Source organism: Geotrypetes seraphini, chromosome 8, assembly GCF_902459505.1.
Source record: "Geotrypetes seraphini chromosome 8, aGeoSer1.1, whole genome shotgun sequence".
NCBI classification, from domain to species: Eukaryota; Metazoa; Chordata; class Amphibia; order Gymnophiona; family Dermophiidae; genus Geotrypetes; species Geotrypetes seraphini.
Window position 1 is genome coordinate 111049154 of NC_047091.1, and position 72089 is coordinate 111121242.

The following is a 72089-nucleotide window of genomic DNA, read 5'->3' on the forward strand; positions in this document are numbered from 1 at the left end:
GCGATGGAGAAATATAACTGGTTATTTTTTAAATACTGTATTTGTTTAACTTGTTTTATTGCTGAACTTTTCAAACCACCCTCGTAAAATAAAAATTATGGTGATATGTTTTTATTGCACTAACATAATGTATTTTAGGACTAGAATTCTAGAACTTTGCTCCCCTCATTAGGTCAAACAAAATTCTAATTGGTATCACATGAGTAGTAGAGTTCATGCCCCTTTGTCAAAGCTAATTTACATAATTGATTTTGACAGGTGCAATGCCTACTCCCAGGTTGTCAGTCAATCAGAATAAAGGATTTCCCCTTAGCTCTGCCCACTCTCTGCCCAAGCCGTGCCCTCTCCACTCAAAACCTGCCCCACCCTTTTTGATGAAGTAACCGAAAGTGATGCCATAGCCCAGCCCAAAACCCCAACCCTTATGGCAACGACACAGGAAGTGAAGTCATAACTCTGCCTAGCCAAACCCCATTTCTAAGATGATAGCAACTATGAGTTGCACAAACCAAGATGGTGGCACTCATAAGGTCACTTCCTGTTTTACAATACTTGCTGCCATCTTGGATAGTAAGTGACATCCATCGTCAGATCCCCCCCCTTCCCCCAGCCTCAGAGGAGCATACACTTTTTGCATAGACACTACAGAAAGTGAACATGCACCACTGAACTCCCTTTATTTTCATTCCCCTTAAAATGGTTTTTTTTCAGGAACGGAAAGCATTTTTCAATCTTCAGACTGTTTCATTTACTTTCTCTTTTTCAAGCATGCAGGGGCTATGGCATCACTTTCGGTTACTTCATCAAAAAGGGTTAAAAAATGATCAGCCCTGGGTGTCAAATATGTTGGACCACCACTGGGAACAAATGAATCCTTTTCTTGGAGTCACCAGAGGGTTCATGTTGCTTAGATAAAGCAGATGTTTGTTGATCATGTGACCTGCTGAGCATTTATTTATTTATTTTCAACATTTCTATTTCACACTATTCAAAGTTCTAGGTGGATTTATTCCTCCATTCCCTGGAATTCATTTTTCTATTGTACTCAGTGGCAAAGCCAGATGGCTATTTTTTTATGGGGGGGGGGGAGAGGCTTTATCCTAGGTTTCCTATGATAGCATTCTGCTTATCTGAATCAGTTTTTTGTACAAGATTTGTTTGGTTTGTCTTTATTTGAAATTTCATAATTACAAAAATTTATTGGTTGGGAGAAGCTAGATGAGGCAGGGGCAGGGGCAGGGCCAAGCTGAGGAGTGGGGGCACTGTACTGATCTGTACAGGGACCAGCAGTTGCTAAAACCTGGTCCTAACCAGTTACTAAACTGAATTAAAAACAAAATAAACTATAACAACAATGCTGTGCACCTCATGAGAAAAACCTCATTCAGTGCTAAGAAACGAGTATTAAAGGTTTAAGGACTCCTAATGAATGCCCGGCCCTGTCGATGTCCTTCTTCTTGACCATCGCCACTTCATCTTGGACTATGTTACCTATGGAGACCGGTTCTTCTGGTTTCCTTGACCTTTGGTTATAGTATTTATGAACAGACCCATCTGAGACTGTAGCCTCTGCTCCAGCTCATTAAGCAAGTTTGCCTACAAACTTTTTCAACTAAATTTCTGATGTCTGTCTCCCAGGGGCCACCGTAGAGGAGATAATTCTTAGCTCTGGCATTTAAAGTGGAGTTTGTGCCCAGAGGAGCCGTGAAGTGGCAGAAACTGTTGGAAGACCCTCCTATATCCTTTTTGTGTGTAAGAAACAAAGGGACTTTATTCAAACGCTGATAGTCAATACAATTTGGTTTCCTACAGTAAGTTGAGATTGAGGGGGTCAGAGAGTTGTTTCTGAATAGGGCTACAAGGACTTCATCACAATGATCTTTGCTAAAAATGCTATACATATACTTAATCATTTCCTGTTTCTTCCCCTTGACTATTCTCCTTGCTATGTGCCGGCCAATTGGACTGTGGTCAGGAATTGCTCCCCAGCACTGTTTTGGGCTTTGACTGTCATGCCAGGACCAAACTCCCTGCCTCACTGGGTAGTTACTGGTGCCATTGCCTGCAATAAGTTATTGGGTGGGTTGCTTTCCTCACTGACAGAGACAATGAAGCAGCAGAGAGGTCTGTGGCTTCCCTCCACCCCCATCTCCCTCTCAGACACATATATTCCCTTCCACTAGTCCAGAGGGTGCACAGTCATCGCAGTTCAGATAGAGGCAAGCCACCACAGAGGACTTTCTGCACTTCAGCTGGTTTTCTTTACTTGGCCTCAGGAAATGGAAAGATCTTAAAAAGATTAAAAGCAGAAAGGTAAGTTTAAAGATATGTAGGAGGAGGATCTTGTGCATCCACATTTGCTTTAATGTGCTTTTTATTTCGAGTCTGTATGTTGCTGGTTTTATTCCTTCTAGTAGTACAGGACTGAGTTTCCCAAGAATAGTTTCTTTGCTGCCCCTCTGTCACCAGCTGAAAATATTCTTTAATGATTTTTTTTAAAAAATGTAACAAAACAGGGGGACTAATCGAGAAGAATGTCTTATAGGCAGATTTAAGAGCAAGTTAAAGTGCTTTCTTTTTAAAGATGCCTTTGACAGATTTGGTCAGCTCCTTTGAATTTTATGCTCTGTTACTTATCCCTCCCTGGTTGTTTAACCCTTTATTTGTTTCTTTTCTTTCAATCATTCTATTTCTTACCCATTTTCCCTTTTGTAGTGTATGTCATGTACGTAGAATATGGGTTGCGTGTTTTGTCCCCCCCTGAAAGTTATAAAGCTTTTAAATAATGTACAATCGCTTTGAAGTATGATTAAGCAGCAATGAATCAAATTTTAAAGAAAACTTAATCAGAAACTGGAGGGAAAGAAGGCAGAAAAAGGCATGGAGGGGGGGGGGGGATGTTGGTCGTGTTTTAAAGCTGATGTACCCAGTCCCGTTGTTAAGAGTCAGTTTTTCATACAAATAACAAAACATCTCCCTCCCACAATTTCTTTTTCCCTCCCTCCCATGCTAGAAATGCTGCTGAGTTCCGTTTCTTATACGATTAATTCTTCAGTAGGTGGGGGTATTAAACCGGAATCCCAAATATCCTCATTGGGATGGGAATGGTATGCTTTTCATTTTTGCTTTCCTGGTGGGAAAGGATCCTGACTAGCAGATACCGAGCTCCCAAGTTCCCGAGTCCTAAGCTTTAGGAGTGTTCAAAAAAAGAGACTTTTTGATCATAGGAGCCAGCTTTGTGATTGTAGTGGGTGCTGAGCTTCCCTAATATTGAGCAAACTCCTTTATTGAGTCCAGGAAAGGGTAATTTGTATTGTATTTGGCACCCCCAAATATTTTGAAATGTTGGCGCACAAGAAGATTAAGCTAAATATAGGGCTCCTTTTACTAAGGCGCGTTATTTAGGGCCTTAACGTGCGGAATAGCACGTGCTAAAATGCCGCACGCGCTAGCCACTACCGCCTCCTCTTGAGCAGGCGGTAGTTTTTCAGCTAGCTTGCACTAAAAATGCTAGCGCACCTGAAGTTGCGTCAGAGGAGAAGCTTCCGCCCCACAAATGCGACTGTAGGGCGGCCCTGGCAGGCTTCGCCGGCTTTAGTTTATTTTCTAAAGCGCCACGATGGTAAAGGGGAGGGAGGGAGATAGATTTCACCAGAGGTAGGGAGGGGGGGCCGCGCGCAATCGGTGACCGCGCACCTTCCCTTCCTTAACTGCGGGGACAAGGCCATTCACCACTCCACAGGGCAGTGGATGGCCTTGTCCCTGTGCCTGCAGTGAGCACTTCCCCCCCCCCCACACCGTTTTCAATGGGTTACCCGCGGCTACTTGCGGCTAGCCACGGGTAACAACCACCGTTTAATTCTCTACTTGCTATTTTGATACACTCAAATATGTGAATGTACGAGTACTTTACTTTGATAGCCTTCAGATTATGCAGGCAATATCTAAAAAAATATTGTTAATAAATAACAGAAACAAATCAAATAAGCATCACCTACAACTTGTTTGTTAACCTTGGAGTTACCATACGGGTCCAGAAAAAGAAGGACGGATTGAGACATTCAGTTTTTACTTCCATTGCTTTCAATGGAAGTAAAACCTCTATCCATCCTCCTTAATTCTATTGCTTTCAACGGAAGTAAAATCTGGATATCTCAAATCTGTCCTCTTTTTTCTGGAGCCATATGATAACCCTAGTTAATCTGATCTTAGAAATTTCCAGTGACATAAATTCAGGGGTCCTTTTACTAAGCTGTGGTAAGCACTAATGCATGCTTACCACAGATTAAAAAGTCAGAGCCCAAAGTAAGTATGTTCTAAGCTAATCGATTAGCAGAGCTACATTGCTACATGCTAACTGATTAGCATGTGGTTAGCACAATGTATCGCAAACTGTATGCAGCCCGAGATGCCAGATGTGCTGCGAGATGCCGGGGAGGAGGAGAGGTGCCAGTGCTGGCTGACTGCCTATAGGACGTGCCTCTTGTGGTGAGAAGCACATCCTATAGGCAGTCACCTGGCGCCAGTGCCTCTCCTTCTCTCCGTGCCTCTTCCCTTCCAGCACCCCCACCCCCACCACAACCACCACTGGCAGCTCAGGGCCCCATCTGGAGGGCCTTTGCGCTTGCACGGACATTGGCATGATGGCATCATGCATGCGTGTGACATCATCACATCAATGTCCACGCACTTCCAGATGCCCTCGAGCTTCGGCGACCAAGTTTAGTGTGCCACGGCTTCGCACAGTTTGAGAGACACTGTATTAGCACATGAGCCCTTACCACCTCGACATGATGACATCATGCATGCGTGTGACATCATCACATCAATGTCCACGCACTTCCAGATGCCCTCGAGCTACAGCGACCATGTTTAGTGTGCCACGGCTTTGCACAGTTTGTGAGACACTGTATTAGCACATGAGCCCTTACCACCTAGAGACAGGTGTCAGTAAATGCTCGGGTATTAATGCCTAATGGGAATATGGCTATTAGTACCAAAATAGAAAAATCAGCCATTGCCTGGCAGCGCTAAGAATGTCCTGGCGCACAGGAAAGACCTGCACTAGGGATATCGCAGGCCACCTTTTAGTGCTGCTTAGTAAAAGGGCTCCTCCGTGATCCTTGGTCTCGTCTTTCAGTAACTTCCCCAATACAGTAATTGTTGAGGTTTTGGAGAAGGTGGGAGTGAAATCAAATATGCCAATTTCATTGGTTAGTAGAGAGATTTATGCAAATACATCTTATGCATATTCAGTGGCGTACCTAGGGTATGTGGCACCTGGGGCCCATAATTTTTTGACACCCCCCCATGTAAAAAAATATTTTTTGTAATAACCATGAAACTGAATAAATGGTCATAATAGAAACAGTCAGTGAAACTTTTCTTTTATTGAACCTCATATATGTAACCATTATTCCAAACATACCATAACATAACATAAATTATGTCTGAATTGTCATGACATCAGAAGTACATATGGAGTAGTTGCAGGTGATGCTTGGGACAGTTCTGATTGTGTTTTGATTAGTTTATATTTTGATTAGTTTTTAATGTAAAGCTAGCTATCCTCTTCATAACTTCTAATTTCTTATTATGTCCTTCCCTCGTTTATTGAATTGCCTGTAAACCGTGTCGAGCTCTATCTTTATGGAGATGATGCGGTATACAAACTTGAGGTTTAGTTTAGTTAGTTCGGTTTTATGTGTTTTTTGAATAGAAGGGTTTTTATTTATTTTTTGAAGGTTTTGTAGTTTGTGGTCGAGGTCAATAGGTTGTAGAGTTGGGAGTCGAGTGTTGCAGCTCGAACTGTTTTTTTCTTTTGACGTTTTTGGTTGGAGGGTGTGTGAATGGGGCGTGAGTTCTCCTATGTCTGGTTGAGGTGGATTGAATTATTTAGCTGAAGAAATTAGTTACCCCCCCATTCTACACACATTAATTCTCTTCCATTTTTGTTCCCATTATAAAAAAACACTGATAAGTTATCAGAAAAAAAATACATTAAAATAAAAAGTGAAAAAAAGGCCCCTACAGATGAGAACATAACATAAGAATAGCCTAACTGGGTCAGACCAATGGTCCATCATGCCCAGTAACCCATTCTCATGGAAGCCAATCCAGGTCACTAGTACCTGGTCAAAACCCAAAGAGTAGCAACATTCCATGCTACCGATCCAGGACAAGCAGATGTTTCCCCCATGTCTTAATAACAGACTATGGACTTTTCCTCCAGGAATTTGTCCAAACCTTTCTTAAAACCAGCTACGCTATCTGCTTTTACCATAACTTCTGGCCACTTCATTTTTAAGCTGAGATCTTTCCTTCCAAACAGAGACTTTGCTAGATGTCAAATACAGCACAAGGTAACTTCACATGGACTTAGCTGTGCAGGAAATGTGAATCTCTTCATACACCCACCATATAGTGCAAAAATGTGCAAAGGTCTGTTTTTTTTCTTTCGATCACTACATAGACTAATGCCACACAAGCAGCGTTGTTACAAACATATTCTGTAGGTCAGTGCTAAGGTTAACAAAGTTTCCTTCCTTGGACCAGAAGGAGATACTGACAAACCACTGGAAGAGATCCCAAAACAACTACCCAGGAACAACACCCAAAGACCTACTCAGTGTGTGAACCAGTTGAGTGGAGTGGACTAACTGGGGGGTGGAAATGGGCCCGGAGTTTGCTCGGCAGAATTTCCCAGATCACCTCTTCCTCTCAACACATTGACACGCTGCCACCACCACCACTAGGAACACCTCACCAGGTAGGCCAGCAATGCTATAAACTTTTATAAAACACATTATTATATTTTCTTATAAAGCACATATTTTAACTGAACTCAGACTGGAGGAAAGTCACGAGTGGTGTCCCGCAGGGCTCAGTGCTCGGGCCACTGCTATTTAATATATTCATAAATGATCTAGAAACAGGAACAAAGAGTGAGATAATAAAATTTGCGGATGACACCAAACTATTTAGTGGAGCTCGGACAAAGGAAGATTGTGAAAAATTGCAAAGGGACTTGGACAAATTGGGAGAATGGGCAGAGAGATGGCAGATGAAGTTCAATGTTGAGAAATGTAAAGTATTGCATGTGGGAATCAGAAACCCGAGGCACAGCTATACGATGGGAGGGATGTTATTGAATGAGAGTACCCAAGAAAGGGACTTGGGGGTAATGGTGGACATGACAATGAAGCCGACGGCACAGTGCGCAGCGGCCGCCAAGAGAGCGAATAAAATGCTGGGGATAATCAAGAAGGGTATTACAACAAGAACGAAAGAAGTTATCCTGCCGCTGTACCGGGCGATGGTGCGTCCGCATCTTGAGTACTGCGTCCAGTATTGGTCACCATACCTTAAGAAGGATATGGTGTTACTCGAGAGAGTTCAGAGGAGAGCGACACGACTGATTAAGGGGATGGAAAACCTTTCATACGCTGAGAGATTGGAGAAACTGGGTCTCTTTTCCCTGGAAAAGAGAAGACTTAGAGGGGATATGATAGAGACTTACAAGATCATGAAGGGCATAGAGAGAGTAGAGAGGGACAGATTCTTCAAACTTTCAGAACATAAAAAAACAAGAGGGCATTCGGAAAAGTTGAAAGGGGACAGATTCAAAACAAATGCTAGGAAGTTCTTCTTTACCCAACGTGTGGTGGACACCTGGAATGCGCTTCCAGAGGACGTTATAGGGCAGCGAACGGTACTGGGGTTTAAGAAAGGATTGGACAATTTCCTGCTGGAAAAGGAGATAGAGGGGTATAGATAAAAGATTACTGCACAGGTCCTGGACCTGATGGGCCGCCGCGTGAGCGGACTGCTGGGCGCGATGGACCTTAGGTCTGACCCAGCGGAGGCATTTCTTATGTTCTTATGTTCTTAACTCTCTGACATCCTCAGCCTTTCCATTCACAAAAATAGAAGGAAGAAAAGTTCCCATTTCCTGCTGTCTCATGTCCCCGACCTATACAATATTTTTCTTCTGCAGACCCTTCAAAAATCTGACCAAATCCTCGTTTCACTTGCATTATAATGTACTGAGGATGCCATCTCTCCCCAATCCCAGCTCCTAAAGTCTAAGACAGTAGCGCAAACTAGTGCTGCCAGATTCAGGAAAAAAATTTTTGATTCGATTCAGCCTATTGAATTGGTTTATCGATTCGATTTTCCTGCCCAATTGGGTGTTTTTTTCAAACATCCTGGTGGGTTTATTTTATAGCTTTTTCACCCCCCTTTGGCTTCTCCTAACCACACTGGCGCTGTGGTGTAAATAAAATAAAGAAACAAAGGACTTTTCCTCTCTCTGTTAAATTCTAGCTCACGTTTGCGGTCTAACACCAGCTCTGGCAGGATACACATTTCAAATCTGACATATTGTAATCACAAAACAGAAAATAAAATTAGTTTTTCTACCTTCTGTTGTCTGGTTATTTTTCAAATCTTGTTGGTCCAAGGCTCTGGTTGTCTACTGATAACTTGCTTGCCAGGGTCTCCTTCTTTCTTCTTTCTCTGTGCTAACCATTCATCTGCCATCTCTGTCCTCCCCTTCTATTTCCCTTCCCTCCCCCGGATGTCTGGCATCTTTCCTTTTTTTTGTCTCCCTCCACAGATCCACCTTTTCTTAACTACCCTTTCATCCAGCAGCTCTCTCTCCTTCCCCACCACCCCAGGGTCCACTATCTCTCCCTTTCTTTTCCCAACTACCCTCCTAACCAGTATCTCTATCCCCCCCTCCACACCATCCCTTGTGTCCAACTTCTCTCCCTTTCTGTTCCTTCCCTCCCTAAAACCCATGTCCATCATCTCTCTCTCTCTCCTCTATTTTCAGACCCATTATTTCTTCCCATCCAAAGTCCGGCATAGGCATGTCTCTTTGAATCCCTCCCCCTTCCCTCCGTGTACTTCTATACCAGAGCCCCCCCTCCCCTGAAGGCCTGTCCCCCCCTTAAAGGTCTGCATCCCACCCCTGAAGGCCTGTCCCCCCCCTTGAAGGCCTGCCTGCACCCCCCCTGAAGGCCTGCACCCCCTGAAGGCCTGTCCCCCCCTTGAAGGCCTGCCTGCCTGTTCCCCTTGAAGGCCTGCCCCCCCTGAAGACCTGTCCCCCCCTTGAAGGCCTGCACCCCCCGAAGGCTTGTCCCCCCTTTGAAGGCTTGCCTGCCTGTTCTCCATGAAGGCCTGTCCCCCTCCCCCTCCACAAGGTCTGCCTGCCCGCCCCACCCTGAAGGCCTGCTGCTCCCCCCACTACCTCGAAGGACCGCTCGGCCCCACCACCACCACGAAGCACTGCTCATTCCCCTGGCCTCCCCGCTTCATTTCCCTGGGGAAACAGCCTGCAGCAAGATCGCGCGATGCCAGCGATATTTGCTTGCTTCGGCTGTTTCCTCCGCCGCGGTCCCGCCCCTCCTCTGACGTCAGAGGAGGGGCGGGCCCGTGGCGGAGGAAACAGCCGAAGCAGGCAAAGATCGCTGGCATCGCGATCTTGCTGCAGGCTGTTTCCAGACGCGACACCCGGTGCAGGGGGGGGGAGCCGGACCGGACCAGGAGCACCCCCTCAGGGCTTGGCACCCGGGGCGGACCGCCCCCCACGCCCACCCCTTGGTATGCCACTGTGCATATTCATTGTATATACAGTATAGTGAAATCAGAACTTAAGAATAGCCATACTGGGTCAGACCAATGGTCCATCTAACCTTGTATCTGTTTCCAAAATTCAGCTCACAGTACCTGGCAGAAACCCAAATAATAGCAACATGCCATGCTACCAATCAGGGGATATTTCCATGTAGCTTCATTGAACGTCCCCTTCTCTTTGTAATTTTTGAAACAGTACAAATTAATTCACTTTTACCCATTCTGCACCACTCAGGATTTTGTAGACCTCAATTATATGCTCTCTCTGCCATCTCTGTTCCAAGCTGAAGAGCCCTAACCTTTTTTAACCTTTCCTCATATGAGAGGAGTTCCATCCCCTTTATCATTTTGGTTGCTCTTCTTTGAACCTTTTCTAGTCCACTCTAGCTTTTTTTGAAATACGGTGACCAGAACTGAATGCAATATTCAAAGTGAGGTTGCACCATGGAGCAATACAGAAGCATTGTAATACTTTTGGTTTTATTTACCATCCCTTTCCTAATAATTACGAGCTTCCTGCTGACTTTTTTGGCTACTTCCACATACTGATCTAAAGAGGGCTGTGCAGGACTGAACTGGATATCCAGGGCTCTCGGCATAGTTCTGAACAGGGCACTTAAATTCTTCTCACCTTATTCGAAGAACTTTTTCTCTCATTTATTTTGCACCTATAATTATAAGCCATGCCAAGTCTTTTCTTGTCTTGTCCAGTCATTGCATTATCAGTTCTTGGTTGGGTGCCACAAACCAGGGATCGCCAGCAAAAAAGAGCTAGTATGCTTTTGTTGGTCTTTGATTAGAGATGACCTTTTCTTGCTCTTGATCTGAAGAAGGGATTATCTTCAAAATGCATTTAGTCCAATAAAAATGGTATTGCTTTATTTCCTTTATGTTTTTGTTTTATTTCTGTATATACAAGTATTACCTTGAAAAGTTGACTAACACTGCCATCACACCATTTCACTTGAAGGCAGTGAATATTCTGGGAGTATTTCAATTTCAGAGACAGGATTTTAACCAGGAAGCTGGACATCAGTAACAATATTCCTTGTTTTTCCAGTCCAAAGTGAACAATAGGAGGGGGCACGAGAAGGTCATCTCTAATTATCAAAAGCCAACAAAAACATATTAGCTCTTTTTTTTCTGGAGATCCCTGGTATGTGGCACCCAACCAAGGACTGATCATGCAATGACTGGACAAACTGAGCTGACAGAGAATATATATTTTAGTATGATTATTAGTAGCACAGTAAATGACGGCAGATAAAGACCCGAAGGTCCATCCAGTTTGCCCCTTAGTTATATCTATTAAAAATACATGATTAAATTAACTTGTCTCTTCTTTGGTATTTCTGGGTCATAGACCGTAAAGTACACCTGGTACTGTCCTAAATTCCAAATGCTGAAGTTGCCCTCCAAGCTCAATCCAGCTTATCCAACCATCCTGTTTGCAGGATATCTACCATAGAGTCTGGCCAGTAATATCCTCATGTTCCAAGTTAGTGGAGTTCCCATTGATGCCCTCCCCAGCCCAATCCTATACCAAATCATCACATATGGGATACAGACCGTGCAAGTCTGTCCAGTACCGGCATTAGCTCTTTAATTTACATTCTTTGTTTACTAATTAGAGATCCTCTATGTTTATCCCACACTTTTTTTTTATTCCATCACCATTTTCCTCTCCACCACTTCCTTTGGGAGGGCATTCTAAGCACCTACCACCCTTCCAGAAAAAATAATTTCATAATATTGCTCCTGAGTCTTCCCGCAACCTCAAATTAGGCCTTCTAGTATTACCATTTTCCCTTCTCTGGAAAAGATTTGGTTCTGCATTAATACCTTTCAAGTATTTAGACGTCTGTATCATATCTCCCCTGTCCCTCCTCTCCTCCTTTTGGTTCAAACCCCTTACCATTTGTGTCACCTTCCTCTGGACCACTTAAAGTCTTTTTATATCCTTCACCAGATACGGCCTCTAAAACTGAACACAGTACTCCAAGTGTGGCCTCACCAACGACCTATACAGGGGCATCAACACCTCCCTTCTTCTGCTAGTTATTCCTCTTTCTATACAACCTAGCATCCTTCTGGCTACAGCCACCGCCTTTACACACTGTTTAGATGCCTTTAGATCCTCAGACACAATCACCCCAAGCTCTCTCTCTCCATCAGTGCTTATCAGCCTATCACCTCCCAGCATATATGGTTCCCTCAGATTTCTACCCCCGAAATGCATCATTCTGCACTTCTTTGCATTGAATTTTAGTTGCCAGACTTTAGATCATTCTTCTAAGTTTTGCAGATCCTTTTTCATGTTTTCCACTCCCTCCAGGGTGGTCACTTTGTTACAAATCTTGGTATCATCCGCAAAAAGGCTAACCTTACCTTCTAACCCTTTAGCAATGTCGCTCACAAACATATTAAATAGAATCGGTTCCAGCACCGATCCCTGAGGCACTCCACTAGTCACCTTTCCCTCCTCTGAGTGGATTCCATTAACCACCACCCTCTAGCGTCTGTCCGTCAACCAGCTTCAAATCCAGTTCACGACTTTGGGCCCTAACTCCCCATGGAGTTTGTTTAAGAGCCTCCTATGAGGAACCATGTCAAAGGCTTTGCTGAAATCTAAGTAAATTACATCTAGCGCACATCCTTGATCCAATTCTGTGCTCACCCAGTCAAAGAATTCAATCAGATTCATTTGGCACGATTTACCTTTAGTAAATCCATGTTGCCTGAAATCTTGTAATCCATTAGATTATAAGAATTTCACTATCCTTTCCTTCAGCAACCTTGCCATTATTTTACCAGTAACTGAAGTGAGGCTTACTGGTCTGTAATTTCCCGCTTCATCTCTGCAACCACTTTTGTGAAGAGGGACCACATCCGCTCCTCTCCAGTCCTGTGGAACCTCTCCCATCTCTAAAGATCTATTGAAAAAATCTTTAACAGGACCTGCCAGAACCTTTCAGAGCTCCCTCAATATCCTGGGATGAATCCCATCTAGTCCCATCGCTTTGTTCACCTTCGATTTTTCAAGTTCTTCATAAATGCTTTCTTCTGTGAACGGTGCAGTATCCATTCCATTCTCAGGTGTAACTTTGCTGACCAATCGTGGTCCTTCTTCATGTTTTTCTTCTGTGAACACCAAACAGAAGTATTTGTTTATTATTAATAATAATAATAATAATAATAATAACTTTATTTTGTATACCGCCATACCCAGAGAGTTCTAGGCGGTTCACAGCAGTTAATAAGATTACACACGAGATAACATTGGAATTAACAATTTTTTGGAATGTACATGTCGTTGAAGTTCACAGGGAGATACAAGGAATATACAAGGAGTATACAAGGAATATATAAGGAATATAATACAAGGAATATACAAGGAATATGCGAGTAATATACAAGGAATATAGTACATGGAATATACAAGATTGTACAATAGTTTAACACGTTTGCTTTTTCCTCATCACTCTCATTTCAGTCTCGTAATTCCATTTTTTATTTTCCTCATTTCACTAATGTACCTGAAAAAAATTTTGTCCCCCTTTCTTATATTTATAGCCATTTGCTCTTTCGCTTGCGCTTTTGCCAGACTATCTCTCTCTTGACTTCTTTCCGTTTCATTTGATATTCCTTTCTGTATTCCTCTTCTCAAGTTTTTTTTATATTTCATGAACGCCAATTCTTTTGCCTTTATTTTTTCCGCCACTAGTTTGGAGAACCATATCGGTTTCCTTTTTCTCTTATTTTTATTTATTTTCTTCACATAAAAGTCAGTAGCTCTTTTTATTGCACCTTTCAACTTGGACCACTGTTTTTCAACTTCCCTAATGTTTTCCCATCCCATCAGCTCTTTCTTCAGGTACTAAAGTCTGCATGTTTGAAATCCAGAACTTTGATTTATTTTATGGATGTACCTGTTTATTTTTAATGTTCTGTATGTTTTAATGATTTTGGATGGTTTTTTTTTTTTTTTTATTGTGAGCCACCTAGGATTTAGGTGGATAATAATTTTTTAAAATTAATTAAATAAATAAGTACATAAATGCATATATAACATTGGTGGGGGGGGGGGGGGGTTGTAAATTCTCAGATAGTTAAGAATAAAGGCTTATTGCACTATTGTCCAACAGACATAATTTCTGAATGGCTAGAAACCTCAAGGATATATTATTGTTACATATATTGTGGTGTTACAAAATGAAAGTACAAATGTATATCACTTTGGAATGACTCATGAACTGGAAGCTTACTTCCATGTCTGAAAGCAAAAGGACTAAAGGACAAAGTGGAAAGCCAAAGATAGTCTTTACAACCTATTTAGCTCAGCACACATGTATTTGTTACGTTTGGGGGAGGGGGGCCTATCTGGTGGGTTATTCTGATTTTACTGGTGTGCCGGTACCCTTAACATTAAGTCAGAACTGACCGCATACTTCTCTTGTGTGTCCCCTCCAAAGCAGAAGCGAAGGATTAAGCACAGACGTCATTAGAAATTCCTGCAGGAAATTCCTGCTTCATTAGAATTTTGGCCCTGCACGATGTTAGTTGATGGATCTCAGGTAGTATCTACAAAGAGTACATATAGGACAGACACGCATGGACAGACTTGGGCTATTTTAGGACTCCAAAGGTTTGTGTTCCTACTGCATCTGCAGTTTAAAAATTAGCAACTGTTTACTTCATCCCAGTCAAGAGCACTGATTTGGAAGCTCACATAAAAAAATAATAAAAATATCTGAGATTTAAATGTCAGTGGCAATCATATACACGCAAGGCTTGTTGCACACACAGAAAAAGGCTATTGTAAAACTGCAGAATCATATGAAGACATACAAACCCCTGGATTTTATATATGGCATCTAGATTTGCATGCCTATATTTATTTGCGAGCTCATGTAAATTAGTTGAGCAATGAACTCTTAATTATCAATTATTGAAGTTAATTGACACTCATTAATATTTGCACACATATCTTGCTGTGTGCTCTTTTGTATTAGTATTTATATACTGCTCTTTGTTATAATGTCAGTGCGGTGTACATCAATTTAAAAGAAAAGAACGTCAATATTTACCAGGTATAGAGCAAGAGAGAAAAAAAAATGTTCATAAGTACATAAGAATAGCCTTACTGGGTCAGACCAATGGTCCATCAAGCCCAGTAGCCCGTTCTCCCGGTGGCCAATCCAGGTCAGTAGTACCTGGCCAAAACCCAAAGAGTAGCAACATTCCATGCTACCGATCCAGGACAAGTAGAGGCTTCCCCCATGTCTTAATAACAGACTATAGACTTTTCCTCCAGGAATTTGTCCAAACCTTTCTTAAAACCAGCTACGCTATCCGCTTTTACCACAACCTCTGGCTTAACTATTCTCTGAGTGAAAAAATATTTCCTCCTATTGGTTTTAAAAAAGTATTTCCCTGCAGCTTCATCGAGTGTCCCCTAGTCCTTGTAATTTTTGATGGAGTGAAAAATCAATCCACATGTACCTGTTCTACTCCACTCAGGATTTTGTAGACTTCAATCATATCTCCCCTCAGCTGTCTCTTTTCCAAGCTGAAGAGACCAAAAACTTTTTAGTCTTTCCTCATACGAGAGGAGTTCCATCCCCTTTATCATTTTGGTCGTTACATCTTTCTTGAGATCATTTGGTTGCTGTATAATCCAATGCCCAAATAAAAATGTAAAACCATATAAATATATAAAAATCAGAACTAAGAAAAAAATGCCAGTCCAAATAAATAAGTATAAGGAAACTCAAAATTTGGAATAGGTAGGTTCACAGTGAAGTTCGTTTGGTAGGGAGTTCCATAAATTTGGAACTGAAGCAAAAAAGGCAGAGTTTTGAGTAGATGGTAATGTCAATCTATTTAGAGTTGATGAACACAAAGTTTGGGCAGGTTTATAAGGAACAAGTCATTTTTCAAGATAATTGTAGATCTGGTTGGTTTTATTTTCCTTCAGCAAATGCATGTCATTACAAAAAAGTTTTGGATAGGACCTTAGCATTTCAAGCAGGATTAATGAATTCATGTTTGAAGAATCTTCTTGTTTCTCCATTTCTTACTTACTATCATTTTCGAAAAGATCTTAAAACCCACTTATTTAAACAATATAATATACATTACTGATTTTCATATTATCATGTATTTATAATGTACTTTTAATCTTTTTATCTATACTTATTTTAGTTCATATTGTGTTTTTTTTTAATTCATTAATTTTAATGCTTGTATTAGTTACTTAGAATTTTATTATGTATGATGTTTGCTGAGTACCTATTGTGTAAACCGCCATGAACTGCTGGTCAGGCAGTATATAAAAATAAATTATTATTATTATAATCAGGCTGCCCACTGGAGGCTAACTTTACTAACACATCAGGAGCAGTCCAAAAAAGTTGCATGTGTACTTACAGAAGGTGGCCTCAGCGTGCCTAAGTTTCAAGTTTATTGGATGACTTGATCAATCGCTTAATCAAATATTCTAAGCGATGTACACTTCAAATTTAACAATTATTAAATATAAAAAAATAAAACAAACAATACAGTACATACAATTATTTAAATAATGGGTAAGAACTCGTAATTATTAACATTGATAAACATGGGAGAGGAGGGATGAACTACAATTCATAAACTAACTTGAGTGCCAGCATTTACATCAGGTTTCAGCACACATAAGTCTGGTGCCTAAAGTTAGGCATGGAAATTGGTGACGGGCCAATCGCGCGCCAGACACCAGCGCGCCGTCAATCGAGCGCTGACAATTCAGCACAAGGCACAAGTGCGCTGCAGGAAAACTTAGTTTTAAAGAGCTCTGACGGGGTGTGTGGGGAAACCCCCCCCCCACTTTACTGCATACTGTTCGCGCTGCCGTTGGAGGGGTGCAAACCCCCTCCCATTATAGAGAAAACGGAACTTTTCCCCCCAAAAAATCAGAAAAAGTTCAGTTTTCTCTATAATGGGAGGGGGTTTGCACCCCTCCAACGGCAGCGCGAACACTATGCAGTAAAGTAGGGGGGTTCCCCGCTCACACCCCACTTTGGAGCTCTTTAAAACTAAGTTTTCCCGCAGCACGCTGGTGTCTTGCGCTGAATTGTCTGCCCTCCATTGTCGGCGCGCTGGTGTCTCACTAAGCACAATTCTACTGAATAAAGGCTGTGCACCCATTATAGAAATACGCTTAGTGCAGATTTTTTTATGGCACCGACCTTTTAGCTCTATTTACTGAATAGAAAGTACCGGTATGTGCCTATTTTTATGCAATCTCTGTAGTTTGGGCAGAGCAGAGCTGCTACTACTACTACTACTACTATTTAACACTTCTATAGCACTAAAGGGCATATGCAGTGCTGCACATTTTGATATTAAAAAGACATTCCCTGCTGGGAAGAGCTTACAATCGGTGGCATAGTAAGGGGGCACAGCGGCACACCTCCTCCTCTCTGCCTCCCCCCCCACTCACCCGCCCGCTCACCTCCTGCCTACTTGCTCCCTTGCTCCCTGCTCCTCTCCTTGCTGCACATGCCCCTTGCCTTCTCCTGTACCTTTTTGGTGCTCTCTCTGATGTCACTTCCAGGACCCGCGCCTTGGAAGTGACGTCAAAGGGGAGCCAACACCAACGTGGGCAGCATGCTGCTCATGTCGGAGAAGTTTAAAAGGTTTGGGCCTATGGGGAAAGGGAAGAGGGCATCTGTTTGGCAGGGGTGGGCGGGGGAGGGTCACCACCACCCTGGGCACCGCTCACCCTTACTATGTCACTGCTTACAATCTAACTTGGACAGAGAGCTGAGGTTATAAATTTGTGCTCAGTGGCATACGACGGGGTGCTGAAAAGTTCTCAACCCAACCAACCAGCTTCCTAAATTTTGAGCGTCATTTTGCCACTGTAGCCGAAAAGAGTGTTATCTTATTTTGTTAAGTGCCAATATGCAGAAAGGAAGTTCTATGTTTCTTGACGTTGTTTCAGATCATTGCTTGAACTATATCCACATCATTCTCTTCTTGATCGGGCTAAGACCTTTTCAGCACACCCTCGTAGTAAGGCGGGCGGGGGGGGGGGGGAGGGGTGGAGCACCCCATGTGCTGTCTTGGCTGGGGCGCCGGCATTTCTCATGGGCATGGGCAGGTCAAGATATGTTGTAACTATTTCTATAGATGTGAACAATTTTCTTCTAGAATTACATTCACAAATTTTGGGAGTAGAAATAGATAATTTGTCTATGTGCCACCATGTCCAATATGTTATTAAACAATGCTATCTGATATTAAGAAAATTGAGTTCTTTTTTTTAAATTTATTTATAATTTCAAATAATTACATACACAATTGTACAAGAAATACTGAGTTCTGTTAGGAAATATTTTGACACTCAACCTTTTCAAATTCTTGGACAATCTTTGATTTTGTCCAGAATAGACTTCTGTAATTTAGGATTGATTATTTGTTCCAAATCCCTCATCAGTCTATTACAAATAGTTGAAAAGCTCAGCTGTAAGATTGATATCTGGCTTATGGAAATTTGAGCATCTACAGTCTTATTACAGTAAACTTCACTGGTCACCTTTAGCAGCTAGGTTAAAATTCAAGTTAGGAGTCAGTTTTCAGGATCTTGATAGGCAATGCTCCAAAATATTAGACTAATTTAATGACTTTATTGCATAAACCTCTTTCTAATTATCAAATGAGAAATCTTTATCAACTAAAATTTCCTACGGCTAAGAGTGCAATCTATCAAACAATTTTCTGTGTCAATTCAATATCAACTTGTTGGTTTTTGGAATCAGCTTCCTTTGGGGCTTTGTGTTTGCAGACATTATCTCCGGTTTAGGAAACAGTTTAAACCTTTTTTGTTTTCATCATAAATGATAATAAAGCTGAATTTAATCCTGCAATATAAATCTTATGCCCTAATTTTGTAATTCCTGGTCAAGTTGGTCAAGTTCTTTTTTTTTTTGTTATCCATTCTTGAACTAATTAGGTAAAGTCAGAATAGAAAAATCAGTATAGAGGGGCCGCTGAAAAGTCTCAGTCCAGCCAAGAAGAGAATGATGTGGAGCCATGAAATTTACAAGTTATTCCACACTTTTCATTTCATTGAAACAAAAGTGTCAAGAAAAGTATGGAATAACTTGTAAGTTTCATGGCTCCACATCATTCTCTTCTTGGTTGGGCTGAATAACATAACACATTGTAAAACACACCACACCTACAGCTTGCTTCTGTCAGAGGGGAGCTATCTTGTTACTTGTTTGTCCTGTATCTCATGCTGCAGTGTGCACACGCACACACACTAGATTTTGACCACAAATACCAGGAAACAACCTGAAAGCTAAGTAAAAGCGTATGAGAATTTTCTGTCACACGTCAAAAGCGGTTTCACAGTACAACATTATACGACAGTGTGTTTGTCATAGCAGCTTGTAATCAGAAGGGGCTCCCTGAGGTATATTTTTGTGACTGAACCTCGAACAACATGACAGGGGGGCAGAAACACAGGAGCAGGCCATGGTTTGAAGCTGTTTTCTATTAGACACAAAGGTCACAAGGCACTCCGACATGGTTTTCATTACCACCCTGCTATATTAAACCAGTTTTGAGAGTAAATATATAAGAAGGTGTTCGCTTAGATGCAATTTTATGAAGACAAGTGAGGCACCTATGTGTCTTTATAAAATATTTAATATTTTAATTTTATTTAAAATTATATACTGCAAATAATAAAACAATGGCGAAAGGGGTAGAAATCATATCTGCATTGCAGACAGATACAATTACACCGGCACCTAGATTATTTAAATATGCATTCAAATTAGCCTATTTTATACATGTGTCGGCAAACTCTGCTCATGTTCTGCCCAAATTGTGCGCAGTATAAATCAACATGTCAATGCATGGACCTTTTCGCCAGTTGGAATTTTATAATGGGAGGAAGGGAAGGGATTTCATATTTCGCCTTTCCTTGGCTCATAATCTAACCCCCATTTTATAAAGCCACATTTGCATTTTTTTATTGCTGGCCGTGGTGCTAAAAGCTCTGATGCTCATAGAATTCCTATGAGCATTGGAACTTTTACTGCCACAGCCACTGATAAAAAACAATAATGCGGCTTCATAAAAAGGGGGGGGTAAGCTTTTCATACCTGGGACAATGGAGGGCAATGGCGTAAGGGTGGGGTGCACCAGGGGTGGTTGAATCACCTCCTCGCTGTCTTCTACACCCCCCTTTCCTGCCATACATGCTCTCCTTCCCTTCCCCGTACCTGTTTAGCTTCCCCTGCGCAAGCAGCGTCTCTAACCTGCCCGTGGCTCTCCCTCTGACATCACTTCCTAGTTGCGGGACTCGGAAATAATATCAGAGGGGAGCACCGAGGCCAGCGTGAGCAGCAGATTGGAGCCGCTGCTCGCACCGGCAAAAGCTAGGGGTACAGTGGCGGGGAATTGTATGTGGTGGGAGAGGAGTGGGAAGGAGCAGAGATGAGGCGAGGCACCAGTGCCTCCACCAAGATAGTGCCTGGGGCCGTCCACCCTCCCCCCAACCCTCCTTACTACACCACTGATGGAGGGTTAAATAATTTAGCTAGGGTCACAAGAAACTGCAATGGGAATCGAACTTGGTTCCCCTGGATCACAGGCCACTGCACTAATAGGCCATTTATGTGTGTATCTGGTCAAATACACACAAAAATGACTTCATAATATTATCTCCCTTGAGAGCAGTTCTGCAGCAAGGTATCTGGAAGGTGCTGTTCTATTAAAAAACATAAGCTCCCATTTTCCTTTCTAGAATACTGGCATAGCCGGGTATATATGTGCTTAACATTTAGGCATATAATGAGAACCCAGGCACTACTATGGTTGATTTGAATGAAGAATATTATCATATATCAGTCAGCCTCAGCAAGATGTTATCTTACCGATTTGCCAAACTTCATTCTATCTGGCTATAACAACAGTTTCAGGTCCTCAGCGGGCCATCACACACTCAAACAATCTCATTGTGTGGGGCTTTACGCTCCCACTCGTCATCGGACCACATAAGCGTTTATAAATATTTTTAAGAATTTTTTTAAGAATTATTTTTAGTATATGCTAATCGGGAGGGTGGAAACATCAATTGCCAACATGTTTCGCCCGTATAATTCAAAGGGCTTTATCAAGGCTCCCTCTCCCATTCACACAGCTTTCGCTTTTGACGCAATGGTTGGAGATAGCATTACATTACATTACATTAGAGATTTCTATTCCGCCAGTACCTCGCGGTTCAAGGCGGACTACAAAAAGAGTTATAGAAGGTGGATTACAGAAGACGTCTGGTCATTTTCAGGGAGAATAAAGAGTAGAGTAGGTTGTTTCTGGGGGTTGGGGAGTTAGTGGAGGGAAGGAAGAGGACTTGTGGTGTTAGGTCTTTTTCCAGGGATTTCTTGAGCAGTATATATGTGGTGTTAGGTCTTTTTTATGAATTTCTTAAACAGTATAGTCTTTATTTATTTATTTTTTTGAATGTTTTGTAGTCTGGGGTCGCTATTAGTAGGCTGGAGATTTGGTTGTCAAGTTTTGCTGCTTGAGTGGCCAGGAGGCCATCATATAGTTTTTTCCTTTTAACTTCTTTGATTGGAGGGTGTGTGAATGAGGTGTGAGTTTTCCTGTGTCTGGTTGAAGTGGTTTGGATGAGGCGGTTGTTCAGGTAGGTTGGGCTGTCTCCATTTATAGTTTTGAATAGTATTCTTGCTGGAACTGGAAGCCAGTGTGAGTTGAGGTAGGCCTCTGTAATGTGGTCGTGCTTCCTCAATGAGTACATGAGTCTCAGTGCTGTGTTTTGAATTGTTTTGTTATTGTTGCAGGGCAGAGAGATAAATGATGTTGCAATAGTCTAGAAGGCCTAGTATTAAGGATTGTACTATGAGCTGGAATTGTGTAATCTCGAAGAATTTCCGAACTTGTCTTAGGTTTCTCATGACTGCGAAAGATTTCTGTATAGTTTTATTGATTTGCGGTTGCATGGTGCAGCATCTGTCTATTGTCATTCCCAGTAGTTTTAGGGTGGGTTGTATGTGGTAGTTAATTGCGTTGATTTCTATGTTGGTTATGGTTGGGATTTTGTTGTTTTTGAGGAGGATGAATTTTGTTCTGTCTGGATTCAATTTCAGTTTCATCCAAGTATTCGATGTAGTGTTGCTGTCATGGAGGGCTGTGGTTGATTGAAAGGTATGAGAATTTTAATGTCATCTGCATAGCTATAGGACATGATGCCTTGTTTGTCCAGGTGGGTGCTGAGGGAGGCAGTGTAGAGGTTGAAGAGAGTAGGGGATAGTGGGGATCCTTGGGGTACACCGCAGGGGTTGGCCCAAGGATCTGATTTTTCTTTATCCAATTTTACTCTGTAGGTTCTGGATTTCAGGAATCCTTCAAATCATGAGTATACTTTATCTGTGATACCTATTGTGTCCAGAATTTGAAGTAGGATGGTGTGGTCCACCAGGTCGAGTGCTGCGGTCAGGTCCAGTTTTATGAGCATCATTTTTTTTTCCCTGTGTTGAGGTGTTGTCTTGCTGTGTCCATGAGGGATCCTAGTAGTGTCTCTGTGCTGAAGTTGGATCTGAAGCCAGATTGTGTGGGGTGAAGTATGTTGTGATCTTCTAGATAACTGGTGAGGAGTTTAGCTACTAGCCCTTCTATTATTTTGACATAGAGCGGTATCGAGGCCATAGGTCTGTAGTTGGATGGTTGGTCTGTTGGTCCTTTTGGGTCTTGTGGGATCAGCTTTTTAGGATTTGGGTCTTTAGAACCCTAGTATGTATTGAGTTAGGATAAAAACTTGTATTGAAAAACTTATACTGTAAATATTTATTTAATTTGTTTTCTATCCCATTATCCCCAAAAAGCACAGAACGGGTTATAGATTAAACATACATAATATCAGTACAAGATTACAATTCAAGTTTTTATCCTAGTTGGCACATATTAGGTGTAGTTATCCTTATGTGGTACAGACTAGTTAAGTTACCAAATATACAATTCTTTGTAGTCCATGGATCAAGGGCAAGGGGGGGGGGGGGTCAGATGAAGAGGTATGTTTTTATTGCTTTTCTGAAGTTGAGGAGGCCTTCAAGAGATCTGATCTGTGATGGCAGTCGATTCCAGTGACTTGGTATGAAGTGGGAGTAGGACTGTTGTTTGGCAGTTTGTAGTTGAAGGGCACAACCAGGGTGCATTGTGAGGCGTATTTCATCCTGGAAGCGGAGGGACCGGTTTGGCACATATGGAGGAAGTTTAGCCATCACATAGTCCGGTGCCATGTCGTGCAAGGATTTGAACGCTAACATCAGGCCCTTGAAGACACAACGTTTAGCTACAGGCAGCCAGTGAGCCGATGCTAGAGCCTGGGAGACAGGGTCATAGGCACGGAGGTTTTTTAGAAGCCTGATTGCCGCGTTTTGAACACACTGGAGCCATATGGCAAATTGTAACCTGTTAACTGTATATTATGAATGCTGTACACCTATCTTACGCACATTATATATATTTAGCTGTAAACAGCATTGATCTCTTGTAACTGTTCATATTGTATCATCCTATAACTTAGTATAACATCCTGTATCTTATTGTAAACATCCTGTAACTGTTTTCTTGTTAATATCTTGTACCTTATTGTAATCACCCCAGTACCTGCTCACTTTGTATTATCCTGTATCCTACTTTTAACACTGTACTCTCTCTAGACACGATTTTCACTGTAAACCACTTCGAACTTAGGGTATAGTGGTATATAAGAAATAAAATTATTATTATTAACCTGTAATCCATTCTGAGCTTGTTGGCGAGAATGGGATGGAAGATGAATTAAATAAATAAATATAAGTTATATTTACCAGTTCTTTAGATCCAGAACAAAAAACATAAAGCTTAATATCAATAGGAGAGGTGCTTGCAAGGAGGGGAGGCACCAGCCCCAGCTGACTGCCTCCAGGATGTGCATCTCACTGTGAGAGGCACGTCCTGTAGGCAGTCAGCTGGCACCAGCGTCTCTCCTCCTTGCCGGTGTCTCGAAGCACACCCGAAATCTTGCCGCGTCACACTTTGCGATACACTGAACGAACTTCCTAAATTCTGAGCGCTATTTTGCCACTGTAGCAGAAAAGAGTGTTATCTTATTTCCTTAAGTGCTAATTTGCAGAAATGAAATTCTATGCTTTGACAATGTTTCAGCTCATTGATTGAGCCATATTTACGTCATTCTCTTCTTGATTGGGCTGAAAACTTTTCAGAACCCCCTCGTACAACTACACACATCTTGTGGACTGAACCAGTGATAAGTAGCTATGGGTTAAAAAAAAAAAGTTTTTAGGTTCTTAGAGGACGGATTACTTTGCAAGTTGTGTTTTTGCAAGATACAGGGCTCCTTTTACTAAGCTGCGATAATGTTTTTAGCACACGCTTAGCGTGCGCAGAATTGCCGCACACACTAGACACTAACACCAGCATTGAGCTGGCGTTAGTTCTAGCCACATAGCGTGGGTTTAGCGTGCACGGCAATTCTGCACATGCTAAAAACGCTATCGCAGCTTAGTAAAAGGAGCCCACAGTCTTTTTTTTCAGACTAGTTGCCTTTTGGCATAGGGCAGGGGTAGGCAATTCCAGTCCTAGAGAGCCGGAGCCAGGTCAGGTTTTCAGGATATCCACAACGAATATGTATGAGATGGATTTGCATGCACTGACTCCTTGAGATGCAAATCTATCTCATGCATATTTATTGTGGATATCCTAAAAGTTTGACCTGGCTCCGGCTCTCTAGGACTGGAATTGCCTACCCCTGCCCTATGCCAAAAGGCAACTAGTCTGAAAAAAAAGACTGTGGGCTCCTTTTACTAAGCTGCGATAGCGTTTTTAGCATGTGCAGAATTGCCGTGCACGCTAAACCCTGGCATAGGGAAATGAAAAATACAGCAGCCTCCACCTTCTTCAGTCGATAGAAACAAGAATCCAGCTCCTTGAATAGGGGTTTTCTTGGATGAAGAGGGTAAAGGGGCTCTTTGGATGACTTTATATGAGAACAAAAATTAATAAATAAATAAAAACGATCTGTCTTTCAAATAAATTAAAAAAGAAGAAATTAAGTTTGAGCTTCACGTCTCCCTGAAGGCTATATTGTGCAAAATTCTGGAAAATCATCCATAGAAGTACGAATTGCACAAGGGCTACAGCTTGCCAATACCTACTAATAGAAAACTGCCATAGGACAAGCTTTCAGACTTGGAAAATGTACTGGAGAAACCTCAAACTTGCTGGGATACATTCTCACTTTAATAGTTTATTTTTTTAATTATTTTCCAGGCTCTGCTGCTGGATGTAACGGAACTGCACCCAGTGGTTTTTTTAAAAAAAATTTTATTTCATTTTTTCATTCTTTTATTCCATTATCAAAAACCTGCAATGTGAAGTTTCAGAAGCCAGCAAAAGACAAAAAAGGTTGAGGGGGGAAGGAAGGCAAACAAAGTGATAGGGATCAAAAGTTGATTCGTACTGAGGTAAATCATAAAACTTGTAAAAAGTTATTAAAAACGCATTTCTTTCAACAAGCCTTTGGGACTGACTCTTTTCCAAATACCATATTCACTAGTTGAGAGGTTCTCAGGCAATTAGACTACAATATGATATTATCTTACTGACTGGATGATTTGTATGTATTTTGTAATGTATGTCTGGTATCAATCTTTTCTATATATTTTTATGTAAACCACCAAGAACCATTGCTAGATTTGACGGAATATCAAATTTTAATTAACAAACATGGGGATGCGGTAGGGAGGAAAGAACAAGCGCCCACCTGAATAGGGGGGCAGCGAAGACAAAAGGGCCGAGGCCGTTGCCCATGGGTGAAAAAGAAAGGGGGTTGGGGAGGGGGAGGGGAAATCAGAGACAGAGGGATACAAGGCCTAGAGGGGCCAATTAGGGATAGGACACAAGGGGTAGGGGGTGTAAGGGTGAGGCGACCTGAACTGAAGCGGAAGCTTCAGTCCAGCCCTCGCCATGGGAGCGAAGTTTTAATAAACAAACATGTTGGGGATGTGGTGGGGAGGAAAGGAAAAGAGATCTCTTGTGTAGCAGTAAAACACTAGCTCTGCTGCTATGAAGTGACCAGATTTCTGTTCTATATTAACGTGGCTATGTGCGCATTCTTTGGCACATATGTCTAAGATTACAGTTTGGATCTCTTCTCATTCTAGCTGCCACATGTAGTGAGCTTTGTAACTATAAACAGTTTTAAGACAACACAAATTTTAAAAAAGAGAAGAAAAACAGATCTTCACTTATGTGGAAAATGTTTCGAAATGGGAACAATTGAGGTGACCAAATTAGCAGCTGGCAGAATTATTCGCATTTGTTAAATCACAAGTGGATTGTGGAAAATTGCAGGAGCACCTTATGAGACTGGGCATCCAAACGGCAGATGACATTTACCCTCCCCCCTTATACTAAACTGCGATAGCGGTTATTAGCACAGCGAGCTGCACTGAATGCTCTGCACTGCTCCTTGACGCCTATAGGAACTCTATGAGTGTTGGGAGCAGCGCCAAGCATTCGGCGCGGCTCCCCGTACTATCGCGGTTTAGTAAAAGGTGGGGGGGTGGGGGGTGGTTAATGTGGACAAAAGCAAAGTGATGCACATTGGAAGAATAATCCAAGCCACAACTAAATGATATTAGGTTTGTCAATAGGAATCATCATCCAGAAAAGGGATCTAGACATCATTGTGCACATGTTGAAATTCTCTTCTCATTGTTTCAAGATTTATTAAAAATTTGTTATACCACTTAATCTAAAATTCAAAGCGGTGTACAATAAAATTCATTATCAGCGTACAATGACATAAAAACAATGGATTAAAAACAGAACATATCGTTACAGGGGATTTGTCCGTAAAAACATATGTCAGTAAAAACAAAAAAATTAGCTGCTTCGAGAATAGTCCAACTTAGACCACCTCTTTCACACCTTCACTTGTAACCATTAATCACGTAAGGGCAAATTCTATAAGAAGCGCCCAAAATTTGGGGGCCTAATTAGGGCAGTTATGTATCAAAAGCGTCTATGAATAGGAAGGTCTTCAACTTAATCTTGAAAGGGCCTACGGAAGTTTCTTCCCTTATATAATTGGGAATGGAATTCCAAAGGAAAGATGCTGTCACTGCAAAATTATTGGATCTTAAAGTGTTAATATATTTTAAGGATGGAATATTAAGGAGATTGTGAGCTGCAGAACGGAGAGATCTGGATGGGCTATATGGAATAAGTAGTTTATCAATAAAGTCTGGTTGATTATATAATCGGGTTTTGAAGGTTAAAAGGAGAAGTTTGTAACTAATTTGGTGCTCGATAGGTAACCAATATGCCTTATGCAGAAGAGGGGAAACATGGTCATATTTCTTTGCATTGTCAAGAGGTAAGCCCCCCCCCCAAAAAAAGCAAATAGAAATAGAGAAAATCAATCATATTACCTCTGTCCCTCCATTGTGTGACTGTACCTTGATTATTTTGTATAATTCTGTGTGCTGCATTTAAAAAAAAGATGTAGAGGAATTCGAGAAGGCTCAGAGAAGAGTATCTTAACATGATAAAGGGGTTGGAACAGCTCGCCTATGAGGAAAGGCCAAAGAGATCAGAGGCTCTTTAGCTTGGAGAGGAGGCAGCTGAGAGGAAACATGATGGTGTCATGCGCGCAAGTGTCATTTTGCGCAATTGTCTTGCGTTCAGTTGTCTTCGGGCAATTGTCCGCGTGCTTTTGTCTTGTGTGCATTTGACTTGCCACCCAGTAGGACAGGTAATATGAATTGGTAATTTACTCTAGAAAACAACAGGGCAGGTGGTATGCAAAATCCCAAATGGTCAAAACAGCAGTTCACTCCAAATGTAGTAACTGGTTTATTGTACGACAGACATAAAAAAAACAAACATATATAGAAACCTGACACAGGTCGTGTTTCAACCATGCTAAGGGCTGCATCAGGGGTTAATAGAACCAGGTGGTGTGTAAAGGCTGCATCACCAACCAGGTAAAGGCAACATACAATCAAAAGATGGCAGCACTCAGTAGTCTGTCTCTGCAGCAACCAGAAGCATAAATGTTGGGGGCAGTAGACTGTGTCCAATATTGAAGAACACATTTTATCAAAACCTTCCATGAAACGATTCCGTACTACATGAAAACTAAACTACAAATCTACTTCCCAAAACGACCACTGAGGTCCCAAGGAGAAAAACGACTGACCATACCTTCTGGCCGCTCCCTCAAAACTGAAACCGCCCGCAAACGCTTCTACTCACATTTCATACCCAAACTTTGGCACACAATCCTTTCATCTATCAGATCATTAGATGGACTCTGGAACTTCAGGAAGGCCGTGAAAACCTTCGTCTTTACTAACCCAGCGCCTTAAAGTCATTCACCCTGAAATGCCACCCAATCAACGCACCTATGTCACTTAATTTCACCAGATGCTACTTAGTACATATGTTTTATTGTCATGTCTATATTGTACTTTATGTAAACTGTTATCTCTGCTCTGTCTGGATTATTATGGATGTACTTTGTAACCCGTTCTGGGCTCCTTTGGGAGGACGGGCTAAAAATTATACCCAGTATACAAGCTTTCATAATCCAGGCTCACCCAGCACTCTACCCCCCTGGAGTAAATATCTTATAATAGACCTCCAATAAGATTTGATTTTGGGGACATTCTCAGAAAGCATGGAAAAAGGAATTAGATTCCCCATGACATGTCAAACAATTTGGGGTATCTATGCAGCCCATGTGATATAATCTATGTTGAGAAATATACGCTCGCAAGATTATTCTACACTGACATTCTCTCAGTTTGTTATTGCTTACCCAAGAAGGAAAATAAATTACAAGATTTATGTGCGATAGAAAAAGAGGATTCACCTTCTACTGTATCTCCTTTTTACATAAGAAATTGGTAGCTAGCAGGCCTCCAAAGGACTTGCTGTGTCCTCCTCCTGGAGTGTGGATGTTCAGCAACTGGTCACTTCAGCAGATTTAAGGAGATTAATTCAAAGTGATCTAGAGCAGTGGTCTCAAACTCAAACCCTTTGTATGGCCACATTTTGGATTTGTAGGTACTTGAAGGGCCGTAGAACAAATAGTTAATGTCTTATTAAAGAAATGACAATTTTGCATGAGGTAAAAAAAACTTTATAGTTTATAAATCTTTCCTTTTGGCTAAGTCTAAATAATAATATTGTAATTTATAGCTAAAGAGATATATGATCAAGAAACTATTTTATTTTACTTTTGTGATTATGATAAACATACTGAGGGCCTCAAAATAGGACTTGGCAGGCCGCATGTGGCCCCCGGGCTGTGCGTTTGAGACCACTGATCTAGAGGAACGCAGAGAGAGGGGAGATATGATCGAGACGTTCAAGTATCTCATGGGCCGCATCGGGGTGGAGGAAGATATCTTCTTTTTCAAGGATCCCACGGCAACAAGTGGGCATCCGTGGAAACTCAGGGGCGGGAAGCTGCACGGTGACACCAGGAAATTCTTTTTTACTGAAAGGGTGATTGATCGCTGGAATAGCCTTCCACTTCAGGTGATTGAGGCCAGCAGCGTGCCTGATTTTAAGGCCAAATGGGATCATCACGTGGGCTCTATTCACAGAGTAAAGGTAGGGGAGGGTCATTGGGGTGGGCAGACTAGATGGGCCGTGGCCCTTATCTGCCGTCTATTTCTATGTTTCTATATCTATACTTAAAGAATTTCAATTCAGGAAGTAAACCAATTTGTATTATTTATTTATATAATTCTGCAAAGCACATACAGCATCATAGAGATCCCTAAAAGAGATGGTTCCTGGTTACCATGGACTGAATTCACTAAACTCGGTTCCTAGCAGAATCTGGTAATTTTTACTTAGCCACCATAGATGATGCAGTATAAATCAGAGGCTTTCTAGGCCTTATACCTCCATTCAATATGCACAAATTGAGTTATTTCAGATATCATTCTAACAGTTACATAGAGACAAGGACAGAGTTCAAAAGTTATTTAGCGCAGATCCTCCATAATTGATGTATTAAAGATATAGTTCACATTTTCGTTGTATGGATGATAGGCTGGAAAGACAGAATATACGTTAAGTAGAAACAAATTTCTGGGCACACATTTTCCCTTTGTACCTTTTGGGCTTTTGGTTGTCATAAAAACTGGCCTTTATTACACTCTGAGCCTTCATGTACACTAAACTTGGATTATCCCCTAGTTTTCATAAAGATATGCTTTCATAAATGTCCAGTATTAATGGCTTTATGAATTTCTGGTAGCACTTGAATGAAGGATACTTTAATGAAAGATAAGTACTCAAGTTTGTTATAAAGTTGATAAATGCAAGTTTTAAAGCAAGTTGATAATGGAAATATAAGAAACAAAATGTAAAACAGGAGCATCAAGGCCCAAATTCTGTAACTGGCGCCTCATGTTAGGCACCTATTTCGGAGGCGGCCAACTAGATAGGCGCCTATCTAAATTGATTAACGAGCCCAATTAAGCTTTTTAATCAGCACTAATTGAAACGTGGGCGCCTATCAAGAAAGAGCGATTCTGTAACAAGGTGCCTCTAAAAATTTAGGCGGCCTTCCAAAAAATAGGCTCTACGCATGTTAGGCGTGGGCGTAGCTATGTGTAAGGCGCTTTCTTAAAGAATCACTGCTCTTAAGCGTGCTCAAGCGCTCAGCTAGGCGCCTAACTTTTAGTTGTGCCAAGAGCTGGCCTATTTCTTGGGTGCCTCCAAAATAGGTTCCGCTCAGCGTGATTCATTAAACAGCACCCAAGTTTACTTGAATCGCGCTGAACAGTGCCTATATAGGCGCTTAACTTTTGGGCGCTTCTTATAGAATTTGCCCTTAAGTGCATTAAATGGATCAATGACGATTTGGTTGCAGTTTCTTTAAATTGAGATGAGATTAGAGCTTACTGCATAAGCCTGTGAAGATCCAATTAATTGACCCCTCCCCCCTCCTTTTATTAAACCACGATAGCGATTATTAGCACAGGGAGCCGTGCTGAATTCTCTGCGCTGCTCCCTGCACTAAAAAACACTATTGCGGTTTAGTAAAAGGGGGGAGGATTAATTTAATATATTGAAGCATAAAGGATTATTTTTCATAAATGCTGTGGCACAAAATAAATGGAAATTCTTTACATTTTATGTATTTCTTTTTGTATTACCCTCCACTGATCAAACCTGTGCTTGAACCCCTCAGCCCACCTTTAACTTACTTTATCTCTATCTCTATCTAGCTCTGAGGAGCAATTCTCAGTTGCTTCTGCTCTGATACTATTACTGTATACTCGTATTTTAAAATGACATCAGATGATCCAGGGAGTAAACCTGAGCCAGGAATCAAGCCCATGTCCCCCCCCCCCCCAATAATGCTATCATTGAGCTATTAACCTACTCTTTTTTCATTGCTTGAAATAGATATAGATCAAACGCTCTTCAATGCTTTTGCCATTATACAGCTGCCACTGAATTGTGCAATCAAATGCCAAATCGGAAATTTTAACTTTGCATGACACGTCTGGTTCACATTAGTTTAGATGTCTTCCAAACATTTTCCTTGAAATTTGAAGTTGAGGATTGTGGATTACTGTGTAAACCCATGTGACTGATTGGTGTATTTTGGAGTTTCACAGCTATAGTGAGATCGTGGAAGAGATCCTGGAATAATTCTGAAATCAAAATCGGGCCGCCTCAGGTCCTTCCAACCCCCCGTCTTCCATAAGAGACCAAAACCAATAACCCGACTCCCTTCCTTGTCCTATTTTGTAATAATTACCACAGCCATCAAAGCTAGTAAGGATCATGTAATAAATCCAGCCACTCCATGCTTTTAAAAGTCTTGGTCTTAAGGTACAACACTGGCAATGACAGATACGGACCCACATATCATGAAGGGAGGGAGGGATGGGAGGATTAAAATGGCATAAGAGGTCATACCTAAAGTTTGGCATGCAACTCCACATTTATGCTACTATTCTATAACAGATTTGCACACAACCAGGGCAGGATTAATTCGTCGAGGGTCCTTAGGCACTCAAGTACACTGGGCCCCCTGCCCTGCCCCACCCCACCATGCGCCCAGGCGGAAACAGGAAGCTGCGTCAGAGGGAAGCTTTGGGCAAGCAGCACCGCTTGCACAATTACAGTTCCCATTGCCTTTCTTACCCGCGTTGCTTGCTTGTCTTACTTTCCGTCAATGGGGGGGGGGCCGCGTTGCCAATCGGGGTGGGACCCGCATTGCCGATCGATGCTGGAGGGGCCCATCGCCGTTTGGAAAAAACAATGTTGATGCCCTCCTTCATCGGGCCCCCCTGACCATTTTGGGCCCTAGGCACGTGCCTACTTGGCCTATTGGTTAATCCTGCCCTGCACACAACTCTGCTGTTATTGAATACTAGCTTAGTGCCATTTATGGAATCTTATATACGAGGGGGTGCTGAAAAGTTCTCAGCCCAACCAACCAACTTCCTAAATATTGAGCGTTATTTTGCCACTGTAGCTGAAAAGAGTGTTACCTTATTTCGTTAAGTACTAATGTGCAGAAACAAAATTCTATCTTTTTAACATTATTTCAGATCATTGACTGAACCATTTCCACGCCATTCTCTACTTGGTTGGGCTGAGAACTTTCCAGCACCCCCTCGTACACATTAAGGAAATGCCGGGCTATTTGGTGGCTTTCAGAGCAGAATCAGAGAACCACAAAGTCTTTGATTTTATACATTTTCTGGTTGCTAATGCCTATGTACTTTTTAAAAATATTGAATATGTCATTCTTTTTTTTTTTTTTTTTTTTTAAGAAGTCATTGGATCAACTCCTAAAGTCAGTATGACAAAGTCAGGATATTTTCACATTAAATCATTCTGCACAAATGAAGAAAGTTTGAGGGGAGGCTTTTCCAGCTTTGCCAGTACAGTTAATGAGGTGCAGTTATAAACAGTCCATCTTTTTCCTTTAATCCAGGATAAAGCTATTAATCTAGACTTTCACCAGTGCCAAATGCACTGCAAGAGCTTCCAGTTGTTAAAGGAAATGCAAACCATACCCATGAAAAAGGAACAAAGAAGCAGTTTTATTGTATTAGGCCAGCAATCAAAAAGTATATCAAAATGAATTAGTTTTCTAACCAGTACTAAAATGTATAAGAAAATTCTAGCTGCCAAAGATCCTTTAGGGCACGCTGTCAAACTCTCCTTAAGGGTGTGGGTTAGATAGCACAGAGAACAAGGGAAGCCATGGTTCAGATCCCATTGACACTCCTTGCCTCCTTGGGCATGTCACTTAACCCTCCTGTGAGAAATTCAGGCGTTTGCCGGCCTCACTAAGACTGCAGTTATGTCACTTGGCAGCAGAGGGTGTCAGACAAATCAGGGACAACTACCTGTCCCAGGGTTGTATCCCTTCCCTAATGGATCTATGTAGCTCAGTGCTGAGATCCATTAGAGAAGGATAGGGTTTTCGGGTAATCGACAGTTTTCAGTGTAGTGAGGGGGTTCACTCATACCCCCCCCCATTAAAGTGAGCGCGAACAGTTGTGAGCCCCCACCCCCACCCCCTCTGAGCGTTAACAGGAACAGATTTTTGGGGGCGTAGCAATGTCCCGCGCAGTTTTGATGGGTCACCAGGGTTACCATATGGCTCCAGAAAAAGGAGGATGGATCAAGACATCCGGGTTTTACTCTCAATCCGTCCTCCTTTTTCTGAAGCCATATGGTAACTCTACAAGTATTGCTGTTTGGGTGAATGTGCACAGGGTCCAGGAAAACCCAGACTGGACTCTGCCACACTCCAGTGACTCAGGTACAGGCTTAGATAGTAAACTCTTATGGGGACATGGAAATACCTATTGTACTTGAATGAAACTCACCCTGGGACCTGCTATCAAAAAGGTGTAAGCTGAAAAAATAAAAATAAAAAAAGCACCGTACATAGGAAGAGGCTCTTGTTCCAAGCAATTGCTTCCCAAGGAGTTTTCACCAGCAACATGCCACTCTATTTTTATAAAACAATTTGCGTGGGGCTTTAGTGTAATGCCCTCTAGCATGCTTTTAAGCACCTCTGAACTTCTTGAAGCTCAGTGTTATTCCATAGTTCCTGTCTGAAGAAAAAAACCCAAACATCTCTTTTCCCATAAGTTTCTGTAGGAAAAGACAGAACTGTGGGGACATCCACATTCCTAGCAGTCTTAACAGTAGAAGTCAGCAAAACAAATGACTAATGAGTCCATCCAATCTGCCACGTTGTTCTTGACCCCACTAATAAAGATATTATCGCAGATGCTAGCAGTACAAACTCGAGCCCTTATGATATCGCTCCTTTATCAATGCCATTTTCTGCTGTCTTCCTCTTTGATTCTCTACCGTCTTGGGTAAATGAGCTTACAAGTTTGCAATTTTACTCCAACCCCCAGCCTCCTTATTTCCCCACTAAGTTTTATAATAATCTACAGAGCTGCCAAAATGAGTTAGGCTGTTGCCTGAAGATCCGTGATCATGGCAGACGGGATAAGCACCATGGAATCTATTTTGGGACTCTAAGCAGCAGGGAATCTATTTACTCTTTGGGAATCTGGCCAGGCTTTTGCAACCTGGATTGGCTGCTGCTGGAGACAGGAAGCTGGGCTCGATGAGACTTCAGTCTGTCCCAGTATGGCAGTGCTTATTGTATTTATATACTTATAATTTTTCCCCTCACATGGGCTCTTCTACTAAGTACCTGAGGAATGTTCATAGTTCAACTTTATTCAATATACCAAAAGCCTATCAAAAATCTAAGGGAAAGGGATTTGATATACCACTTGGACAAGGTGTATTAAGCAGTTTAGAGTCAGGTATCCAAGCATTTTCCCTATCTGTCCCGCTGGGCTCACCGTCTATTTAATGTACCTGGGGCAATGGAAGATTAACACCCACTTCTATCAAACTACGATAGCAGTTTTTAGCACGGGGAGTCGCGCTGCTCCCGATGCTCATAGGAACTCGATGAGTGTCGGGAGCAGCGCAGGCCATTCAGTGTGACTCCCTGCGCTAAAAACAGCTATCGCAGTTTGATAGAAGAGGGCCTAAGTGCCTTGCCCAGGGTCACAAGGAACAGCATAGGATTTAAACCCACAACCTCAGTGTGCTGAGGCTGTAGTTCTAACCACTATGCCACACTCCTAGACAATTAAATCCCACTGAGCTGCCTGGCCAATGACATTCAGTAGTGCAGGGTAGTGTCATTGAATATCTGCCAACTGACCATTCTCCAACTGGCTAGGTTAGGGGCAGAGCCAGCACTTAGCTGGTCAGTGATGACATTCTTAACCTTATATGCTGTGTTAGCTGTGCACTAGTTTGGATATTGGGTAGTGCCTGGCAGTGGTGTAGCCAGACAGCCACTATGGGTGGGCACAAATTTTTCTCTGCCATACCCTACTCCCACCTCAAAATATAAATACTTTAGCTGGTGAGGATCCCCAACCTCTGTCAGCTGAAGACTTTCTCTGAGGGGTGACCAGAACTCCTTTTACCAAGCTTGGCAGGCAGCAGCAACATCCCTAAGCCACTGATGCTGGCACCCAAGGCATATTTAGTTGTTGGTGGTTAAAGGATGATGTCGCCGACTGCAAAGCTTAGTAGAAGGGAGGTCTTGCCATCTTTGGAGGAGGTCTTCAGCTGGGGGTGCTTGGGGAACCCCACCAACTCTACAGCAAGGATCAGGACTGGTGTTAGACATGCCTCCCCTGCCATTACTATCACCAAAGACAGAGCAAGGGTTCACAAAATAGAAATAAAAATATTTAGGTAAAAAATGAACTAATAACCCCAAGAAGTTAAACTTAACATGTCTGCAACATTGGATAAATAAAAACAGAAATGCTTTTCCCTTTCTACTGAACACATTATAAGCTATGCATGTTTCCCAAAGCTAACATATTCCATTTAAAACAATCAAAATACAAATGCTTTTTTTCTACCTTTGTTGTCCAGAAATTCTATTTTTCCAACTTGTTGTTTCTAATTTCTCTTTTCTGCTGATTGTCTGTCATCTGCTAATTCTTCTTCAAGTGACTGCTGTCCATTTGTCTTTTCTCCTCTTTCTTGTCTTTTTCCTTACTACATCTGACTGACATATTGATTGCTCCTTTTTAGCTTTCCTCTCTTCTGTTGACTCAATTTCCACCCTCTTTCTCACTTCAGCCACCTATTAAATGTCCATCTTCTCTCACCCAGTACCTCTCCCATTCCCCATTGTACTCTTTCCCTAGCCCTCCATTCTCTGTCATCTTTATTAATAATAATAATAATAATAACTTTATTTTTTCTATACTGCCACAATCTTATGACTTCTAGGTGGTTTACACTCAAGAGAGCTGGACAATCAGCGAATTACAGAATACAAATAGCGAAAATATCACTGGACAGTCAGCGAATTACAGAATACTAATAGTAAAAATACACATATTTCTCAAAGTTAGCAGTATGGTGTTAATTAGTTTTAAAATAGTATCTAATTAGGAGATAAATCTGTCAAACAGTGCTGTCTTAATTTCTTTCCTGGCTCTCTTGATGTAATTGCCTAGCCAGGTCTGCTGTTTACTAGCTTGAAACTTAAAAGTTCTTTCCAGAAAGGACCTGTATTTGCAATCAGTGATCCTTGGATAGGCAAAAAAAATTACAATTTCTGGTTGTCCTAGTGGGGACCATGGGGTGGAAGGAGACGTACACAGGTGGATCGGAAATTGGTTGGCGGGTAGGAAGCAGAGGGTAGGAGTAAAGGGCCACTACTCGTACTGGAGGAGGGTCACGAGTGGAGTTCCGCAGGGGTCGGTGCTTGGACCGCTGCTGTTCAACGTATTTATAAATGATCTAGAAACTGGGATGAAGTGCGAAGTAATAAAATTCACAGATGACACCAAACTATTTAATGGGGCTAGGACTAAAGAGGACTGCGAGGATTTACAAAGGGACTTGAACAAGCTAGGGAAGTGGGCGTCGAGATGGCAGATGAAGTTTAATGTAGAGAAATGTAAAGTCTTGCACGTAGGGAACAGAAACCCGAGGTACAGCTACACGATGGGAGGGCTGTTACTGAGTGAGAATACCCAAGAAAGGGACTTGGGGGTAATAGTGGACAAGACCATGAAGCCATTGGCACAGTGCACAGCAGCCGCTAAGAAAGCGAATAGAATGCTAGGTATTACAACCAGAATGAAAGAAGTTATCCTCCCATTGTATCGGGCGATGGTGCGCCCGCATCTGGAGTACTGCGTCCAATATAGGAAATAATGAAAACTCAGACGATTCGTTCCACAACCCAAAATGTTTAATACAAAATACTATACTTACTTGTATTGCAAGATCTCCCTCATTTAGAACAGTCACTACACTCCTGCAGTGGAGAGAGAAGAACCATTGGCTCAATTGTGATGATGTGACGCATGTATGCTGTATGTACTCGTATTGCAAGACTTTTCTTGTTTAGAACAGTCACTATACTCTTGCAGCGTCAGAGAGAGAAGAGCCATCAGCTCAGTTGTGATGTGTGTATACTGTTTGTACTTGCATTGCAAGACATTGCTTGTATATCAAGTTAAAATTTAATAAAATGTTTTGCTTATCTTGCAAAACACTTGCAAACCAAGTTACTTGCAATCCAAGGTTTTACTGTATTTTAATGTTACATTTAGCAAAGAGCTGCCTGCAATATTTATTTAATGTTTTCAAGATATAAGAACATATGATAAGCCATGCTGAGTCAGACAAAGTCCATTAAGGTCAACATCCTGCTTCCAACAGTGGTCAGTCCTCACAATTACTCAACAAATCTACCTTAGTTGGCATCAAGTGAGAGCGTAAGGGGTCTTTGACGTATACAGTATATATATGCTAAGATGCAGTCGAATCAATCTAGTTGGACACTGCCCAAGAAGCCTTATGCTCTCACCCAACACCAACTAGGCCAAGGCAAAAAGTGAGAATTGCTCAATTTCAGTTCAAGGAGGATGAGCATGCATTTACACCTTTTACAGAGCTGTTGTGTTTTTGTATTTGGATGTTCAAATGCTATTAGGACTGGTCTTGGGAGGTTTTTTTTTATATAAAAGGACATGGATACCTACCTTGCCTTTATAAAAAAAAAAAGGGGTATCTTTTTGGTCTTTTTGCATAACTACCTGTTATTGTAGGGATTATCAATCTTTATGTAGCTATGACCCCATGACTGTGGTCAAATAAAATTGTGTAACTTTCACAACAGTGCAGAATAATAATACACCAGAGGACCCACCCACCCACACATTTGTTTTTCTAGTGCAGTAATTTTCAAAAAGCTACTTGGCTTTCAAAGGTCAGGGTCTCATGCAGCTCGTATGCTTTCACAGTTGTTCCCCCAGGTCAGTACAATTTCATAATTATGCCACTGGCTTTTGAAACACTTGAAATTGAACTAGGTAGTAGCAGAAGAGAAATTGATGTATGACTTTCCAAGGCCTTTACTTCCGACATCATGTAATATATTCAGACTCTCCCAGGCCAGATAAACAGATTCAACTCTTGCTTTATTATAACTCATAACAGCAACAGGAAGTGATGTGTTCTATCCAGGTGCACTCTCCACTTCCTAAAGCAGGGGTGGGCTCCAACATCCTTAAGGACCACAAACCAGTTGTGTTTTCAAGATGTCCAAAGTGCATATGCATGAGATTGCTTTGCATGTACTGCTTCCATTGTACACAAATAGATCTCATGCATATGCATTGTGGACATCTTGAAATCCTGACTGGTTTATGGCCCTGAAGGACCATTGTTACTCCCCTCCATTTAAGAGGGATCATAGAGATATACACTACAACCAGCATGGCCCACCAGAATGTATTCTATGAGGTTACCAGTGTATTTAATAAAATACATGCTTAAGCTACAACTTCACCTCTGCTCTACCCTAACAATACCACTGAAGATGCCTACTTGCAGACTGCATAAAAGGTGACACATAACTTTCCATGCCTCTGCTTTTACATATATTTGTCACATACTTTTATAAAAATCCTTTTGGGCATGTAAGCTTTACATGTTACCTCGATTATGTTTGCTTTCAGTTAATAATGTTTCTGTACAGCTTTTGAATGAATATGGCTACGAGGGGGGTTCAATAATTTATCTACCTGAATATGAACGAAAGTAGCAAGTGTGTTGAAACAAGTCTGTGCATGTTGTGCCATATCACAAGGTTACTCATGCACATTTGTGGCTCACAGTTCAGTGCAAGTCTAACATTCCAAGAGACATGCAAATCAAGTAAGAAACTGCTAGGTTTAGAGCACCATTCAGTGATAAAATCTCTCACAAAAGAAGGGAAAAAGCCAAAAGGAGATCCAAGATCACATGACTACAGTTTATGGCGAGTCTGCCCCATCATTCTACAAAGTAAAATTTTGGAGCAAGCAGTTTAAGTGGGGTAGAGAGTTCATTGAAGATGACCCTCACACTGGACGGCCTATGGAAGCAACTTCCACAGCAATGTGCAAGAAAGTTGAGGATTTAATTTTGTCAGACAGATGAATTAAGGTTTCCTGAATAGCTGAAGAAATGGGCATCTTGGCAGGTAGAGTTTGGAAAATAATTCTTGAAAAGCTGGGCATGTCCAAGGTTAGTAGTGCAAGTTGGGTTCCAAGAATGCTGATGTCATATCAGAAGACCATGAAACTCCGATGCTGTCAAAAGACCTTGGAGATGCTCCATGAAGACCAAGTGAATTTATTTAATTGTTTGGTGACTGGAGATGAGATTTGGGTCTATTACAGAGATCCTGAGCTCAAAATGGAGCCAATGCAGTGGAAGCACAAATCATCCCCCACCCCAAAAAAGTTGAAGACAGAAAACTATGCAGGCAAAGTCATGGCAACTGTCTTCTAGGATGATGAAGGACTTTTGCTTCTTGAGTTCATGCCACACAAGACAACCATAACCGGGGAGAGTTAAGCCAACACAATGATCGCTTTGTGGGAGTCAATCAAGGAGAAAAGATGAGGAAACTCACAGCAGGCATGTTGCTTCTTCACGACAATGCGGCAGTGCACATGTCACGACAATCACAAGCTGCCAACCGAGAATGTGAGTTTCAGCAGCCTAACCATCCACCCTACAGTCCTGACCTGGCTCCCTTGGATTAGTTCCTGTTCCGAGTTTTGAAGAAATCTCTCCATGGACAGTGGTTTTCAAGTGATGAAGATGTCAAGGAAGCTGTGAAGTCTTGGTTTGACGGCCAAACATAATTTTTTTTCAAAGGGGTTAAAATGATTGCAGGAAAAGTAGATGAAGTGTATAGAGCTATCAGGGGACTATATTAAAAAATAAAACAAACATATTTTAAACTTTTTTCTTTCCTACTGAGGTAAATAAATTATTGAACGCCCTTTGTAGCTTGATGTGACATTAGCCAAATGCGAACAAGAAAGGGATTTGGGGGTACTGATAGACAGAACCCTAAAACCATCGGCTCAATGCACGGCGGCGGCGAGGAAAGCAAACAGGATGTTGGGCATGATTAAGAAGGGGATCACGAGTAGATCGGAAGACGTCATAATGCCACTTTACAGAGCAATGGTCAGACCACACTTAGAATACTGTGTCCCACACTAGTCTCCATACCTTAAGAAGGATATAACTCTGCTGGAGAATGTGCAGAGGCGAGCCACGAAACTTGTCAGAGGTATGGAGAATTTGAGCTACAAAGAACGCCTCAGAAAACTGGGACTGTTCACCCTCGAAAAGAGAAGACTGCGAGGAGATTTGTTAGAGACTTTTAAAATATTAAAAGGATTTGATAAAATTGACCAGGAAACAGCATTACTGACATTTTCAGATGTGACACGGACAAGAGGTCATAGCCTGAAACTGAGCGGCAGCAGGTTCAGGACAAATGTCGGGAAGTTCTGTTTCACACAACGAGTGGTGGGTGCTTGGAATGCTCTCCCAGAGGAGGTTGTGGCAGAGACTACTGTTCTGGGTTTTAAGCGCAAGTTGGATTCATACCTTCTTGCAAATCACATCGGGGGATACGGGAAATCCGGGTCTCCAATAAGGAGCACCTAACTGGGCCTCCGCGTGTGCGGATCGCCGGACTAGATGGACCTAGGTCTGATCTGGCGAAGGCGTTTCTTATGTTCTTATGATGTGAGAGCGGTAATGGATTGCATGGGGACTCCCAGTGAGTCTTTTCTGGAATACTTTGATGAAAAGAGATTCACTGTTGGTGAAAGTCTGTTTTGTTAAAATATGGGTATCACATCTTCACAGATTTATATCAACAGCTGCTCTCAGGCACATGGATAGTCAGCTTCTCTCCTGCTATCCCATATATCTCTTAACAAACATGGCTTACACTCCTTACAATGTTTACCAGACTTCAAGGGAGAGTTGTGCTTTGATGTGGGGCAGCTGACATTGCTATGATTCCTGGAGTCTTGACATCATCCTACAAACATGGCTGCCCTCTGCCAGGCTGCTGCTGATTGGTGTTAACAAACAATACACCAAACTTCCAACACTCCATGGAATGACAATCTACTCTGATACAATAAATCACCAACGACTCTGTAATAATAGCTGTGCAATAATTTCTATTTTCATTTACTCCATACTGGCAGGCTGCAGCTGTTTTAAGAGAATAGGTGAGTGTGCTACAGAATAGCACAGTCCCTCGTTCCCTCCCCATACTTATTCTTGTTAAAATACCATATTTTTTCTATTTATCCCCATAGTGTCCCAGCTGCTGAAGCTGAGAAACTAGGCCTGCTATGCAGTAAAAGAAAAGAGCCTATATAGACTGGCCTGATCAACAACATCTGTATTTCCAGATGTGCAATTGTAAGAAGTACATATATGCAGGGACCAAGAAAAGTTTCACAGAAAGGAAACAAGAGAATATGGGGCTCAATTTTGAAAAGCAAGATGTCCAAGACTGCATAAACTGGCACTTGGACATTTTTAATTGCCAAAATGTCCAAATGACAATTTTCAAAACTGATTTCCTAGATGTCTCTCTAGGCTTTTTGTCTGCAGTGTATCCAGAGTTCAAGGGGGCGTATTGGAGGCATATTATGGACAGGTTTAGGGCATGCTTTGCTCTCGGACATCTTGCAGTGATAATCGAACATTTACCAAGGCGTCCAGGATGCCATTTGGATGTCCAGAGCTAAACCTGTTTTAAAAGCATCTAAGGGCCAAAAAGTTACCCAAACTGACCAGATGACCACTGGAGAGATTAAGTCATGACCCCTCCCCCTTCCCCAATGGTCACTGACCCCCTCCCCCTCCAAATATCTGAATGAAATAAAATATACCTGTCTCTATAACAGCAGCACCTGGTTTGGGAAATCCTAGTAGAGCAACAAGCAGGTGTCTGGATTAACCTGGTGGGTGGTGTAGTGAACTATAGAGAGAGGGACCCAGGCCCATATCCCACTCTATTCACTACATTTATGGTGGAAAGTATGAGCCCCCCCAAATCCTTCTGTACTGCCATATAGGTGCTACCTGCAGCCATAAGGGCTATTGGAGTGGTAAACTGGTGAGTATAGTAGGTTTTAGAGGGGATTATTGTAAGATGTACACCTGGCACCTTTTATATGAATTTCACAGAAGTGCCCTCTAAGGTGCCTCACTGCTCTGCTGGCATGTCTGTGTGGTCACAGTAGTATAAATAGTGGCCCCGCCTACATTTAAATGATTTGGTTTTGGACATTTTTAACTTGGACTTCATTATTTTGAAAATGGCTAAAAAATTTAGATGTCCTAAGGGCCAAAAAATCTAGGCGGGTGATTTTCAAAAAAAAAAAAAGATAAGACATTTAGTAGTTTTGAAAATGGGCATTATCTCCATCTGATTTTTGGACGCACTTCTCAAGATATCAGATTCAAATGCAGTATAAAAAAAAAAAGCCTCCACTTCACTTGTTTGGAAAAGTGATGCTTCAGGCTGACTCATGCTGTATAGATGGAGCCCATGTTTGGACATCTCAGTGAAAAAGTAGGTACAGCAAGGAAGTGCATTCATTAGCCTGCATCTGATTTGTTAGCATGCCTTAAAAATTTAGGCTCCCTTTTATCAAGCCGCGTAAGGGGTTGTTTTTTTCCACAGGCCATTACGATAAAAGCTCCAACACTCATAGAATTCCTATGAGCATTGGAGCTTTTACCGCAGCGACCCATGATTAAAAAAATATCCTTATGTGGGAATTACAGACCAGTAAGCCTGACTTCAGTGCTGGGCATAATAATGGAAACAATTATAAAAAAATAAACTTGTGGGACACATAGACAAACATGATTTAATTGGGCAGAGTCAGCATGGGTTCAGCCAAGGGAGGTCTTGTCTCACCAATTTGTTTGATTTCTTTGAAGGTGTGAATAATTAGATGGATAAAGGTGAGCCGGTTGATGTAGTTTATGTAGATTATCAGAAAGCTTTTGACAAAGTTCCTCATGAAAGGCTTCTGAGAAAATTAAAGAATCATGGGACAGGAAGCAATGTTCAGTTGTGGATTAGGAATTGGTTATTGGACAGAAAACAGAAGTTAGGATTAAATGGCCATTTTTCTTAATGGAAGCTTTTTGTTTCCATGTATACCTTTGCAAAATTGCTGCTTCCCCTGTATGTACTGGCAAATACACATTTATCCCAGCCCCCACCCCTTTTACCAAACCGCACAAGAGGTATTTAGCACTGACCGGCGCGCTTAATGCTCTGTGCTCTTCTGACAGTCATAGAGTTCCTATGAGCGTCGGAGCAATGTAGAGCATTCAGCCCACCAGCTGGCGCTAAAAACCTCTTGTGAGGTTTTGTAAAAAAAAAAAAAAAAAAAAAAAAGGGGTGGGTATTTTGATACCATTTATCTATGTACGGTAATTTACAAATGACTACACACTGGAAAAAGCCTTTGTAAAGTATCAGTGGAATTGTGAACGTCATGACTTGGACATTCCAATTCTTCTCTCGATGACCTGTGCAAAATGAACCTCGTAATCTCTTTATTTAAAAATGGGTTTGAAGAAGCTGAAAAACGGTATGGACTGTATTGCATTCTAGGTAAGAAAGGACTGAAGTAACTATGAACGCAACTATTTAAATGACAGCTAATCAAGCATTTGTTTCTTTCTTCATAGGGTTCAAGGAAGAAAGTGATTGACTGCTTCTTTCTCCTAACAAACTTTGAAAGTTGTTGAGTAAAGCAATGGAATCCTGTTCCATATCGAATAGGTGATCAGCTTAGGACCATTCTGGAGTTTCCTTCTCCAGAAATTATTGAAAACTAGATCACTACACCCTGAGGAAAAAAAAGTGTCCCTGGGAAATGGATAAATCTTTGCTGTGCTCCACAGCTTCCTGCAATACTAGTTCAGTATCAGACCTGAGCAATTGCTTCCGAAGTATTAATATGAGTGAAATGAGTAAGATGACTCTCGCCTCACCATGGTTTTCCACCATCTTTGCCCTCATTGGACTCTCTTCTAACCTCTTCGCTTTCTGTGTCCTGATCAGTGCCTACAAGAAAACCCAGAGCCGATCACGGTCCTCCTTCCTTATTTTTCTATGTGGCCTGGTGGTAACGGACTTCATGGGCTTGTTAGTCACAGGCTCCATTGTTGTATCATCCCATTTCACACGATTCAACTGGACTGATGTGGATCCCAGCTGCCACCTATGCAACTTTATGGGGCTTTCCATGGTGTTCTATGGTCAATGTCCTCTCTTCCTAGGTGCCACCATGGCTGCAGAACGTTTCTTTGGCATCAATCGTCCCTTCTCACGTTCCAGCCGGGCTTCTAAACATCGTGCCTGGTGCACTGTGGGCATGGTATGGGGTTTTGCCTTTATTATTGGTCTGCTGCCCATCCTGGGCCTGGGTAAATACACTTTACAATATCCTAAATCTTGGTGCTTCCTCACTTTGCTGCATGACAGAAAGAACATTGCCTTTGGCATGATTTTTGCTTTGCTTGGCATCTGTTCAGTGGGAATTTCCTTCATCCTGAACACCATCAGCGTGATAACACTCTGCAGGGTATATCATGACCGTGAGTCTGTGCAAAGACGTCGGGACAGTGAGGTGGAGATGATGGTGCAGCTGGTTGGTATCATGATTATTGCCAGTGCATGCTGGTTGCCACTGCTGGTAAGATTTCTATTCTTTAATTCTCTTCATTTGAAAAATAAATCATTATTGGCATGTACGCTTTTACATTTCTTAACTGTGTATTAGCTGATTTTCAGTGACTTTATTGGCAATTTATAAATTGAAAAATCTCAACTGAACAAAGCTCATGGTTGTCAGTCCTAATCCCTTTGAGGAATCTTTTCCTTGGTCTCTTGGACTGCTGGTCTTCTTTTTTTTATGTCAAACTTATTTTATTTAACACCTGAGCAGTGTTTTATATAAGACTTTTAAAGTATAAGCAGCATCTGTGTTTTTTTCCCATCAATATGTACAAATATCTTGTCCCTTGTCTGCAAGTTTCAGGATATAGCTCCTGCTCTTCATTCTTCAACCTGCTGAACTGTCCCCTTCTCAGAGACATAGATGCCATCCAAGAATTTTCTGATATCCTTATTCTTGACAGTAGTGGCTTGCTGGATCAAGGCAGCTAATACTAATTCAGTGTCATTGCCTTCAAGAATCAGTTCATCCTTCTGGGCTTGAGGCAATGAACAGACGACGCCTGGTCTAATCTGTACTCTGCAGATATACTTCTCACCCCAAAAGTTCCTGATTTCTACAAGTGAACCAGTCTCTTGTATAACTACATTGATTGGAAAATGAGCATACACAGACCTCATCTTGTAAGGAAAGCCCAAAGTGGCACCCTTGATCATATTTTGGTCTTCTTTTAACCCATCACCTACAAAAGTAGGCATATCTGGACTTTTGTTGATGTCCTGTGACTCTCAAGTTCAAAATCAAAATGAGGCTAAGATCAGTTATTGTTCTATAATACCTGAATGAAGGCTGGAAATCCCAGGTAAAAATCTGTGAATCCCATCCTGATGCTTACAGAGCAGCGACGGTGATACATTCCCCTATTCCATTAATTTTTTGTGAAAGGAAAGAATATGTATGAAAAGGAAAAAAGTAGACACAGTGTAGGGGCAGATCTGAAACACTAACTTTGGCATTTAAAGTATTATTTTTTATTTATTATTATTATTCAATTTTCTATACTGTTCTCCCAGGAGAGCTCAGAACGGTTTACATGAGTTTATTCAGGCACTCAAGCATGTCCCCTGTCTGTCCGGGCGGGCTCACAATCTACCTAATGTACCTGGGGCAATGGGGGGATTAAGTGACTTGCCCAGGGTCACAAGGAGCAGCGTGGGTTTGAACCCACAACCCCAGGGTGCTGAGGCTGTAGCTTTAACCATTGCGCAGCCTGATTATCTTGCAAAATTGCTTGTTTCATATAAACCAACTCGCACTCTGCATTCATTGATTTTAAATAGATTAACATTACTACCTATTCTAGTCAGACTAAAGTCCGCTTGAAATTGTTTTGTTTTGTTTTTTGCATCAGTCACATACTTATGGAATTCCCTGCCAAATGAATTACATTGCGAGCCTGCATACTTAAAATTTAGAGCCTCTTTAAAAAAAGAACTTACTTATTTGAATTGGCATTTTTTTCTTAATTTTAGTGATTTTTAGATTCTTCTGTGATTTTTTAATCATACATTTTTGATCCTTGTCAACAGACTACACCGTAACTAATTGGACTATTAAAAACAATTTTCTCTCTGTTATCTATCCAATAAATATTGGTGTTCCTTTTCTTTTAATTTGTTGTACAATGCACTGATGTTGTAATGATAAGCGGTATATAAATACTAATACCATGCCATACATTTTTCTTCCATACCGCAATTTTCCCCTAGGATTCACTGCGGTTTACAACAAGATTTAAGAACAGGACATGATTATAGAGCAGGGGGTAGGCTCCTGGGATTTCACTATAGGTCCAAGGAGAAAAGGTAGGTCTTAAGATTCTTTCTGAAGGTATTATACCGGCATGGTTGTCACAGATAAAGGGAAAGACCATTCCACATCCTGGGTCCCTGGTATTCGAACATTGAATTGTGCAGCTTCTTCCTAAGGGGAATCTAGTTTGTATCATTTGAGTGTTTTAGCATTGAGGAAGGAGTGTTTAACTGTGATAAGTCCTGTGGAGTTCTTGCCATAGATGGCTTTGTGTACCATACAGGCTGTCTTGTACTGTATTCTTCTTTTCGCAGGGAGCCAGTGTAATTCCTTCAGGAGTGGAGAGACGCTTTCATATTTGCCCTTTTGGAAAATCAGTCTTGCTGCCGTGTTTTGGGGTAGTTGTAATCATATTCTGCAATGCAGTTGCAGTAGTCTAGGTAGGGGAGGAGGACAGCCTGAGTGATTGTTCTGAAGTTGGATTGGCTCAGCAGTGGTCTGATTGCTCTCAACTGCCTGAGCCTGAAGAAAAATTTCTTTATCAATTAGTTTATTTGGTCTGTGCAGGTGAGATATACATTTAAGGCCAGATTCTATAAACAGCACCTAGTGGCACCTACATTGCGACCTCCACTTGGTGTGGTTGTCAATCAACTATTAGGTGCCACTTATAGAATCTCTCCTAGTAGCTCCTAGGCATGCTTAGGCATCACTAGGCATCCTAGAGGTAGATGTCAGTATATTAGGCCAGGTTTTATTCACCCTTAACCATGCCTACTTTTCAAGTTAGGCTTCGGAAGGTGCTCGTGTGGAATTCTGCACCTAACTTTTAATTTTATTTTTTTAAATCAGTTTATCAATGATCTTCAACGGTGTGGTCAATTACCATGCCATGAAGCTAACTGACTGAATTTAGGTTAGACGCAGATATTACTATTAGTTAAATGTTGCTAGGTGGCCTCAATTATTAGGGCCTCTTTTATCAAGCTGTGATAGCATGTAAGTGTGATGAAAGCGCCAGAGTCCTTTATATCCCTTTGGGCTTCGGTGCATTTACTGCACTAGCCCACACTATTTGGCTTGATAAAAGAGGCCCTTAATAATTCAAAAGCTTTACAACATCAACAAAGCATCCAATCATCTAGTGCAAGGATAATCTCATCTGGTTTAAATTTCCAGTGAAGAAAATAAGGCCTTGATTTTTCCTTATGTCTACAAATTTTCAGTTACCATATATATTCGAATTTAAACTGACCCAAATATAAACTGAGGTAACCTTTCCCCCCCCCCAAAAAAAAAAAAAAAAAAGAGGAAAAAAGATTGACCCAAATATTTTATTTATTTAAAAAATTTATATACCGCATACATAATATGTATGGTGTATGGTGATATACAGTTTCCATATCACCATACATAAAAATCTTGTTTCCCTCCGATTATCACATATAACATAGACATGTCTAAACAACATCGTTAATAGTCCCTGTTATAATAGGGATAGAGCACAAATTCAATCAATTCAGAAATACAAGCAAGCTTTAAATCATACACTGATGTCAGAAAAATTCTAAAAGGTGATTATCAACTGAAATATACCTTAGCATAAGAATGCATTGGCAAATAATTGAGTTTTCAGCATTTTCTTAAAATTCATCCTCCCCCATACAAAACCGCTGGATACCAGGCAAGGCATTCCATAGTTCTACGCCAGCCACAGATATCATTGATGCTCCGATCCTAGCATGCATAGTCGACATTCTACCCTCCAAACTTAATTTCATCCCATTTACGTCTCTAAGCTCTCTTCTCAGTTTATAGCTCTGGAAGAATTCTTGTAAGATCTTTGGGGAAGCAGGATACAATGTCTGATGTATAATCAAAACAATCTTAAACTGCACCCTTTGTTGCATAGGTAACTAGTGTAGTTTCTTCAACACAGGAGTTATATAGGAATGAGGGGGGGGGGAGTTATATTCAACTTGCACCCGGCCCTCCTTTCCTCCTTCCTGCTTTCCCTTCCTATCCAGCACCCCAATGCCCACTACAGGCCTGTTGAAGCCCTAGTGGTACAGCGGGTAGCCGGGACAGGAATGATCTTTCCTGTATCCTATCCTGGCCGACTCTAAATCACCTTGCCTCCCTCCTGCCTCACTGACTCCTGTAGACCTTACCTTTAAAGCCCTGGTGGTCTAGCAGTGAAACAGGTTAGGGGTGATCTTCCTACGCTCCTGTCCAATGAAAGCCATGATCAAAAATGCCTGCTGCGAGTTCTCCTATCGTGTTCTCCATAATATTGTCTCCTATCGTGTTCTCCATAATATTGTCCTTGGTAGCGGTGCTTACCTTACTCCTCTGAGTATGCTCCCACGTTCTCCTTGAATGTCTCAAGATGAGCATCAAGGGCATGGACTTTGAGAGACATCCTAAAGCCCATTTTACTGTAATTCTTCACCAGCTTCTCAACCAACTCCATATAGTTTTTGGCCTTGTGATTGCCCAGGAAGCCCCAAACCACCGCAACAAAGCTGTTCCAAGCCACTTTCTCCTTCCTAGTTAACTTCATGGGACATTCTTTGCACCAAAGGATCTTCTTTATTTGTGGTCCGTCAAAGACACCAGCTTTTGGTTTGGCTAGTATGGGTTTCTCTCATCATTTGCCCCACTGATATTTTAAACTGGATCTACAACATCTCCCTCACTCTCTGACTTGCTGCTCTCTTCTGAAGACAGCTTGTCTCACTTTGGGGGAGTGGGTATGGGGAACTTAGGGCAATGTGTCACTAGGGCGATGGATGAAGGAATTTATCGTGCCTTAATAAAAGAGCCCCTAAGTTACTCATCTTGGAATCAATCTGGAATATTCATCAGAAAAAGGTAAATTTCAAAATATCAATGTCCTGGTCACAAAAGCAAAGTTTGAGGGGAATGATAGCCATTTTCTATTCTTTTGTGGCGTAGGCAGTTAAGAAAGAACACTTACTGTATTACCAAGAAATAACAACAAAAAAATTGTGTTACATAGTCTAATCGAAAGCGCCCTTAAAAACCAATTAAAAACATTTTAGAAAATTTAATTAGCTGGTAAGTGCTTACCACTTTGAGGTTGGCATCTACACCAGGGCGGATTAAGGGTGGATTTTGGGTGTGGTCTCACTTAGGTGCCAATAGGCGAACTCATGTAGGCCAAGAAAACCCTGACCTAAATGGAAGTGCACAAAAGGCGCAATTCTATAAATGGTGCATATCTCTGGTATTCTATAATACTGTGCGCAAATTGTAGGGACACATCTGATTTGCCCATATACCTGCCATGGCCACACCCCTTTTGAGATGTGCGCCATTGGATTTGGGTGCACCCTGTTATAGAATAGTACCAGTGGCATGCAGTCAGGGCCTTCAGGGGATTCGCCCCACCCCTTAAAGACCCTGAGAGCACTGCTCTGAATTTGAATGGTCGGGCAGGCAATATGCAGATGCTGCTCAGCCAATCAAATTCAGATCAGTACTGTCAGGACCTTCAGGGGGTTTGGAGAATCCTCAGCCGAAGAGCTCTTCTTTTCAGGGGGAGGGGGTTACTTTTTGTTTGCAGTTTGACTGGTTGGAGTAGGCTGCCTACTCAATAAATCAAACTGCATCAAGCAAAGAGTAAACAAAAAATATAAAAGCAGGGCTGTAGAGCTGGGGGTTCACTGAATTCCTTGAAAGCCCTCAAGCCACTGAATAGTACATAGCAAGATGTACACACAAATCTAGATTGGTGCCAATTAGTACTGATTTGCACCCAATTACTGGCACTAATTGGTTTATAAGCCATTTAGGGCTAGATTCACCAAGCCCACGGATCCGATCTGATCTGTGGGCGATCCGCGGCCAGGCAACTGATTCTGAATGCACCTGCATGCAATGCAGGCCGATTGGAGGCACGCCCCAACCGACTGCACGGATTGCTGAAGAGCGATCCCGGCGCATGCACAGACCACCTCCTTTGCCTGTAGATGGTCTGCGCATGCGCTTGCACCAGCGAGGTCAAAACAAAGGAGGAGGGGTGGTGAAGTAATCCAGGCAGGCATCCAGGGCTGAGTCAGGCCCAATCTCTTCAACGGGACTCGCTGCAGCCTTTAAAAATCCAGTTCATGCGCTGGGAGGGGAGTGGAGGAAATTATGCGCACCGGGGGGGGGGGGAGTGGAGGAAAACTGTCTAGGGCAGCTACAGAACTGAACACAAACCCGCTCTGACTCTCCTGCTCTTTGCTGCCCTTCCCCGCAGTGCAGCCCCGCTTTTAACCTGCGGGTTAAAACTACGGGCTCGCACTGCGGGGAAGGGCGTCGGAGAGCAGGGGGGCTAGCGCAGGAGATCGGGGCAGAGAGCAGGGCGGCCAGAGGAGGAGAATCGGGGCAGAGAGCGGGGTTTTAGCGCAAGCGACTGGTGTCACACCCTCGCTCTCTGAGAACACCTTGAGCCGTCGGGTAGTGACATGAAGCTTGCTACTGGCGTGGTCCCTTTAGAATTAGGGTCACCTTTCAAGTTGGTAGTCGCTGGCAAATGCCCCACTAAGCTTATTCTCCAAGGATTTTTGAAAAAAATCACACTATCAGAATGGCCTTGGTGAAAACATAAGCTTTTATTCGGCCACCGGCCGTGGAATTACTGTGCTGCTCCAGGTTTTCCTGGTAGCATGAACATCATACAAAAATAACAGAAAAAGTTCATTTCATTCCTGGTCACCAAGCAAGCAGCTCTGGGCTTGATTGGTAAAACACATACAGTCCTTAATATGCCATGAGGCTAGGCAGTGAAATAGTTAACACAATTAATTCTCCATTGTAGCTTTACAGGAGAGACATTCTTGTTCATGATTGAGAAATATGTTGTGCTGTCCTGCAGTGCATTCACTCTCTCTAGCTAGGTTGGACTTTCTCCCTAGTCCCGAGCAGGCTTTTCCCTGAGAGGGTTAATTTCCTTCTTCCTAGGAGGCAGGCAGACTAATTGAATTAGTTAGTTGCTATGGCAATTTCTTTACAGCTGGGCACTTTCACGGAGTGTGGAAGTCAGGAAATTCTGGGCTTTAAAACTAGCCAGCATTACAACCTGGCGTTTGGTTCAGCTGTGCACATACCCTGCAGAGGAGATGACTGTATCCTTTCCACACTTCAGCAAAACAGCATGTGAAATTGCAGTACAGGATTATTTCCCTAGTAACTCCCACAGTCATTAGCTCAAAGAGCAAACAGCAAAATACAGCCTAAACAAGACCTCTGTTCACAGACCTTTTCAGGATATTCAGCTCTCCATCTCCTCTGGCCAGCTTTCCTGTATAGCCCCACTTTCCTCCAACACCATGGGTTCTGGGGGAAGGAATTCAGTGGCCAAATTACCAGCCTGTCCCTCAGTCATTTCCCAGTCAGTGCTGAGGAACTGCTCAGCCCCGTCCTGCCTCTGCTCTACTGCCAAGCCTCGTTCTGCTCCTCCTCCTTCCTCCTTCTGCTCTCTAACGAGCCTGGCTTTAAGCTGAGGGGAAGAACCACTCCCCCTTGGCTTTGGATGGGGGAAGGGAATTCCTTCCTCAGCCCATGCCGTTCCTCTGAGGGGAAACTGCCTACGAGCTTTCTGCCTTACAGGCAATGGACAATAGCAAGGCAGCTTCTTCCTGCCTGGCTCTGGAACTGCTTCAGGTAAGTCTAAGCCTTCCTGTTCTATTTCCATTTCATTGTCACTCACCAGGTAGTCAGCTAATTTATTGTCCTGGGCACTGACCTGGTCAGCCCTTCTGCACTGGGGTTTATATACTTTCCTTAATTTCCCTGTGGCAAACCTTGGGAAAGACGTCCGTTTGTCACACTGGTCTTCACCAGTCGCTTGTTTTTTGATCTGCCAGCCAGTCGGTGTGTCAGAAGAAAGTTTAGTGAATCGCGTCCTTCCTGCTTTGCATGCCGTTTCCCTTCATTTGCATGCACGGATCAGGATCGGATCGCTACACAGGTTAGTGAATTGGGTCGGAGGGAAATCGGGTCGCAAAGGGCTCGCAAACCGATCGGTTTGCTTAGTGAATCTAGCCCTTAGTTGGACACACATCTTGGATCAGTGCTCGGATATCAACACCCAATTTGGGGCGCCATATGTAGAATCCAGGGGTAAGTGCTTAATACAGTTTAGCTAAAGGGCCCCTTAATACGAAGTTCTATTCAAAATTAATGAAGCCTGTTTTCCAGAATGCATTCATGAGAATAAGTGCATTAAAAAATACCCCATCAAAATCCTCTTCCCTCCTACAACATCCATAAAATTGAATGTAAATAAAATATACTATGTTAAAAACTCTCACCCTTGAAAGTGCTATAGATTAATGAAGAGCCATCTGGAGGAAGAGGGGCTGAAAGGATATAACAGCAGGCTATTTTTTCTGAGCTTCCGTATGAAAATATTTAAATACCTTTTAACATTTGTGCTATTATAGAGTGCCCAAGACTGGTATCCTTTTCAAAACTTTAAACAGGGACAAATTGTTTCAGTGCAAAGTCTTTTATCCTTCATTTAAGCCTCTTTTACACTGTTCTAAGATTTTTAAGATGGGCCTTTTTTCTCTTTTTACTTCCTGGTGCACATTATACAAACAGCCATTTCTTCTGAAGAGTCCGAATTAGGTCACTTTTTAAGCGTTTATTTTATACCTTATGGGCCTGATATGTGTTTCTGGTTGACCTGGGCATTTTCTCCAAACTGCCTGTCAAAGGCTTACCAAACAAGAGCTGAAGTGTTACCTGCGTTAGGCAGATAAATCCTGTGAATTTTATTTTATATCTGAGCCATTTCCTCCTGCCTCAAAATATGCCAAGAAATATAGATTAAGAGGGGTAAACATTCAACTGGCAGCAATGTGAATTTTCCTGACAATTGCCGACGTTATTGCTGGATATTTAATGCCAGGCCATGTCCAGGCTTAAGCTCTGAATATTTGGTTTTGCAGTAACAGTTAACACATAGCTGGTTAAGTTGATATTCAACAACTTAACCAGCCATGGATTGCATGTAAAGATAGGACTGTGTTTTATGCAGTTACCCTAGCCGGTTAAGTGCTGAATATGGGCACTTAACAAGCCAAAGTGATAACTCCAGCCCCAGGATGCCCTCAAAATAGCTTGTTCTCATTTACCTCCCACTCCACTTTTATGAAACCGCATTAGTGTTTTTTTTTAATCACCGGCTGCATCTCGGAACTTTTACCACTATGGTCAGCGATAAAAAAAAAAAACGCTAACGCAGCTTCATAGAAAGGGAGGGGGGGGGGTTTAGGAGGTAACTGCTCATTTTCAGCAGTAATAACTGGTTGCGCTACTGATAATTAGTGGAAAGCTCCAAACAAGTGATTTAACTGTTAAGCGGCTGTTTCTGGCCAGTTCAGTTGTTCTGGATATCGGTCAGAGAAAATATTTACATCTTCAGGAGCAACTAGTTTTTTTATATATAAGACTGGCATTTTCATATGAGCTGCCACAAAGACTTAAGATTTCTTTTTAACAACATAATTTCAGTACATCCATCACTTTTCGGCTCTTCTCATTGGAGAAGGGTAAATAGTGGGAGTCCCCAGAACTGGGACTGCTGATTTTTAACATAAGAACATAAACACCTTCACCAGATCAGACCTTAGGTCCATCTAGTCCGGCGACCCGCACACGCGGAGGCCAAGCTAGGTGCTCCCTGATGGAGACCTTGATTACCCATATCCCTCAATGTGATTTGCAAGAAGGTGTGCATCCAACTTGCATCCAACTTGCGCTTGAATCCGGGAGAGCATTCCAAGAGTTCACCACTCGATATGTGAAACGGAACTTTCTGACATTTGTCCTGGACCTGCCGCCCCTCAGTTTCAGTCCATGACCTCTTGTTCGTGTCACATTTGACAATGTGAATAACGATGTTTCTTGCTCTATTTTGTCATCTATATTTATCAATGATTTAGAAATGGAAATAACCAGTGAGATACATTTGCAGATGGCAAAAAGGATTGTGAAAAATTGCTAGAGGGCCTTGGGAGACTGGACATCAAAATGGAAGATTGCATTTAATGTGAACAAGTGCAAAGTGAAGCATGTGGAAAAGAGGAACCCAAACTATAGCTACATGATGCAGGGCTCCTCATAAGGCATCACTGCCTAGGAAAAGGATCTAGACGACATATTGAGGAAACATTGAAACCCTCAGCTCAATGTGCAGCAGTGGCTAAGAAAGCAATAAGAATGTTAGGAATTAACAGGAAAGGAATGGAAAACAAAGATGTGAATGTTACAGTGGTGTGCAGAAGTCTGGAATCACTTGTGAATTTTTCATTCTTTCAAATTTCTGACCTTTTATTTTAATTTATTTGTTGACCCAACAGATTTGTCTGTGTACCACATTATAAGGAATACATTTGGCTATTAGAATCAACTTTTTAAGATCATTTGTTTCTAATTTTACAATTTTGTTGATAATAGAACATAGCTACTATAACCTTTACAGACCATGCTTCAAAACTGGATAGAGACTATCCAATCAGCACGTGTTATTTCTGACCAATGAGGAGGCTGCTTTTGTCAGCCAATCACAGTCCAGATGTCTAGATAACAGTGCAGCTATAAAAAGCATGGGCTTTTGGATTTCTGCATCAATGATGAACAAGAATCGGCACCTCATGTTGGAGGAGTGTGTTCATGTTTCAGTGATGAGCAAGGAAGGATTTTCATGCTCCTAGCTTGCCAGCAAAGTGGGCTGCAATCACAGTATGGGTTTAGTGGTAGACAAACCTTGGTCTGGTCATCTACGTGCATTAACATCACACCAAGTCCATGCAAGTCGATGGATTACCATCGACTTAGGATTACCATCGACTAGGATTACCAGATTTTCCATTTTGAAAATTCAGACCGATGACACCCCAGTCCCGTCCCCAATCCTTCCCTAGCCCCGTCCCAGCCCTGATCCCTGCTGCCTGCTCTGGTTGGGCAGAAGGGCATGTGCACATGTTATATAGTGATATTACGTGCACACACGGGCGCGTGATGTCATCACGCTGCCTTCCTGCCTGACAGTGATTTTGAGGGAGGCTTTTCAAAACCTGGAGAAAGTGCCGGATTTTGAAAAGCCATCCGAATCCTCAGACATGTCCTCAAAAAGACATGTCTGGGGAAATCTGGACGTCTGGTAACCCTACATTTCATTGACCAATCACAAGTTGACCTCAACTCAGCTACTGCATGAGTGGTCAGAGTGTCATGGAAGTGTCAGCTCATCAACAATTCATCGCCAATGCTTGTTGTTTGGTTTGCAGGGCTGCAAAGCATGCAATAAGCCTCTGATGACTGACTTCCAGAGGCGCAACCAGATCGAGTGGGCATGGAAGCACTCAAGTTGGACATGTAAAATGTGGGAAAAGGTGCTTTTCAAAGCAATGAAAGTACCTTCTGCCTGTTTGGTAACCAGGCCCACACCTAAGTGAGGAGGTTTCCTGGAGAAGAGTTCAAGCCTGAATGCCTCAACCTCACTGTGAAGCATCTTTTGAACATCATGGTCTGGGAATGCATGGCTGCCATTATCAATGGAATGGTCAATGGGGACCAAGTGCATCACTATACTCCAAAAGTGCATGGTGACATCAGTTCAGCAACTGTTTCCAGACCAATTCCTGTTCCAAGATGACAACGCACCTTGCCATCGTCTCAAACAGGTAATCAACTGGAAGCATCAGAACACTATCTGAATCCGATCGAGAACTTGTGGCACAAAGTGCCAAGGGAGATATCCAACATCAAAACGTTAGTTGATTGATTTACTCATTGCAGCCTGGAACTATGTTGTCACCCATGATCAGCTCATCAAACTGGTTCACTTAATGCCGACATGGTGCAGACAGGTGATCAAGAACAGAGGGTGACCTACCAAATACTGAGCCATCACTGACACACAAAACGGCCTTTTTCAAGGCTACCTATATGAATATGAAGGATAGTTAACTCTCGTATGTACTTTTTTGGCCAGCAAAGTGCATTACTCAATTTACACAAAAAAATGATTAACATGACAACTTTAACAAACAAACTCAGAAATTTAAGGCCAATTTAAGGCCAAGCTAGAATAAAAAGTTGATTTTAATAGCCAAATGTATCCTTGTAATGTGGTACATAGACAAATCTATTGGGTCAACAAAAAAAATTAAAATAAAAGGTCAGGAAGTTGAAAGAATACAAAATTCACAAGTGATTCCAGACTTTTCCACACCACTGTATAATGTCCTTGTATCCCTTCATGGTGCAACTGCACCTCAAAGTGGGAAAGGACACAAAATTTGTCCTCTCCATGGGCCCCAAGCCCTACCAGTAAAAGCTCTTCTCCAGCCAAAGCCCGGTGCTTTTCTTGGGCCCCCACCCCTACATTTGCTCAGATTTCACAAAACTAAGCATACATGGCAGAGGCCCACCTTCTGCGTATGTTCAGTATTTTTGTAAAGGATGGGCGTCCTTCTTAAAAAAACAAACAAACCTCACAAGCAAATGCAGGGAGAGGGGGATTGATGCATCAGCGGTCCATGAAATGTGGCAGGCTTTGGTTAGAGGAGGGCTTGTGCAGGTGTGGCTTGAGGACCCCCTGCCAGCCAAAGCAGAAGACAGTACATCAATTATGGGGGGTGGGGTTGAACACAATTAGTAGAGGGGGGGACTCAGGCCTCCAAGGCCTTCCCAGGACTATATAATTGTTCCTGAAATTATCCCTGTAGGCAAGAAATGAGAAAACATGCTATCAGGCTAACATGGAATCATCCTGCAAAGGGTTTGAGATATTTCCATAAGCCAAATTAAACTAGTCAAAAAAAAAAAAAAAAAAGCCTCAAGCACCATTGCCTTCGACCTAAGAAAAAAGAAAATGAGAATAAGCAAACCTAAATCTCTTAGCAGCAGGGAATTAGCATCTATAGGTATTGTTTCCTTTAGTGTTCAATCAGCATTATTCTTAAACAAAATGCCCACTAAATCTGCTACTTGAGAGAAAATTGAACTTTATGTATTCGGAAGGACAGCAAGGTGTTTCCAAATGGTATGTTGTAATTTCCTCTTGAGGACCCATATCAGGTTTTCCACCATTACTGCCATTCACATGTTATCTGTCCAGTTGCTACAGTTTTTGAATCTATTTGGGTGTTTTAATGTAAAGGATTGACTATCAGATTTGTACAGATTAATCATGATATGTTGACCTAGGAAAATTTTGAGAAAATGTTAGTGATTGAATTTTGAAGTTAATGGATCACTGTCTGTATAATTACATTACATTACAAAGCTTTTTAATGTTCCGCCATAACCCTTATGAGTTCCAGGCGGATTACAATAAAGCAGATTACCAGAAATCTTGAAAAAAATAATTAAAACAATCAGTTCAAAAATTTATTGAATAAAACTGTTTTTAAAAGCTTTCTAACAGGGATCTCAAAGTCCCTCCTTGAGGGCCACAATCCAGTCGGGTTTTCAGAATTTCCCCGATAAATATGCATGGAAAGCAGTGCATGCACATAGATCTCATGCATATTCATTGGGGAAATCCTGAAAACCCGACTGGATTGCGGCCCTCAAGAAGGGACTTTGAGACCCCTGCTTCTAAAAACTAAATAATTTGTTTCTGATCTAACAGTATGGGGAAGTTTATACCAAATAGTCGGAGCTTGATAACTAAAAGAAGTACTAAGTTGACGGAATAGCTTAATTGATCTAGGCCTTGCGGGCCAGAATCCAGTCAGGTTTTCAGGATTTCCTCAATGAATATGCATGAGATCTATTTGCATGCACTGCTTTCAATGCATATTCATTGGGGAAATCCTGAAAACCTGACTGGATTCCGGCCCTCGAGGACCGGAGTTGCCCACCCCTGATCTAGGCGATGGAAATTGTAAACAGAAATGATTGTGTTGTATATTACCCTGTCTACCAATCTTTAAGGAAACTAAATCCAGCAAGTAAGAAGGAGCTAGAGTATTTAAAAACTGATGCACAGAGCTTATAAGTTATTGCAAAAATTGGTAACCAAAGTAATTGAACAAAGTAAGGTGTAATCCTTTCATATTTGAGAATCAAGAATATAACTCTTAACTGTTCCCTGGATCTGAGAGTAGATAGATTTCAAACTCATGCTGAATGTCTCACAGTAGAGAGCTGCCTGGTGCCAGTAAAGAGTAACAAGGGGACAGAAATTTCATCCCTGACTCCACCCATTTCCAATGGAATTTAACCCGTAACCACTAAGATCCAATCCATCCCCAACCATCCTTGCAATTAATCTCTTCCATCCTCACCCATACCCACAGGTGTCAATGCTATTACTTATTTGCAACCCTCCTTTTTCTCCTGACCTCACAGCTTCCTGTGTTTTTTTGGATGATATTCATTATTCATCCAATGAGTATTCCAAGCCTCAGTCTGAGTTTCTGGCTGCCTCTCTGAGTATTTCAAGCCTCATTCTGGCATTCCTGTTTGGCTCTCTTAGTACATTCCAAGCCTTATTCTGCCATCACCAGAGATTTTGACTACACGTCCTTGGGAATCCTGCAACAACTTTTAACATCCCTGTGGGAATCCCACAGCAAATTCAGCAAATTCACCATGTGTCCTTTGGGATTCCCTTGATCCCCATTCCCATGCAGCTCTCTATAGTGAACTAGGCTCAGTACCCTTAATATAGAACCGGTTGATTAATTAGAAACTCCTAATCATTTCCTTGCTTCTTGATTGCAATGAATTATGATGGTTTATTTAAAAAAGCAAACAAACAAAGGTGAGGGGATCAAATGATGATGCAACCCTGATATCTGCTTCTTTCTCCTCAGATATTTATTGCACAGACCCTCTTGCAAGAGCCTCCCAGAAACCTGGCAGGCAGTGTCATCCCACGGGAGACAGAAAACCTGCTACTCATCTACTTACGGGTGGCTACCTGGAACCAGATCCTGGATCCCTGGGTCTACATCCTCTTTAGAAGAGCTGTGTTGAAAAGACTTTACCCCAGTCTCAAGTCTAGGCCATCCATAATGTCTTTATACCCAACTATGAATCATTCACTACAGCGCAAGTACACACAAGAATCGGTGATTCGTTAATTGCCACAGAAAGTGGCAGTTTCTAGAAAGTGCTTGGACAAGGACACTGAAAAACTATTAACTTATGAGAAAGACAAAGAGAAAGGTAGTACCTTATAGACTAATTGTTTAATTGAAGCATAAACTTTGGCAGACAAAAGTCCACTTTGTCAGACTTACAGTGTATATTCATAGCACCAGTGTAGGTTATATATACAGATAATAAACACACTATATCCTCCAGCATTAAACACTAAGCTAAATTGCCATATTGAGTTCTACCTGAACCATACTTACAGGAGGAAAAAAGGCCTCAAAAGCTACGAAGAGGGTGTCTCTTCTGTGGCTATGAAGGGAAGAGCTGTTTGAACTAGCTCCCCTCCAAACTTCTATCATGGGCTAAAAAAAACTTCCTTTTAACTTAGCTTGTAGAGCACAAAACTATAATGATAAGAAAAATGCTTATCTGAGCAGTGTCTTGCAGATCATTCTTCAGTGGACGAGTCAATGCTCTTAGTCCAGATAAACCTTGCTGTTGCCATGTTGGTATGTTATGTTGATGGAAAGCACCAAACTTCTGGCAGCGGCAATGTTCATTCTGACTAAGAACATTGACTCCCACCGAAGAATAATCTGCGAGACACTGCTCAGATAAGCATTTTTCTTATCATTATAGTTTTGTGCTCTACACACGTGATAGTGGTATAAGTGAGTTAAGTTAAAAGGAGGTTTTATTGACTCATGATAGAAGTTTGGAGGGGAGCTAGTATATACAGCTCTTCCCTTCACTGCCACAGAAGAGACACACTCTTCGTAGCTTCTGAGGCCTTTTTTCCCTCCTTTAAGTATGATTCAGGTAGAACTCAATATGGCAATTTAGCTTAGCATTTATTGATGGAGGATATAGTGCATTTATTGTTTGATTGATTACTCTATTTCTTCCACTTTTGTTGGTTATATATATAGTCCATCTATATTGTATACCATTATACAATATACATAATCTTAAAATGGCTTTACAACTATAACAGCGAGAAAGTCCCTGAGTTATTCTAAGCTAATTTAGGGAAGACCTACTTTTTAGACTAAGGTCTCTAAAAATGTAAAGGGTGTAATGTACCTTGTAAAATGAGAAAATACACTGACAAATGTAATTCAGAGTTTCAAGCCTCCTCAAGCTGTACTAATAACTCTTTAATGGCAAGAGCCTGGGGTTCATCCATTTGGTTTGACAGGATCAGTTTTTATACTAGACAGTGTTCCAAATGAAGGGAGTCACTCTAGTATTGTCACTTCCGTTTCTTCTCCCTGTAGCTGCTCATTTTGAGACACGGTGCCATGGCTCTTCAAACATCTTTAGGGCACATGTACCTACTTTCAATCTTGCAGTGTTTTTGGGCAAAAAATTTTTGTTCTTTGACTCTGAGAAGTTGTACCTTTGACAAGGACTAGAGGTTGGAAAGCTCACAATTACTCAAAACCTGTCTCTGTACTACAAAATGTAAGACCTTTATGCTGTTTCTCCATGTTGGTTTTGTGACCTTCAGCCCCATTCTCCTCTGCGTGCCATGAGAAGAGTAAGCAAAGTTTAAGACATAAGAACATAAGAAATGCCTTCACCGAATCAGACCTTTTTGGTCCATCCAGTCCGGTGACCCGCACACGCGGAGGCCAAGCCAGGTGTTCCCCGATGAAAACCTGTTTACCCGTATCTATCGATGTGATTTGCAAGAAGGTGTGCATCCAACTTGCCCTTGAAACCCACTCGCTGAGTGAAACAGAACTTCCTGGTATTTGTCCTGAGCCTGTCGCCTCTCAACTTCAGTCCATGACCCCTTGTCTGATTCACATTTGACAACGTGAATAACGATGCTTCTTGCTCTATTTTGTCGAATCCTTTTATTATTTTATAAGTCTCTATCATATCCCCTCGCAGTCTTCTCTTCTCAAGGGTAAATAAGCCCAGTTTTCTGAGGCGTTCTTTGTAGCTCAAATTTTCCATACCTACTACTAGCTTCGTAGCTCGCCTCTGCACCCTCTCCAGCATTACATCCTCTGCAGTATTACAATTTAAGTTGTACCCAAGGCAATAGAAGGTGAAGTAACATGCCCAACGTCAGAAGCAGAGTCAAGATTGAGCAACAGTTTCCAAGTTTATTTAACATTTGATATACCGCAATGAGGAACATCTATGCGGTATGCATATAAAACTAAAAATTAAAATACGAGGTATTAAAAAGCTAGGTAGAATTAAAAAGGTAGTATTAAAAAGATAGGTAGAACTACAATATTAATAGCAAAGTCAATGAATTGAAAGATTAAAAGCCAATTAAAAACTGATTATGGGCTCCTAGTTTCAGATTGATTTCTGCTAGACACCGTATTTTATTTTATAGACCGTTAACCAAATGCATCTGTGAACAAAAAAGCTTTTAGCGATGTTTTAAAACGTTCAAGATTAGATTCCAATCAGATATAGTTTGGAAGAGCATTCCAAAGTTGTGGACCGATAACCCCAAAACTATGGTCTGTATACAATATAACAGGATTTCTAGCTTGGTTTCCCTGGTTCTCGGCCTACTTCTCGTACTACCAGTCTACTCTTACATTGTCTTTATATATAAACAGGCACATATTATTTAATTCCCCCTTTATATCAAATTAAATCATGTCAATCCATAACGGAGTATAGGGAAGGGGAAAGAAGGTACCAAGCCTCGAAGCAAAATAAATCCGACAAAAGGTGGTCAGAGATCCTTTATTAGCAGTTTATATCAAGGTTTCTAGTCAGGACATTGCCTTTGGGCATTTTGCTTGTTTTTAAACCTTGATATAAACTGCTAATAAAAGATCTCTGACCACTCGTTTGGATTTGACATCTCCAGTGCCTCTTTTTGTCGGATTCAATCCATAACTGACCAACAATTATCCTAGAACTATTGTTAAAAAGAAAATAAATTAGAATGAAGGTGCTCACCAGCTAAAAGTCAGAGAAGCAGCTGTCCTGCTTCTTTATGAAAATGGAGTATTTCAAATAAGATTTTTAAAATGAGAGCCAAGGGTTAACATGATAAGCCAACAGCACTGCTGAGCCCTGACACATGGGAGACCACATGGGAAAGAGAGTCAATTTCCCAGATCCAACTTCCAATCTTTCCTGGGGGCTGGGAAGTCATGAAAGGATGTTGGACTCAGCCATTGACCAAAGTGATGCCTTCTGGTGGGCACAAAAGTTAACTAAGGAATGAAAAGTTAGGGTGGGGTGGTTGGTTCCAATTTAAGTTGAAGCACACAAGACGAGGAGAAAAGTGGCAGGCAAAAAAAAAAATATTAAAATATAAGACAAGATTGACAAAATACACAGAAGGAGTATGTCCTCAGAAATGACCAGAAAACAGATTTGAAATTACGGTAGTTTGTATTGGCATTTTATTTTGCTAGCTTAACAACTAATGGAAAATGCCCATTCCCAGTGGGTAGAATGTTCTTTCATCTTTCTTTTATCTATTTGTAACCATTTTAGCACCAACTAAATAAACCATGGAGAAATAAAATTTTACATTCTTCCACTTGTTTCTTACATATTAACATAGTGGGCACAAGAGCTGTTTAACCCTCCCTGTTGCACTCTGGTTTTGGCCCATCTTTTCCATGGCTCTGTGTTAGCTTGTTGGGGTTTTTTTTTCCTTCCACAGCATGTGAAAAGATATAACACTAAAGACACTGCTATTTTTCTGCATATTTCAGAATTACTTCTGGCTAGATATGCATTAACATAGGGCCTGGGGTAGTGAGGATTTTTATTATAGATGCAAAAGGGGGGAGAGGGAGGGCCTTTGTATTTACAGAGCAGCCTTGAGTTTCCAAAGAAAGTGTGTGAATTAAACAAATGATCCTACTGTAGTTCAAAGGTTGTGAGAGTTTTTAACTTGTATAGTATGTGGCTAATTTTTTAAAAGAAATTATCTGCACAGCAGAGGCATAAATTACACCCAAGCAGCCACTCAAATACATTCTGAAGTAGATCCCTGTTGCTCTGGAGAATTTCTGCCACTGCTGTATAGCTCTGTCTTTGCAAATTAGCTAGTAGAAACTGTTAATTTGCCTTTCACATCTTATTTGTGTGGGCAGTTGATTGGGATAAAAGAGTGTGTGTACATTTGAAAATGTCAATTTATGTGAGCTGTTAAATCCACCTCCTCCCAATCAAGTTCAAGTTTATTACGGCTTGATATACCGCTTATAAAGGGAAGTTAACACAGACTCTTTAAAATAATAGGGGAGACTTCACAGGAGACAAAAGGAAAACAGCGAGGGTTACAACAGTTCATAAAATTAAAAAGATTGGTGGGGAAAGGAAAAAACAAATACAAAGCCAGAAACTCTCATTTTAACCTGACTAAAGTGTATCTGCTATAGACAGTGGCACAGTGGGGATGGGAGGTGCCCCCCGCTCCTACCCTGTCCTCCTCCCCCCTCCGCCGTGCGCACACTCCTTCCCTTCCCCCATACCTCTTTAACTTCGCTGGTGAGAGCAGCAGCTACAACCTGCTGCTCGCGCTGGTCTCAATCAGGAAATGACATCAGCGCGAGAGTTGAGATCTACATGGGTTAAGCTCTGAAACGCGTTGCCAGAGGAAGTGGTAAGAGCGGAGAGCATAGCTGGTTTTAAGAAAGGTTTGGACAAGTTCCTGGAGGAAAAGTCCATAGTCTGTTATTGAGAAAGACACGGGGGGGGGGGGGGGGAGGAAGCCACTGCTTGCCCTGGATCAATAGCATGGAATATTGGGTTTTGGCCAAGTACTAGTGACCTGGATTGGCCACCGTGAGAACGGGTTACTGGGCTTGATGGACCATTGGTCTTACTTAGTAAGGCTATTCTTATGTTCTTATGCTGCTCATGCCAGCAAAGAGTTAGAGGCAAAGGGGGAAGGCAAGGCATGCGTGCAGCAGGGAAGGATGGGGGCGGCAGAGAAGAGAAGTACTGGCATCCCCTGCCCCCCATTACTACACCACTGATGATAGAAGCTGGATGTCCTTTCAAATGGATTAAGTGAAAGCAATTTTCACACCAACCTATTTACCAATGGTTTTTGAAGTGACACCATCAGGCAGTATAGATTTTCTAGAAAAAGGGTGCTGTATTGGTTCCAACAGGGTGGCCATCTTATATTCCAGCGACAATAAGAAAAAGGAAGCAAGCTCAGAAAGGTTCCAGGTCAGTGAAAAAAAGGTTCCAAGGGAATGACCTGGCAGAAAAATACCACTATCCCTCTCAATAAATCAATAACACCACAAATTCTTTGAGGTCAAATTCAGCCTAAGAAGACTGCAGTTTGGTTCACATTTGATTTAAAATGTGCATTTTCAGAAGAATCGCTGTGCTGTTGAGAAATCCATCACATTTCTTCTCATACGTACCAACCTCTCTTTTTCCTCCCCTCCTCAAATATTTTTACTGGGTTTTCCCATATCTGTTGATGGATTTGTTTCAGAAAGACTGAGCTATCCCTAAGAATTACTTCATTGGTTATTGATATTTGTCTAAGGCCTGTTGAGCCCAACCTTCAGAGTTTGATAAACTTGTCCCGGCAAACCCACAGTCATTAGGAGCTACCAGGACAGATAAACAAGTACCGTCAAGCAAAATGAGAGGCAAAAGAAAAGCAGCAGAGAAACCAGTTGGCTTAACCAATTTATTAATTAACAGGTATAAAAAGGGAGTTTCCAAATATGTGTGCGTCCAAACTTATTTCAACAGGAGTTCATCAGCATGTTTCGGCATGCAACTCTTTGCACTGGGGAGATTTTACCATACCAAACCTGGTTCTGGAAGCACCCCAGTTAGTCAAGTTTTCTGGATATCCACAATGAATATTCATGAGAGATTTGCATGCACTCCCTCTGCTGCATGTAAATTTGTCTCATGAATATACATTGTGGGAGAACCGCTGCCTTAAAGGGTTATTTTATAAAGACTTTTGTTCATATGTAAAAGGGGCAGCAGAACACCTTATTGCTTGGAGGAGCCAAAAATTGAACATTCGCCATAATCTCCCCAGCTCCCTAGTTATTAATGCCATTTGAGGCAAAGGGTTGTTGGTCTAAGGCCTCACCCTGTTCTGTAGTCTATAATATATAAAGCATGTTGTACACACAGAAAAAGGACTTATAAATTACAAGTTTGCATACATGATCGGTGCAAGGTCTTGTGGCAGTGACTCAGAGAAGGAGCTCTTCAGATGGCAGGGCATGGAGATCTCTGTCATCTCAGGTATTTATATTTTGAGCTTGGGGGAGGGGGGGGCACTGGTGGAAAAGGGAGGACAGTAGTGGAAGGGCAAGGGAAGAAAGTAAATTTCATGCCTACCCAAAACTGGACATCTGGCTATACCACTATATAATAAGGCTAAACTCTAATCAATGACAATATCAACCATACAGATAAATGTATCCCACAACACGGAGGAAGCACAATCCCATGTGTGAAAATGTAAACCAAAAAAAGGAGCGGGGAAGGGACATGATCAACCAAACTTCAGGGACAAATCAATTTATTAAAAATATATATAAAGAACCAATACATATACAACATTTACACAAAAATATGCAGGCCTAACAAAAGAGTCTTTCAATCCTTTTTGTGATGGACCCCAACACAGTCTATGTTTCGGCTATAAAAGCCTTCCTCACGGGTGTATAAATGTAGCCCAGTAGATGGCGCCGAGGTACAGGAAATAAAGCCAAAAAGGAATACTCTTAATATCTTGTTAGGAGCCTGCTACTCAACATGGTTCCAAATGTGAAAAAGAAAAATGTTGCATTGTTGAAGAGAATCCTTTACTGTTTAGTTTTAAAGTAACTGACTTACCTCCAGGAGAACTAAATGGAGGTCTGAGCTCCCAGACTACTAATCGACCACTGAGTTTCCACTGAGGATCATCAACCTTGTGCCCATTTGCCCCCCCCCCCTAACGTGAGATTGCACTGTGAGACTTGCAACTATTATAACAAAGATCCATTTGGGATTTCCAATTTTTGGGGGGATGGGGAGGGGGGACAGATTGTTACTGTGTAGCTACTAATTGAGATTTTTTTTCTGACCTCTGGTACTAATGGTAATAGTACAAGATGGAACACTTAACTCTGTGGAAACCTTCGAGAGAGAAGAGACCTCTGTAAAATTCTCATGTGCATCCTGACCCATGACACGGACTCTAAGGTTGCAGTCATTGATCACAACACTTGAAGGTAGTGCCAAACCTATGGAAGTGTAAATGAAACCCTACCAGAGCTTGGGATGATAGGGAAGCTTATCATCTGCTGGATATTGAGAAATACAGGGTTCTTAAGTGATGACAGTGCTCATGAAGGATAATGGTAAAGAGTAATGAAAATAGTGAGCCCAAGATCAGAACACTACCTAGGACACAAAGGCACCATTAGTTCTTGGACAATCCTGGAAATTATCATTGGTATTGACATTACTCCCAATTGCATTATACCACATCTAAATCTGTCTTTGTTATCATTGAGTCTTCCTCTTGTCTGTCAAGTATTTGCAATGCAATGGCTAGACATAGAAACAGAAAACTTAAGGTAGATAAAGACTCTATGGCTCGTCCATGCCATCTACTATCTCTTCCTTACAGATTTATTAACTGTATTTTCATGAAGAGATTCACCCAAAGTGGTTTACAATACAGCATGGGATCCCTCAGAGGTTTAAGTTAAGGAGATCAGTCATTAGTAGTGGAATCTCTAGGAAAGTAGACTTGGGGGTAGGTAAGTAGTGTGGGCAGACCTGATGGGCTATGGCCCTTATCTGCCGTTATTTTCTATGTTTCTATGAATAGTAATCAGGTACTCTTAAGTATTATTGCTCCTTTGTAGACAGTCTTACATGGCAATGCTTTTATTTGAACGGAAATTACCACAAAATCTCAGTGGCCTGAAGCCTCTCATCAACAGGCTCCACTAAAAACAATAAGACTACCAGGAATACAGTTAGGGTGACTGTGTCAAGAGACTTGCAGCCTATCCCATCATACATGACATCTATATCAGCGACACCTATGGCCCCTTGTACAGAGCTGTGGTAAATGCACTGAAGCACATAGGAATTGAATGGGCTTCGATGCGTTTGCGCATCGCTATTGCGACTTTGTAAAAGGGGCCTCTAATTTGTTGTTAGGGAGCCATGTGTTACTCTTCAGCACCCTCAGTAGAGATCATTTTCAACCCACAGAAGCGTAGAATAGCATATAAATTACGTCAACATCTGGCTATGTTTTGAAAAGTACTTCTGATGTTAATGCAACCGAGGAAAGAAATTGTTTGCACCAAGAACTATTTACCCCAAATTGTGTGTGTGTGTGCAGCAGATCTGGGTTAAGTCACAAGCTGTTCTCAGTAGATAGAGATTTGATTCAGTTTCCTACTTCTAAATAGGAACAGGGATACAGATTTGGTTATCTCCGTGGATGGAGAGGGAAGGGTCTACTACTGCCAGGCATGGGAAGAGCTATTTGGGTCATTAGGAGAAAAGTGGAGCAGAAGAAGATACATTGGAGCTGATCCCTCGTCATAACTGTTATTTACACATGCTTTTTGCTTCATGAATTGCTCCCCACACCTCCACTACAAACTCGTCAGGGAACGCCAACTCTCCCAGCATGGAGTCCAAACCCCGGGCAAATTCTTCAGGGTTCAGTTTGCCAATTGCTGTCTCCACCATTGTTGAGGCTGTAGGCACAAAGAAGAGGAGCACAAAAGTAAAACAATCTGCACAAAATTGCTTAAAATATCTATATCCATATATTTATCATACAACATCTATCACTTAGAACAGTGGTCTTCATTAATTTGTAAGCTGGGGTCACTTTGGATAATGAGCTGAAGGAGAGCCACTAAATATTTTGCCAAGAGGGGGAGAAGGGGCCACAACCCTGCTGACATCCATCCGTAGAACACACCTTCAGTCTTCCTTGGGAAGTATTTTCCAGGTTGTGACCATTTCCAAATGCATTCTCTTGTCTATTGAGAAATGCCTTTTTTTCAAACATGTGCTTTTGCCCCCCCCCCCCCCCCTCTACAGTACTTTCCCCAGAGAGGCAGAGCAGCGGAAAAAAAAGAACCCCAACAACTAGAAACACAGAGGGCTGCCAGAGGTTTCTTGGGTCCACCATTGGTCCCCGAGCCTTGCAATGAAGAACACTACCCTAGACTCTCCCCAGAATGTATTATGTATGTATACACATGCACACACACACTTCAGCCAAGAATCTGTAGGCTTGTGCTTTGATACTGGTTTTCTGATCAGATAACCAATATTTCTGGCCAAGGATGAACAGAACAAGCTCTGATTTCATGCTTGCAGAGTTGTTCACTTAGCAAAAAAGTCTTAAGATTTTAGATGTAGCCAAGTATTGATTCTGCACTAACATCTACATTATTAGGGGAAACATTAGACAGATGACGGCCCACATCCACTCTATTCAAATAGATTCCTGTGTCTCAGGAGTATATTCAACTATCACAAGCTGTGGCTCCTAACTTTGAGAGTTCCTCATCTTTCCACTTATAACATTTACTAGGGCTAAGTGCCTAGATTTATTAAAAATTTAGGAGTATAAAATCTAGGTGGCAACAGTGAAAAAAGGAGCTTAGCACTGATTTTTAGTACGCATGCCTAAATTTATATGCGTGACTTTTAAGCTCCCAAATTTAGATGAATTATCAACTGAAAACATGGAGGGCCATGTTTGATAGAGCATCTAAGTCCAATTTGGACTTCTTGAGAAATGCGTCCAAAAATCAGGAGGTGAAAATATCCATTTTTTGAAACAGCTAGACATCTATCTTTTTTTTTTTTTTCTTTTTCAAAAATCATCTATCTAGACATTTTGGACCGGATTCTATAAACGGTTTCCCGATTATAGGCGGCCAACTGCTGCCTAACCAGCCAATCGGGATGCATGTTTCCTTAAAAAAACCTCCCATGACAGGCCGCCTACATTGGAGGTGCCTCTGGGAGTCTAGGGAGATGCGTAAGCCTGCCTAAGCTCGCCTAAGGCTAGGCATGGGCGTGGTGTGGCCCAGAAGTAGCCTTAGGCAGACCTAGGCAGCGGTATGTGTCTCCCTAGGCTAGCAGGAGACGCGTACAATGTAGGCCAGCAAAATTACGGCAGGAGGGATGCCCAGTTCCTCCTGCCCAGCACCCCCCCTGAATAATTGCAGCAGGAGGGATGCCCAGTTCCTATTGCCGGACCTCCCCATAGATCACATGGTAGGATGGATGTTCAGTCCCTTCTGCCAGAATCCCCACCCCCACCCCTCCATATATCGCATGGCAGGAGGTATGCCTAATCCCTCCTACCAGAACTCCCCAGACCCATAGATTGCACCCCCACCAGGACCCCCTAACCCCCTGGACACGCCCTCTAACCTCTGTCGTTGGCTAGATGGATGGCTCCTACCTGCGTCCAGCCGTCCCACCTCCGCTGCAATGGCAGGCCTGCCCCTTCCTGGTGCATCATGGGATGCACTGAGGAGGGGCCTAATGGCCTGATTGGCCCAGGCACTTAAGGCCCCTCCTGTAGGACCTGGACCAACTAGAACCTTAGGCCCATCTCCCGATGCACTGGGAGTGGCCTAAGATTCCGATTGGCCAGATCCCCTAGGGAGCCCCATAGCCTTCTCAGTTTGAAAAATGGCCACAAACTTAGGAACCTAACATAGGAATATGAACTTAGGTGCTCAGCTTTTATTTATTTATATATCAGGTCACACCGTTAGAAGAAAAATACATCATTTTTGGGAAGATCGAAGGAAACAGGCAAAGAGGATGACCTACAATCAGATGGCTGGACATGTTGAAAACAACCATAGAAATAATGCTGGAGGACCTTACCAGACTAGCACAAAAACAATTTCTTTTTAGATCTGTAATTCATCAGGTCGCTAGGACTCTAACATGAGTTGATGGCACCTAACAACAACTATTTTTCCTAATATTTTTTATTCAAAACCACTTGTTTTTAGCTGTTTTGTGTTCAGATGTTTTCACTTGAATTTGTTCTAGAGTTTTAAAATAAAGCAATCTGTTGTCTTCAGAGTAATTCAGTTTTGCCCGTAAGCCTTCAATATATCAGGTGCAAGTTGAAGTTTTGAGATGTAGCAATGTGTGAAAGAAGACCAACTGGTCACATTTATAACAATGGTTCTCTTCATTTTCATCTAGACAAAAAATTCTGAAATTGGTTGATGGTAGACAGGTACATTGGCCCCTTTCTCTGAGATATTCAAGGTCTACAAGGGAACCCTCTTACTATAGCTTAGTACACACAAACAGGTATATGCTAATGTATATTAGCACACACTAAGTTTCAGTAAAAGAGCCCCGAGAGTTAATAGAGTGATTGTCAAAATTATTGTTTTGTTATAGTTAATTAGAAATGTGGATTTTTCTAACTAGCCATTTTATAACTGTGGGCTCCAATTTGGCCGTCATCCTTACCCAGCTCCACATCCCGAATGCCCATATAACTTTCCAACAAGTCATCAACTCTCTTCGCTGCTTCTTCTTCAAATTCGCTGGGCTACAAAGAGAAGATATTCAATTCGTGAAAAGAGCGATAAGACCATATGGCCCATGAAGGGATGACAGTATCCCACTCATAGGGCCCCCGATGCTTTTACTGCACCAGGCAACGTATTACAGTTTCATTAGCATCGTAGGAACCTTAATTAATATTGCAGAATTCATTATGTATTTATAAGATGAAATCAGTCACAAGATGTGTATACAACAGTCTTACAGTCACACACATCTCCTTATAGTACAACAGAAATGTTGCTTTTTTTTTTCCTATGCTCTCTTTCCTCTGCATGCTTCTTTTAGCTGCAACACAGATGTTTAGCTTATCAGCATCTAGTCTCTACAACAGTGTATTGCAAACTATGTGCCTACCGAGATTCCAGGTGTGCCGTGAGACGCCAGGGAGGAGGAGAGGTGCCAGCTGACTGCCTATAGCAGGGGTGTCCAACCTGCGGCCCAAGGGCCACATGTGGCCCCATGAAGTATTTTGTGCGGCCCTGGTCGAGGGCGATGCAGTGTTTTCCTCTGCTGCCCCCAGGTGTTTACTGTCTTGCCAGCTCCCTCCTCTGTCTTGCTGCAGCGTTTGCGCGGCCCCAAAAACATTTTTTTCAGCCAATGCGGTCCAGGGAAGCCAAAAGGTTGGACACCTTTGGCCTACAGGATGTGCCTCTTGCACCGAGAGGCAGAACCTGTAGGCAGTTA

The 72089-nt window shown here is 41.9% G+C and overlaps 2 protein-coding genes across 2 annotated transcripts in view; one reads left to right on the forward strand and one right to left on the reverse strand.

Annotated features, from left to right (window-relative positions):
- Positions 1-2141: 2141 nt before the first annotated feature.
- TBXA2R (thromboxane A2 receptor) lies at positions 2142-60098 on the forward strand. Its single transcript, XM_033953873.1, has 3 exons — positions 2142-2313; positions 43888-44897; positions 59540-60098. Exons 2-3 carry the CDS (start codon positions 44076-44078, stop codon positions 59807-59809), a joined length of 1092 nt encoding a protein of 363 aa, XP_033809764.1. The 5' UTR covers positions 2142-2313; positions 43888-44075; the 3' UTR covers positions 59810-60098.
- Positions 60099-66492: 6394 nt separating this feature from the next.
- GIPC3 (GIPC PDZ domain containing family member 3) overlaps positions 66493-72089 on the reverse strand; it is a 17846-nt gene continuing 12249 nt past the window's right edge. The window contains exons 5-6 of the mRNA XM_033956300.1: positions 71307-71388; positions 66493-68533 (exon numbers count right to left, since the gene is read on the reverse strand). Coding sequence (XP_033812191.1) covers positions 68382-68533; positions 71307-71388 — 234 coding nt within the window. The 3' untranslated portion in view covers positions 66493-68381. The remainder of the gene's footprint in view (positions 68534-71306; positions 71389-72089) is intronic.

Excerpts from the sequence above, each read along its gene's own strand:
- TBXA2R (XM_033953873.1), top strand. The coding sequence starts at position 44,076 with ATGGATAAATCTTTGCTGTGCTCCACAGCTTCCTGCAATACTAGTTCA. Across the intron at positions 44,898-59,539 it reads CATGCTGGTTGCCACTGCTG|ATATTTATTGCACAGACCCT; the intron begins GTAAGATTTCTA and ends CTTTCTCCTCAG.